This window comes from Pteropus medius, unplaced genomic scaffold (genome assembly GCF_902729225.1).
Source record: "Pteropus medius unplaced genomic scaffold, Ma_sr-lr_union100, whole genome shotgun sequence".
Classification (NCBI taxonomy): Eukaryota; Metazoa; Chordata; class Mammalia; order Chiroptera; family Pteropodidae; genus Pteropus; species Pteropus medius.
This window is the reverse complement of record NW_024350927.1, coordinates 1,664,111-1,734,831: the sequence shown is the minus strand read 5'-3', so window position 1 is coordinate 1,734,831 and position 70,721 is coordinate 1,664,111. Positions and strand designations below refer to the sequence as shown.

Below are 70,721 nucleotides of genomic sequence, written 5' to 3'. Positions count from 1 at the left end.
AGACAGCATCAGATCCCAGAGGTTAAGGACTGTCCTACAAGACTATTCCCCTCCCCTCTCAGATGCCAACTACAAGGCCAGGTGAACTGGCTATGAATGGGAGGTTCTCATGACCCCCCGCCTTGGGTTTGATAATTTGCTACAGCGGCTCACAGAATTCAGAAAAACAGTTTACTTATTAGATTGTTGGTTTATTATAAAAGGGTACAACTCTGGAATAGCTAAATGGCCGATGCACAGGGCAAGGTACATGGGAAGGGGAGCAGAGCCCTTCATGCCTCCTCCGGGTGGGCCATTCTCCCAGCACCCTCATGAGCTTACCAACCCGAGCTCTCTAAACCCCATATGTCAGGGACTTTTATGGAGGCTCCATTACACAGGCATGACTGATGACCTATGTTATCACTGGCCATTGGCAAGTGATTCAACCTCTAGCCCCTCTCCATTCCCAGGTCAGGGGTGGGGGCTGAAAGTTCCAACTCTCTCAACTGGTTCCCCTAGCAACCAGCCCTCATCCTGTGGTTACCAAGGGGCTTTCTAAAAATCACCCCATGGACATAAACTCAGGTGTGGTGGAAAGGGGTTTGTTATAAATAACAAAGGATATCTTTTTCTTCATTATTTATTTGGAGCTATTTCAGGACTGGGAACAAAAATAAAGTGTTATTTATAGCAAAAGATGACCCTACAGTCTTATCTCCTTTGGCTATCTGTGGAGATCCTTAAAAGTGGAAGATGGAAAAAGGGTGGTTCCAGAGAGATATGAGGGGAAGGTCTTGCCCTGCTGTTGCTGGCTCTGGTCCAGGCAAAGGACCGTGGCAGCCTCTCACTGCTGGGAACGGCCCTCTCAGCTCATCGCCAACAAAAAATAGGGACCTTGGTCTTATAGCCATGAGAAGCTGAATTCTGCCAATAGCTCAAAAAATGAATTCTCCTTTGGTCTCTAGAAGGGAGCACAGCCTGCCGACACCTTGACTTTAATCTGACGAGACCTTTACTAGACTTCTGACCTCCAGAACTATAATATAGCTATATATTATATCTATATATTAAGCCACTAAGTTTGCGGTTGTTATAACAGAAATAGAAAACTGATATCGTAGGCATAGCTAGTTTTTAATATTTTAACTATACCCCTATCTTGTCCTATCACCATTTCAGCCAGGTTTATGGTGTTTATCATTATTACAGAATATATAGGTCCAGACGCATAAAATTAACATGAAAACATTCAATACATTTAGATTGATGATGTGTTAAATGACTTCAAATACTATGCATAAAGCCTACTTTACCGTTATTCCTAGAAATTTGTCACACTTTGATTTGGGGGAAGAAAGGTATTTTACAAGTTATACTTTTTGGTATTACCTTTCTGAATCGGGTGCCTATCTCATTCTTGTTTTAAAGAGACGATACATTCCAAAGCCATTGGATGATCTGTTTTTAACCCTTCCAAGGATGTGAAAAGCATGTCCCTGAATCAGATGAAGAGCTCATCTTTATTTATCAAATACCTAGCTTTCATGGAGATACTTACTTATTCAAATCAATTTCATAAGTTTGCATATGAGGTTTATCTCCAGTCTTATCTGGGTCCCATCGGTAGATGGCAAATTTCTTGATTCGGGGAGCTGTGGCTGCAGCTGTCTGGGCCCCTCGGCAGGCCTGAAATTTAAAAAGTTCACAAGGATCAAATTATTTAAAATGCGAGAAATCCTTTTATTTAGCCACACTATGAGCTGTAATACTAGATACAAACTCACGCATTACTGACACACAGTCTTCTTGGGAAAGGCAGTCATCCAATATTTAAGAAATAAACATTAAGCATTTAACTAACATGCCAGACATGGTGCTGGGGCTGGTGAGAGGGCACTTAGTAAAGCAGACAAAGCCTTTGCCCTCAACGAATCTACTCTGCAGTGAACAAGAGAGGAATTAAATAGTCACAGTAAAGTGTAAAGAGAGAATATGGCAGACTTACACTAATCTAAGAACACGGGAAGCCCCACAAACAATATTTAAGCTAAGCCTGATGAACAGGGGTAAGGAAAGGGGAAGAGGGGTGTAAGCTGAGGGAACGACACGTGTAGAGGCGTGGATGGGGATGAGCACAGTGCACCTGTGAGGAAGTGAGAGAAGCCCAGTATGAGGTGGAGGAGTGGCTTGAGTACGGGTGGATGAGCGGCAGATGTGGGGAAATCGAGAAAGATTTATAAATTGTGTTTTATCCTAAGAGCAAGGAGAGGCAGACAAATCATTTTTATCAGGTGGGTGACATAATCATTTTTATTTTTGAGAAGAATATCACTGGTTACAAAGGGAGAATTTTCACATGACAGACATTTGGGGAAACCAGAGCCAGTGATGTAAATCCAGAAAGCCACTGCAGTTGTCAAAATGAGATGCTGGTGTTTTCAGATTAGGTGTCAGAGTCAATTTGCGCTGCTGTAACAAAATACTAAAGATGGGGTGGCTTAAACAGCAAACATTTATTTCTCACAGCTCTGTAGGCTGGGAAGTCCAAGTCCAAGGTGTTGGCAGATATAGTATCTGGTGAGGATTCTCTTGTTGCAGACAGCTGCCTCTCTGCCATATCCTCATGTGGCAGTGACAGAGAGCTCATGTTTCTTCTTTTTATAAGGGCATTAATTCTATCGTAAGGGCCCTACCTTCAGGCTAACCTAACCCTGATGTCCTCTTGAAGTCCCCATCTTCAAATACCATCACATTGGAGATTAGGGCTTCCACATATGAATTTTGGAGGGACATACTCAGGCCAGAGCACTACATACAGCAGGAAAGAAGATAAAGAATACTGTATCTTAAAATAAATTTAGGGAACTAACAAACAGCTGAGTCGTGCGCTCTATGATGATTCTATTCTATCTCCTGGGCACTTATAGTCTCTGCCAGCGGGTTTCACACAGTCACCCCAGGGATCCTGGAGTGCCATCTCAGGGGCTGCTGTCAGAGGGTCAGGTAAAGAGGGTGGGCCTCTGACTTCCCGCTCTCCTTCAACCAGAACAGCGTAACGATAAGAACATATTTGCCAAAAGGGTGCTTTTGCTCAAAAAGAAAAAGTTTTATATTTAAATTCACACTCATTTTTAAAGCCACTATTTATTATTGCCAGGCACTGTATTAAACGCTTTATATATGAATAACTCCACTGAAGCATTTTAAAGATAAGAAAAGCAAGGCTCAGAGATCAAGTGATGGGCCCATGACTCAGGGCTGATAAATGGAGCCAGAACTGGAATCCAGGTCTGTCTGACTCCAGAACCCATGTTCCTAAACACGGCACTATCCTATTTATTTGCAAATATTCTCAGGTCTCTTCTTGGTGCCGTCTTTTCTTTATGTCCTCAACTACTTGGGGCATGTGTATCAGTCAGGGTTCTCCAGAGAAGCAGAACCAACAGTGTGTACACACACACACACACACACACACACAATTATGTTCACATGATTATGGAGACAATAACAAGTCCCATGATCTGCAGTTGGCAAGCTGGCGACCTAGGAGAGACCATGATGTAAATCCAGTCGAAGCTGAAGGGCTGTGAACCAGGGAGCCAATGGTGCAGTTATAGTCCAAAGACCGGCAGGCTTAAGGCCCAAGAAGAGTTGATGTTTCAATATGGATCCAAAGGCAGGAAAAAAACCCAAACAAACGAGGTCCCAATCCAAAAGCATCCAGGCAGGAGGAATTCCCTCTAATTCAGAGAACTGTCATGTCAGCCTTTTTGTTCTAGTCAGTCCTTCGACTGAGTGAATAAGGCTCACCCATGTTAGGGAGAACACTCTGCATCACTCAGTTTACCAGTGTAAACGTTAAACTCATCCAAAAACACCCTTACAGAAACGCCCAGAATAACATTTGATCAATTACCTGGGCACCCCATGGCCCAGTCAAGCTGACACGGTGGTAAAATCAACCATCACAGTGTGGGGCAGGTTATATTTTACATCTCCCAGTACACCTGGTCCAGGGCTTTACATGCTGCAGTTCAATCCATGGTTAGGAAAGACTGACGAAAAGAGCAAAACCTGAGCATTATACTAATGTAAAAATGTGGTTTATTTTAAGTGTACCATAAAAGGCTGAGTAGTGCAACCTTTATCAAGCCATTGACAAAACAAAAACTCTGCGCTGTATATGGCATTTACTCATAATGCTAAGTCAACAGCTAAACCGGTCCCATTCCACAGTCCTCGCAGCCCTATTTCGTTTGGGCAGAGGAAACAAGGCGGAGACCAGGCGAAGTCCTGCAGAGGGGATGATCCTGTCAGTCCGAATAGCAATTCTAAGCTGAACCCTCAATTCGTATGCAGAAAAAAATCCGACTATATTCCAGGCTAGCTAATTCTCTTATAAATGGTTAAAGTAAAATCTCTGAAGGTCAATCGAGTAATTATAAGACATGTAATGTTGTTTGTCACTTGCTGGCAAGAAGAACCCCAAATTAAGTGAAGCTGAAACGTACCAGTTCTAAGTATGAAAAAAAAATACATGAAGAAAATGAAAGCCATATTTTACCTTATCACCAAGCTGGTTACGATTATTAACAAAAGGAAAATAATTTTTAGAACATTTCCACTAGGGACTCCATTTTGTAAAATGACAAGAACATTCGGCTACTGCCACCTTGTGGCCTTTAAGAGAAAGTAGAGAAAATGAAAAAAGATTCAGGAACATCTTGGCTCCAGCAGCCTTACTTGCTTAGCGCCCCACAATCTTTCTTGTTTTTGTTCTTGTTCAGTGACGTTTAGTGCGGTATAATTCATTATAGTAAAAGTCACTAATTTTAAGTGTATACAGTCATGTGCCACTTAAAGATGGGGTACGTTTTGAGAAATGCGTCGTTAGGCGACTACATCGTGCGAACGTCACAGAGCGCACTCACACAAACCCAGGTGGGTCAGCCTACTGCACACCCAGGCTGTATGGTCTAGTCTGCTGCTCCTGGCTACAAGCCCGTACAGCGTGTCATTGTATTTAATGCTGTAGGCAACTGTCACACAATGGTAAGTACTTGTGTATCTAAACATATCAAACATGGAAAAGCTATGGTAAAAATATGGTATGAAAGATAAAAAAATAGCACACCTGTACAGGGCACTCACTGTGAAAGGAGCTGGCAGGATTGGAAGTTGCTCGGGGGAGTCGTGAGTGAGGGTGAGTGGGTGTGAAGGCCTCGGACGTCACCGTACGCTACTGAAGACATAAACGCTGTCCCACAAGTCCCCCACCCCGCCTGCTTCGACAGGGCCAGAAATGGAACATCGACGCTGTCGATGCTGCTCCATAAACAGGGATGTGGGCTGGACTGATCGGAAACATCGAGGAGAAACTGGATGGGTGAGGCACAGATCACCTCAATAGTAAGTGTCAGGAGGGAGTAAAGGTGGCCTGAGGATCAGTAGGAATTAGAAATGAAGATGGAGATAAAGAGGAACACGGGGATTGTCATGGCAACGTGGGTTTGGCTAGTGAATGTGGGAGCGGTGGTCAGATTCAGGAACCTTGTGGTGTTCATGTAAAGAGGGTGTTTAACATGGAGAGGATGTAGAAACGAGAACTCAATATTCTGACTTTGGAAATTTGTTTCTGGTCCCGCTGACCCCATCTGGCACAGAGGACTCTCTCTGGCATCGAACTGATTTACCTATGCTTTACATCACAACCTGAGGATATTCCCAAAGTACAGTGACAGGTTGGCTTTGCACTACCAAATTATAAAAAAGAGGACTAAGAACTGGGCCCCACTGTTTAGCTCGGGGTGATAAGGAGAAATGAACGAAAAAAGAGACAGAGTAGCCAATGTGTAAGAGGGAAAATCTGGAGACTTGGAAGTCAGGTGAAAAAAAAGTGTTTTGAGGAAGGAATGAATAAATGACAAATGCTTCAGAGAGAAAATTATCATGAGAATTGAGAAATGACCATTGGATTTAACAAAGCCAAGGTATAGATGAAGGGTTTGAGTGAGGTGATGAGGAGGAAGAGCCTGGCTGTTAACAGGTTCAAGAGAAAATGGGAGATGAAGTTTGGACAGTGAATTTAGACATCTCATGAGAAGTTTAACTAAAAAAATAAGTAGAGAAATGGCGTGGTAGGTGGATGTGGCTTTTTTCTTTTTTAACATGAGAGAAATTACAGCATATTTGTGTGCTGCTGCTGCTCGTCTGACAGAGAAGGAAAAACTGATAATGCAGAGGAGAGGAATTATTGGAGAGCTATCTCTGAATAAGTGATGGGATGTAGAGCACGAGCAAAGGGTTGGCCATAGGAGTGCCGCCGATTTTTCCACGGTAACAGGAAGAAAAGGAGAATATATGGGGAAAAGCGGGAGGTAGGCAAAAGCTTGAGGTTTTTTATCTTTGTTGCCTGTCCAGCCATTTGCTATAAACCAATGATGATGGAGGGTCCTTCAAACTCATTGCTACCTCAATCTATAAAACTAATGAGTATTCAAAGCTGAGTGTACCTTTCTAGGAAATCTTGGATGAGATTAACTTCATAGTTTATAATTTAAAGAAACAAGGTAATCGACAATTTAAACTGAGGATGAGGAGGGTGACTTTTGGATCATGCTGAAGGATGCTTGGTATTCCTTTAAAAAAGCTTCCTTAAGGAACAGGCTTGGAGTTAAATAAAGCAGATACAGATTTGGAGGCAAGAGAAAAGGTGTGGAAATGGAGAGGAGGACGGCAAGGTCTGTATAAACCTGAGTAAAACAGAAGGTGCGGGCTTGTTCCTGAAATGTGTGAGTGGCACTGGTTCAAATCCAAGCTCTACCGCTTACTGTATGTTCTTTGGCAAATTACTCAACCTCTCTGATTTGATTTCTTCTTTTGTTAAACGGTAGGGAATTAAAAAATCTATCTCATAAATTAACTGGAAGGTCAAGCTTCTAGTATATACAGCCCAAGAAATTCTGCTTTTTTTGGCGACATCATCAGTTCTTGTGTCATTCTGATTGGCAGATAGGTATCCTAAGCCTTGCCAGTGCTAGGAACAACGAGAGAGAAAACTGAAAGCAGGTGGTGCTTGCCCTAAAGGCATTCATAGCCTAGATGAAAAAGGAAGGCAACACGAACAGTTAATACATTACAGTTAAATACTCACGGGCAGAGCTATGGTTTGGTGGTGCAGACTAATGCATAAAAGGAATTCGGGAGAGAAATCTTACCATGTCCTAGAGTCCTAGGAACCTACATATTACCCACAGGTAACACGCTAAGCTCATTACTGAATTCTTTTGAGGTGGCTTTTGTATGAATGCACAGTCCTACAAGGATGGGAGAGGGACTCTTCTATTTCTCTGCCCTCAGGAGGCCCTAGAATTACAACATTGGACTTTGAAACTAATCTCTACGATTCATTCTTGGAAGAGGGACCTGAGCCTTAGAACTCAATTCTCATTGGTGGGATTCACATAACTTAATTGCTTACTCAACAACTATAAAAGAAACTGGTAAACAAGGCCATTATTAATCATCAATTTCATGTTCAGAAGACACAGCTTGAGGCTCTGGTAGGCAGTCCTCTTATTTCTCCTTTTCAGAAAGACTATAAAATATTTGTCCAAGTTCATATACAGCTGGAAAGAACCAGCATTAGAAAATAGGCCATATGCACTGTTTGTGGCCAGAGGTACTTACAAATGAGAGTCTCATGGAAACGCAACGGGGGAGAGGAACTAATACTTCTTGTACACCCACCATATACCCAGATCTGGGTTAGGAGTTTTTCACATATTATGTTAAAAAACTGGGTTTGGGTACTGGATCTACCAGTTCTTGGCCATGAGATGTTGAGCAAGTAAAAACATTTCTTTCCGGGGCCTCGGTTTTCAAATCTCTCAAAAGGAGGTAAGAATTCCAGCTCGCCCGCTTTGTTGCTGAGGAGCCCAGAGAAGGAAACTGATTTGAAAGGGATTTGTAAATTCTTAGTACCTTATGTATGCAATGGCTATTTTCCTTCCCCTTCTAAACATTCCCATTTTGAATGCGTATCAGAAGTGTGTAGTTTCCTGAAAATACAAGAGGTGTAGGGATACCTACTGAATACCTATTGCACATTGAATAATAAAAATAAGAGCGGCACCACCGAATTCGGTACCTATGTGATCCATGCGCAAACTCTGTGAGGTCCGTACTATTATACGCCCTTTACAGACAGGGACAGAGAGGATGACACTGCTTTAAGGAACCCAGTCTTTCCCGCAGCCTTCCACTGGGAAATGGGTCCAAATCCTTCAGGGGACCGAGTGCATTTCCTTCCATTTCTCCCTTCCCCTGCCCTGTCCCCAACAATTCGCTTGCCCTTTCCTTACCAATCCCGGTCAGGTCCGTCTTTACTGAGCCCTCAACCGTGCGCCCTGGAGGAGGGACCTCTCATCCCAGTTCCTACCCCGCAGGTCTGTCTTTTCCAGAGGCGTCAGCTTGGTGAAAGAAAAAGGGTTCAGAGCCCAAATATTCGGATTCGAGTTCTGCTTCCACCAGTCACTTGCCATGTGACCTTGGGCAATTCAAAGTCCCCTCTCTGAACGTCTTTCTCTTTTTACTTATTTCTTAAACTCGCCTTCGCCCTCACCAACTCAGACTGCAGCAAGGAGCAGAAGGAAAACGACAGCCATGCTCCGGGCCAAACCACAACACTGCGCAGGAGCGGGTGGTCCTCCGCCTCCTGGAGGCCTGGCCCTGTGTTCCCGCAGCCTCCTGTGCGGCCTCCTCAGCTCCAGGCTGTCTCCGTGACCTTCAGTGCCTGCCCTCTCCCTGCGACCTCGGAGCTCACCTGCAGGCAGGCTCCGCCAAAGGCTGTGGCTGGGAATCGACGCCTCAAGGAGACTCCGACCACCGCTGCCATGTTGGCTCCTGACGTCCAGCACCACCCTTAACCCCGAAGTCACTCTCTGCAGGTATCGCGTTGACTACCTTGGCGCGCAGCCAGCGTCCACTGAGGATCCGTTAACCGCGTAGGAACCACCGGGAGAGAGGCTACTTCCGGTTTCCTGGGCGGAAGGAGCGAAGGCAGAGAACGCCAACGCGAGCGGGCGCTGTTGCGGAGGGCTCGGCGCATGCCCAGTTGGCCTCCCGCGTTTCTAAGGTGACTTTCCCAGAAGGGGGCGGAGTCAGAGAGGGAGGGCGGTAGAAGGGGTGGGACTAAGATCGTGAGGGGGCGGAGTCATCCGATCCGAATTCAGTCCCGATTTTAACCCCTTTCAATCCTGAAAATTTGTCAGCTGTATCACTCGTCTTTGTCGCTTAGTGGCTTTAATTAGACATTTATCGGACAGTGCGGTTTGCCCGAGACTATCCAGGTTTCAGCACTGGGAGTCCCGAGTCCCGTGGCCAGAGAAACCCCTCATCCCCGGGTAAATGGGGAGGGTTGGTGAATGAACCGAGGGGATTTTAAAGTTGACGGGCGAAGGTGGTATTCAGTCATTCATACATTTATTCATTCATTCAAAAATATGTATGGAGCATTGCTGTGTGCCAGGCGCTGGGACGCTGCAGTGCCACGCGCAGTTATCGTCCTCATTGAATTTACTCTCTAATAGGCAAGTAACCGTGCAATTACGATACACTAAGCTCCGTTCTGTAAAGTAGAGGTGAGAAAGGAACCCAGACTTTGGTGGCTTAGTTAGCCATTTAGAGTTAGAAACCATTTCTTGAATGCCTACCGAATGCCAAACATTATGATCCATCATCTTACCTAATTCCCACAACAGCCTCGTGGGAGAGTTGTGCCTTTTTTTGGTCTCCATTTTAGTCATCTCAGCTGCTTTTTTCAGACTCTCCCATGGTTCATCTTGGAGCCTGCCTCACTCTGGGGGCTAGATTACCTTGGGTGGGGTGTGGCTTCAGTCCTCCAAGTCACTTGGGCTCTTAAGTCACCCCAAGTATTTATATAGGTAGTTAACTTCGCCGGTACCTGTATTTATCAGGAATGGTTATTCCTTCTGTGCCCACTTGTTTTTGACATATAAAGGGCACCTTTTTATATTCTTTGCTTTCCACACTCATAGCTCATTTAGAAGCTACCGAAGAAATTAAGATGGCCAGACAAATTGATTGGGTAGGGCTAAGTTTCTGGAGTGTTGGGCTGAAAATTGGCTACATGTGGCCACATGAAGGAGGTGTGTAGTGAGGCCATGAGAAATAGCCTGGTCCCCCAGGGTTTAACCTTGAATCTTCCCCTCAAGGCTGGTGACCTTGGACAAGTCCCTCCCCATCTCTAGCCTATAGTTTCCTTGCTTCTATCATCAGGGTGATGGGTCACCTGATTTAAGATTCTGTGATTCACATGGCTGTCTTAGGGGGCTGCATTGGAGGTGACTGGTAACAGGGCTGAGGTCATCCTGACTTTTCATTGAGGCTGACCCAGCTCTGGAGTAGGGCTTCTTTGAGTCTGCCTCAAGGGGCCTCTTGGGCCACTCAAATTGCCTGAAATCATGAGAACACATTTACTCTCCCTCTAATTCCTCCTGGCCGAATTGTCTTCTGAGATGAAGAAAGAATGTCCTTTCTCTCCAAGGGACATGTTTCTACAGACTTGGTCCTCTTAACATTCTCAAAGGCAGATGCCACTCCTAGATAAGTGACTATCCTTTTACTTTGCCTAGGTCACCTTGGAAAAAGTCGTCTGAGGCCAGCAGAATTGAGACCTTGATTTATGGAGGGGCTCTTGGTGCCAATGGGCCCATGTGCCCTGCAGTCGCATCATTCCTGGGCTTCATGGGGATTTGGGGAGCTCAGAGTTATGGAGGAATAAATTCCTGGGCAGCTCTACCTCCGCCCTGAACTTTGGGATTCCAGAAAGGCACAGCTACCAAAGGACTTAGAGGTTTTCATGGCCTGCCACTGACATATCTTCCCAAGGTGTCCTCATGATAAGACCCAAGGTTTTTTGGTTTGTTTCCATTTGTCTAGCTAGTGAAGTATGCTCTTCACTAGTCTGCTACATACTTTAAGTTTATGCTGAACCTCATCACTTACAAACGTGTTCATATAAACAGTCTCCTTTAGTCCCTGTGACCACCATTTTGAGTTGGAATAACAGTCCCCATTCTACAGACTTTCTTAGTCTTTGTATAATGAGAAAGATGAGCAATCTTGGGTGGAAATCTTGTTTCAGAAGCTCTTTCTTCCCTAAAGGCTGGGAATCAAGTCTAGAATGAAAAATTAAAACTAAAAATAATTATATCAACTGTCATTTGCATAATCAATGTTTCTAGTGTCCTATCATTTAAGGCAAGCTGGCTGGATACTCTGCAGCCAGAGGGCTAAGGAGGATTGGATTTAGGGGGCAATATCAGATGATTTTATTGCTTGGGAGATTTATTTGCCTCTGACAAAAACCCACCTCACCCCAGATAATCCCTCTGGTGGAACTCAGGGGCCTTTTCATCCAAAATGCAGGATTTCATTCGCTTTATGACCAATGGGCTGTTGCTCTGTTCCATGTCTCTGGCTGATACTCTCGCTTTGTCCAGCTGTCTCCCAAGCATCTCCATCTCAGTGGCCTCTATAAAACTCAACCTGCCCCTAATTGTACATGTCGCCCGAGGAGTCCACAGCTCTCCTCTTATTGGCACTCCCATCTACCCAATCTTTAAGCCAGAAATCTAGTGTGGTCCTTGACTTTTCCCCTGTCACATCCAGTCAACCACCAACTTGCAGCATAGCCTCTCAGGCTTCCAGGACTGGCCCACCCACTGGCCCTTCCACTCTCATCTCCCCTGTGATAAAAACTGCTCTGTCCCCTTCCTTGTTCCTCACCTCCAGGTCTTGGATCTGGAGTACTCTTTCCTCTTTTTCCACATGGCCAATTCCTCATCATTTAGGATTCAGTTCCAACTTTCTCTTTATGTAGGAAATCACCCCTTCACCACCCCCATTAAAACATCCTTTGTATCTGCCATCAGTGAACATAACACCTGGTTTAACAATTGCCCATTTATACGTCTGTCTCCCCAGACCGTGGGCATTTTGAGGGCATGGCCCATTCACTTTATTTTCTTCATAGAACTTATTGCTATCTGCAAGTTTGTTTTTAATTCTTTATGAATATACTTTTTGTCTGAACCTCCCACGGCAGAGGTCAAGAATTATGTCTGTCTTGTTCACTGTCGTGTCTCCAGAGCCTGACACAGTGACTGGCACACAGCTGGTGACCAATAAATATTCAATGGATGAACGAATTCACCTTTGTTTCCAAAGATAGCTTGGGATCTAGCAGATAGTGAATATGCAGTCAATGTTGGTTAGTTGAATGAAGGAATAAATACAAACAGAGGATGAGCTATCTCTGTTCATTGTAGAAGGTTAAAGGAGAGACTGGGGGTGGGGGTGAGTAGTAGGGGAGGAGGGAGCCCAGTGGAGTTCAGGCAGCTTTACTATCTGGGCCAGGACCAGAGCAAGGAGAGAGAACAGAATTTAAGAGGATCAAAAAAACTCATTCATTAAATAATATTTTATTTATTTATTTATTTGGCAAGGCAACCCTTGGTTGACCTCACAGATCACAAGGATCATGTCAGCTTACAACCTATTTATTTATTTATCTATCTATCTATCTATCTATCTATCTATCTATTTATTTATTTATTTTACACCTACAGCACCTGATCTTCCTAGGTGGTCTCCCATCCAAGTACTAACCATGCCCGACCCTGCTTAGCTTCCAAGATCAGATGGGATCGGGCTTGTTCAGGGTGGCATGGCCATAGATAATTAAATAATATTTTAATGCAGTAGTGAAAAAATAAAAATGAAAAAAATCCATGATGAATAAAATAGAAAAGTTTTAAGTAAAGACAGTATTCTCCAAGAAAGACGAGAAGACTGAGTCGTTCAGTGGAACTGGGAGCAATCACTTTGGTTTCTCTTTGTCCTGGTGAAGACCTGAGGCTATGTTTTCTTGATTATTTTTTGTAACGTCTCCATCTTATCTTAATCTTGCTAACCCCCGCTTGTTTCCTTAGAGTTATTAGCATTAAAGAATTTTTAGAATACATCAAGGGGTCGGGTGCTTTTCAGGGACCAGGCTAAAGGAAGGAGTAAGCCTGCTTGGGCAGGAATGGAGGAGGAAGGGGATGGTGGTGATCACAGCCCACACCTCCACCTGGTCCAGTTACAGGGAGGGGAAAAGCAGGAGACTCTCAGTGAGGTTGGGAACTGAGTCATGACTGGAGACAAAGCTGCCTTCCTTCCCATCAGCTGTAGAAAATTCCCTTCTGTGAATCAATGCAAGCACGCCCGCCACCACTGAGATTTGCAAACATTTTGTCTCCTCCAAGTACATCCTGGCTCTCTGGCTGGGGTGTTTTTCTTCCAGGGAGCAGAGGAATTCAGCACTGTGGGGCTCTAGGGAGAAGAGGAGATGAAAACAGCTTCCTAGAATTGACATAGTTGCCCCATCAACATGCTATCTGCCACCTGGCGCAGATCTCCTTTGGTCCCTGCCCCAACCTTGTCTGTGCTTGCTCTCAGAGAAACCCTTCTCCCTCTGCTGGACACTCAGTGGTCATCTTTATTATTGTTCAAGATGCCAGTGACAGTGATGATGGGGCTGTGCTGCTACTGCTGATCATAACTGCCACTGTTGGAGGACTTAGCGCATATCAGGCCCTCTGCGGGGCACTTTGGGTACATTTTCTCTCTCTAATCATTACAGCAACTCCCACGAAGCAGGGATATTTGTCCTTCATTTACAACTGAGGCAACTGAGCCTTAGGAGGATCAACAACTCACCCTAGGTCATACAGTTAGGAGGTCAGGATCTTCATTAGGGAGCTCACCATGCTGTGGGCAGGCCCAGGTCAATGGGAATGCCGTGGTTGCAGCCGCTCTGGTCCGCCTGCAGAGGGTGCTCTCACCCCATGGAACTGCCAGGGCTCCCTAACAGCCCTTTCCAACCTGCCCTTAGAAAGGGCTTATCTAAGCCCTCTTCCCTCTAAACCCTAACATATAATTAGACTTCTCAAAATATTCCCTCTGAGTGGGATGGGGACAATCATATGCTATAGGCTTCTCCAATTTCACAAGCAGCCTCTATGGAACTCCCGGAACAAAAGTCATGAGCCACTCCCACTCCAGATGGGACTGAGTGTCACACAGATGAAGTCAGCTCAGCTGCTGGGACTTAGCAAGTGGCCCAAGGCCTTCTGGGGACTGTCACGTTGCTGGGCCCTATAGCACGCCCCTCCCCACCCCACAATTACATTTCAACCACCCTACTAACCTCTGTGTCACTCCCATTTGCCTGCCACATCACCAGCATATTCTCAAATTAGCAGTTAATTTGGTTCACTGGATGTGTGGGTATGTGCTTTGTAAACAGAGTATGTGATAAAAATCCTTTTCCAGCTGAATCTGAATTTGGAGCACCCCCTTTCTATCAGAGACAGAGTCATGTAATGAAATGCAGAAAAGGAATGGTGGTAAATATTCATTTTTAGTGACTACATATCGACTCACTGGCAACAAAACGAGTCAGAGGGATGCAGAATATTAAAAGCAAGTCAATCTTCTGGAGAGGCAGGGAGGTGGAGTGGTCAGGTGTGCAGGCCTTTGGGGGTTCAAATTCTGTTATATCAGCCATTTACTGTGTGACTTTGAGCAAATTGCTTAACCTCTCTGTTCATTAGTTTCCTGTTGTGTAAACCAGGGAGAAAGAATCATAGACATCTCACAGGGGGGAGTAAATGAGTTAGTTTCTGTGAGGCGCTGTCAGCCTTAAACCGGTGGTGGGAAGCCCAGCTGGGGAAAGAAAAGAGGTACAGGAGAAATATGACTTATTAGAGAAAAGAAATTATGCTAATCAGGATAGGAAAACTTCAGCATAAATAAGATGCAAAGGGTTTCAGGTAGCTTTAAACAATTATTTAAAAATACATACGTAATTAAATTCTCTTTATGTAAAAATTTCAAGCAACATAGATGAAATTTAAATCCCCTCTGCCATACTTTCTTTCCCAGAAGTGATCACTGTTGTCAGTTTCATGGGATTGCTTCTTGCATATCTTTTTCTTTGCATGTATATAGATATGTATGTTTCTACAGAAATCCATGGCTTTGCTTGATGTTCTTTTTCTTTTTCTTTTTTTTGAAATGATAACATCAAGTGCTGTCTTGGAGCTCTTTCCACGTCAGCATACATAGATCTATTTCATTTTATGTGCCGCAAAATATTTAAATGTAGGAATGTACTATGGTTTGAACATTTTTCAGGTAGTTTCTTAAAAATGTTTTTTCCTATTAGCTTAATAGCAATATAGAAATATATGTTACTGTCCTCTTTCTAAAATACAGAATTAGTCATGTGACTGCAGCTGCTCCAAACCTTCAGGGCATCCCCATTGCTCAAACCCTCGCATTTCCAGCATGACTTCAGTCTATGATCACCATTTTTCAAACTGTCAGCCCTTTGTATCTCTACTCAGCTCGGCAGACTTTCCTCCCTTCTCTCCGCAGTCAGTTGTTCCTGAATTCATTCAACAGTCATTCATCCTAGCCCAAATAAACATTAAGGCTACCCCTGGTCACTCTTCCAGCCGGAAATAAATGTGTGTGTGTGTGTGTGTGTGTGTGTGTGTGTGTGTGAGAAACTACAGCTTTTTCTACCTTATTCATTTCTACCTTATTCAATATTTATCAAGTGCCTACTCCATCAGTCTGCCTCTTAGCTCTCCCGTCTCTCTCCCTGATTCAGCTGTCAGTCCCTTAAGGGCTGAGATTATGTCTTATGCATAGGGTTTTCCAGGGAGAACAGACATCCTGGTTTGCCCAGAGTGGTTCTGGTTTTCATCTGCTATCTTGGTGGGATTATTTGTCATGCCTCCTTTCACTGTAGTTTAAATGAAAAATGATATAATCTCTTGAGTATTTCATCCAATAGATGCTTATAGCAAAAACAGAGAAAAAGAATGAATGGGCGGATAAATGAATACAATTTAAGTTTCATGGAATAGATGCCATCTTAGTCTGAGTTCAAGCCTAGAGAGCATGTGCTATGCTAGGTAGAGATCATTTCTCTCTGAGCTCTGTTGCCTTTGAGGAGTTTATAGGAATCTTATAATCTCCAGACACCTTGCTTGCAGGTAGTGGGGTTTTCTTATTGTAAGGTTCTAATAGGACATTTAGTATACTTAAAAATGACTGATGTAAAGGCAACATTTATGAATAAAAGAATGATGACTGATTGAACTTGGGTTAGGAAGTTATCTCTGAAATGAGGTAGGTTGTCAAGCGCAGGGGTTTAGTGGTTGGGTTCTGGCGTCCAACCACCTGGGTATGAATCCCATACATTCTGCTGTATAACTTTGAGCAAGTCAAAGCCTTTCTGAGCTTCAGTTTCCTCATCTATAAAGTGGAGGTAATAACCCCACATCTTTGTTGTGAGAATTAAATGAGATGATTAATGTAAAATATTAAGCTGAACTATATGAAATCGACTCTGACCATTTTGACCTTCAAAATGGCATTTTATATATAGTTCAACCTGGCAGGTGCCTGGCATATGGTCAGGGTTTAAGAAATGGTGGCTATTATTACCTCGTATCTGGTTGGGCTGATATTTCTGCTTCCATTGTCTGGCCGAACAGATGTTTCATTCTTTCATCTAATACGTATTTGCTGAGCACTGACCCACTAGGTGCCAGGGATTGCCATCAGGAGGAAAACAAAACCTGCCTTTAACAGGTCGAACGTATCTTTTCAGTAGCACAGTCGTGTGTGAATAGGACTCCGAAATGCCGATCAGAGACTGTTCTTAGAGGGTCATCTTGGGGTATACCATGATAAAGTGAGCCTTAGCTTCTGGGATGTGGGGAGCTGAGGCAAAGCGGGCTTGACTCGAACCTGGCAGTTTGCTTTGAGGCTAGCTAGAGAACACTAGCCCTTTGCTTTCTCAGAGATCAGGGATGAAAAGGAGCCCTGGCCGGGAGATGAAGCACAAATGAAAAAGCAGACTTCTCATATCAGCCAGGCTTGAGACAAAGCCGCAGAACTGAGCTTTCTGCCTGGGCTTGTCCTTTTTCTGGTTGTCCAGCTGGAGAAAAGATTCTACATGCTGTCACTCGCTATATGTTTAGTTACCAATAACATTGCCATCAGTCCCCTGGGTCTAATGCCACTTAGGTGAGGATCCTGGATAAGTCTCGCTGGGGAGGCAGAATTCATCTCTGGTTGCTCTTTTGTTTGGAGGAGAGGACACCACTTCCATGGGCTTTTGGCTATTCCATGGTATGGCTCAGATATGGAATGAAGGGGCTGGGATAATGAGGACCTCAATTCCCCTCACCTGGGATCCCAAGATAGCATCTTACATTAAAATGCAGAAACAGGTTGTGTCCCAGGGAAGCATGAGAGGAAGGAAGCTAGAGGTCAGGGAGTTATGTTTTCCAAGGGACTTGTAGGGTTCCCCTCTTGACCTGGCCCAAGGCACTCACCTCGCTGACAGAGAGGCCAGACCTGGTAACGTGGGAGCAGTCATGGTTCCGGCAAGAGGATCTCCTGGAGGGGGCAGGGCAAGGCACTGCACACCGGGGCCGGGGAGAGCCAGTGTTTATTTTATGCTTCTCTTTTTGGTATTATAATAATAAACTTTTGTTAACCATTGCAGCCAGACTTGCTGGACTCCGAGGATTTAAGAAATGTGCTTATTTCTACCACTGGGGCTCAGCCTGGCAGAGAAGATTCTAGAACTATGCCTTTCAATATGGTAGCCACTGTGGCTATTGAGCAGTTACAATGTGGCTAGTCTGAATAGAGATCTGATAGAAGTATAACATATACATCAGCTTTTAAAGATTTGCTATCAAAGAGAATGTGAAATATTTCATTAATATTTAAAAAGTTTTATCACATGTTGAAATGACCATAATCTGGATATATGGGGTTAAAGAAAACATATTAAAATTAGCTTCACCTTTTTTTTTTTTTACTTTTTAAAATGTAGCTACTAGGAAGTTTAAAATTACATATGTGGCTTGCATTATATTTCTATTGGAAAGTACTGTTTTAGAAGTCTCAGGATGACCTTCAGCCATCTTGAGGTGGGTGAGTGGCCAAGATGTGAAAATACCATCAGAATAGATTTAACACACTAGCATCCCTTTGGGGGAGTCTCAGAAATAGGTGGGTCAAGAAACCCCATTGAAGATTGGCCTAGCTGTGGCTTGGGCCACATTAGTTGGGTATAAAAGAGGGGGAAATGACTTTAGAGGGCTGGACTTATGAGTTAAGTCTCAGAGTAAGAGAACTAGTAATTATCATTTTGCAGTGACCCCTTAAAATGGCTGCACCAAAACATCAGTCCAGAAGCCCAAGATGGGGCTGAAGGGTATATCCCCAGGTATATCCCAAAGAGATTGGATGTGGCTTTTAGGCTGAGCAACCAATTAGGTAGCTCTACTTTAGGGCCTTAGGAGTTGGTTCATAAAGACCATGTTAGACCATGGTTAATTTGTATGGATTTTTATACCACGAGTCAAATCACAAATACCTATGTATAACAATTCCATATTATAAGGACATATTACTCAGAACAGTGGACACTGTTGATGCCCATCCCCAGCTCCTGTGACTTTATTGCTAATAACTACATTGCTGTGATCCTCTTTAGATGATTACCCATCTATGGATTACTGGTGTCCCCATGCCCATTCAGAGAGCCAAAGTCTCCATAGTCAGTGACTGACTAGTGCAAGTGTACAAAACTCTACCTCCAGACGCGACAACTCTGATCTACCACATATGCTCCAGTGATGAGTCCAAGGCTGGACCTGAAATCACACTTTCGTCTGGCTTCTTCCCTTTGCTATCCTGCTCCCTCCACTCCCTTCCTGGTTCCTCCTAGAGGCACTTCTTTAATAAATCACTTGTTCCTAAATGCTCCACTCAGGGTCTGCTTCTGGGGAAGCCCACCAGAAAAACATAGTCAGACTTCATGGTGGGTATTAGTCTTCACTTTAGGTGGTGGCCATGTAATACACATCTACTGAGTGTGTGTGGGATTCCAAACCCTTGAGACACCCTTGCTGAGAGCTCTGACCCTGTGCCCAGAAGAGCAGGGGCTGTAGGACCAACAGAGGGCCAGCGTGTGATCTTCATCACTCCAGGCTGTGTCCATGAAGCAGCAATGAACATCACACCAACAGATATGACTTCCTTTCTGACCGTTTATTTTACTGTTATTTAATCTTCTTCACACATCTTTCGATCTTTATCACGGTATCTTGTCCAGAAAGTTGAAACTGTGCTATCTTCATGACATCCCTGCTCTCTTACATGAAATATTTCAAAATAAAGATTGAAACAGGAACTTTTCTGAGTTTTGCAATACAGAAGTGTATTCTAGGCCTACATTTATAGGAAGTGGGGGGTAGGGAAGAACAATAAGTCCAGGGGCAGGGGGAGAAGGGGTGTCCACATCTAGAGTAGTCACACTGGGTGGGCAAGCAAGATGGGAATGGGTGTCTCAGTCCTGGGGGCTCTAGAATTATGAGACTACTGACTTATCGATGGAGACAGCCTTAGAAAAATCTATAAACACACACTGTCTCCACATGGGAGGTGCTTACTTCCCCTTAAAATAGACTAGAAAAAAATGAAAGAAAGCCCGAAAACCCACATTAACCAAACACACACACATGACAAACTCTAAGTCTCTAGATAAACACCCTCGAATAGGCACTTGGTGTCTCCAGCTCTAGGGTTAGAGAGAAGGTCTGGGGCTTTGTCTCCAAAAGCACGGGCCACTGTTCCCACAGGGGGCATGACAGCTTCTAAAGGCTCTGGGGTCTGACTTGTTGGGCGGTCCTGGCCCAGCTAGACTGGAAGGAGGCCTGTTTAATGAACAGCCTCCCACTTCCCATTTCACCGAGACAGTGACCTTCAGGAAGCTCTGTGCCCTGTGCATTTTCTGAATATAGCAGCTCGGCATTTATAAAGAGCACACTACTGCAGCGCTAATACTGGCCATTTAAATGTGGGTGTTGCATGTTGGAAATTGACCAGCTCCATGAGGCAGAGACCAGGTCCAGCTTGCTACTAACCACTGTATCCTCAGATCCTAGCACTGCGCCTGGCACTTAGGCACACAACAAATGTTTGTTGAATGACTAAATGAAATAATCCAAGAAGAAAATTGCATTTGCCCAAGAATATAAATTTATAACCTTTTCATTGGTTATAAACCGGTTCTTTTTAACTCTCAATGTGGAACTATAATTCACCTACTTTTTTGACATCAGCTGGCCCTAGTGGAACTTCTTTTAGTTGAAGCTGAGTCTTTTCGGTTGAAGCCAGGGAATTAATCTGGTTACATCCAAATGAGAGGGTCTTCAGCATGCTCTAGTGAACTTCAATGGGACAATCAATTCATCTCTAAGACCAGTAGTTGGCCCAGAACTGACTGTTCTGGCTGGAGGCCAGGCCAGCATCCTTATGGGTTGGATCTGATTTCGGGGGAGGAGGGATAGGTCTTTAATTATATACTGGAGAAGGCCTAGCTGCCTGGAGAGCTGGCATCAGGAATAGGATGTTGAGACACCGTGAGAAGAGGGAGGTCAGGGACTGGCCCTAGAATTGAGGACCAGGGAAGAGAAGATGGGTATGGCTGACCCCGGGGCATCTTTACACACTGAGAAGGCTGCTCTGATAAAATCCGTTTCCACGGACGGTTTTAAGCTACATTATTGGACCCTCAGGGAGTGGGAAGGCTAGCCAATAGTGTCTACTCTGCAGAGAGAAAGCCAAGGGGATTTGAGAGAGGCCGGTAAGGAATGAATAATTGGGGTGGCTACCTCGATCCCCCAAAGGAGGTGAATTTGAAATGATGATGGCAGTTCAAGATATGTTTGGGATCCCAGGGTCCCTTTGCACGTGATCTACCATGACCTTCAGGGTATGGCTACCAGGAGAACTGATGAGCCTAGAACCTCTTTCCCTTCTGACTTCATTCAATTTTGGACTAGACACTAAGCTTCTTTGGGGAATGGTCTCCCAGTGGGAGGTCTTCCAGTCTACATCAGGCAGGGGAAAGCTTTGGGGTGCAAGGAGTCTGGAGAAAGGAGGGCAGGAGAGGAGTTCCTCTGTATTAGTGCAGCCCTGGGAGCTGGCTTCCTTGTTTTGCAGTGCAGGTGCCCGACTGAAGCTGTGATTGCTGAGGCGTCCACTTCAAAGATGGCATCCACTCCCAAGACACTATCTCCAATATACTCACTGCCAGCCACATGACTAGATGAAGAGCCAGGCTGCACAGCAATCCTCCCCCATTCCCTACCCTCCTCACCAAGCTCCTTGATTTTAGAAATCTTGGTTGGTTCCATAACTGACCATCTGGGCAATTCATTTTTTCTCTTCCCACGCTTCGAATTCCAGCTCTTATATTTTAAATCTGCCAATAAAGAGTGAGCCTGAGAAACACTAAGCCCCCACCCTCGACCCCAATAAAAGCAGAACCCCAGGCCCGTGCACGTGTGCACTCACTCTCTCTACTTGTGACCTCGCTGTGTGGCCTCAGGTATGCTGTGTAATTTCCAGGTCCTGTAAGTAATAAAACCTTTGTGTTTTGTTTCAAAGTTTCCTGATGGCAATTGCTGAAGGGTGTCTTGCGATCATAAGAACACCACAACATTAGTCCAGCCACAACATTGATTGTTGACAGGCTGAGACCACATGCAACAACCTCTGCTGGTCAGGGCACCATGTGCCACCACTTGAAGGTGAAGGGCTTCCTGCGGACGTTGGTGCCACAGTGCACCTCCCCCAGAAACTTGTGGTAGGCAGAGATGTCATCGACGAAGGTGCAGCAGAGGCCCAGGGGCTCCAGCAGGGAGCGCACATGCGTCTCCAGGCAGCACACCTCCTCCACCTGGGGCCCGAAGGGCTTGGGGATGCCCAGGTCCTTGTCCAGCACAATCATGTTCACCTGTGATGGGGGCAGGGCAACAGCGTCTGTTTAGTGAGCACCTACTAAGCGCCTGGTCCTGTTCTAAACTCATTGGACCTTTCAATTGGACCTACAACCTTATGGAGTAGGTGTTGTGATTTATCCCCACTTTACTGAGGAAACTGAGGCACAGAGGGGCCTAAGCAAGTCATACCCACAGAGCTGAAGTAGAAAAACAGGCAACCTGCCTCTGAATGTTTGTGTATGCACGTGCATGTGCACATGAGCATGTGCATGTGCATGCATGTGCATTTGTGTACATGCTGTATGTGTATGTATATGCATCCATTTGTGTATACACTCTAACCTCTTCCTATCCCATAGAAGACTCTCTTCTATGATAAGAATCCCTCCCGTCCACAAGGCCTTGTTAACTTACACAGTCTTTTCCTCTCTGTTAGGGTAAAGCGTTCTCTAGGACCCCAGTGAGTCTGCTAGCATAAGCACATCCCCCTCAGAGGAATCGAGGCCCAGAGAGGGTGAGTGCCTGGGGTGGGAGGGTGAGGCCGCATAGCAGCTCAGCCAGGACTGGGACCTAGGCCTCCTGGTAAGACAGCCTCAGCCCGAGGGTCCTTCTGGATCTGGCTGCCCCCTGATTGGCTTGGATGAAGTTTGGGGGTCCACGGCACCTCACCATGTTTGGGAAGTAGGCTCTGGCTTGGCGGTACTCATCCATCTTGAACAGAGCGGGCAGATCGATGATGTCCTGCTCTGTCAGCCCCAGCTCCTTCTTGAGGATGTCACGGTTCCAGTCCAGGCAGCGCTGGGAGAGGGGCAAGAAAAGAGGACAGGAAAGTAAGGGGACACTTCTGTCCCCTTTGCCAACCCCACTCACCTCTGAGGCCTCAGAGCCAGGGCCCCAGTGCTCCAGGGAGACTTCCGGTGCTCATCTGGCACACCTGCCACTTCTCCAGGGCCCCTGTCCCCAGGGCTCAGTGATGGCAGTAATAAAGAGAAGAGAGAAGATCACAGAAATAATACTACGAGCCAGACCCCGTGCTAGGTGCTTGCTACACAGTATCTCATTGAACCTTCAGGCCACACTCCATGAGGTGAGAATAACGGGTGACCATGATTTTGATTAATAATAATAAAAGCTGACATGTACAAGTGCCCAAAGGGTACAAATGTCCTAAGTGCTTTACAGGTCTTACTTATTTAAGCCTCAACTCCATGATAGACACTATTATTATCCCTTATTAGAGATGAGGAAACTGAAGACATGGTGTCCTTAGTCAGTTGCCCAAGGTCCTGCTACTAAAAGTGGGGGGGGCCATAATTTAACCTCAGAGCTACCGGATGCCAAAAAATGACCATGGAGCAGATAGTTATAATAAAATCAACTTTCAAGTAGCCAGTGAAACATTTTGTGAACTTTGGGACACGCTGCAGTCGCTTCTCCAGCATCCACTCCACCCCTCCCCTGTAACGCAGCAGCACTTTATGGGGTTGGATTCACCACACCCTACCATCTGATGAGAGCTAATTAGTAGACTCTTGCTCCTCTCTCCTTGCCCCAGGGATTGGTTCAGAGATGGGCAGTAAACCAGGTTTAAGGCAATCACTGTATGGTAACTGGTTCAGCTTAGCACCATCAGAGTGAAATGCAAGGCTTTCGTTTAACTGTTGGGGGCATATAAGACCTCTCTCTTTGTGGATGGTATGCTGGGTGGATGTGAGACCTTGAACTATAGCAGCTGTGCTCCTACCTCTGAGGGTCTGTCTCTACAGAGCCCAAGAAATGCAGAGAAATGGATCTGGAGCCCTGATCAACCTGTGCCTGAAATCCACAGCACCACTGGACTTCCCACTCATATGAGCCAATCATGCCTTTGTTTAAATCAGTTTGAGTTTTCCAGTTTTTTTTTTCTTTTTTTAAAACTTGGTACTTGTGGTGGAGAGACCATTCCGTGACATGACTGCTGCTGGACCCATGAGCTGGACCTGGGCCAGAACAGAGATCGCTTCCTGCAAAACCCGCTTAGAGGCTGTCTGATCATAATCAACGTTCATTCTGACATAAATCAGCACCCTTCCCTTGCCTTCCATTATGTGCTGGTTCCTGGAACAGGTTGTTGTCCTCACCTGGTCAAGTATGTGAAGTAATTTCCTGTATCTCATAGCATTCATGTACTAGTACCCATGACTATTGCCCCCTTTACCCTATATGATCCTTTGGTGCCTGCCGAGAGGCATGGGGCTCCATTTCATCTTGCAGTCATGCCTCCTATGTAAGCTTCCCTTAATAAGCTCTACTAATGACCAGACCGAAGAGACCAGTCTTTCTTTAGTTTTTCCCTGCTCTCCACTTAGGGAGGTAGATTCTTCATTCTCATGACCTTTCCCTGGGTCTTCGCGTATTCACGGTACCTTAAATATGCCCATGCAAATAAAGAGAGATTTAACTCAAGTAAATACGACACTGTTGACCTTACTTCTGGATACAACCTTTGTGATTTAGGGCCTCAGAAGGTGAAATCCATTTATAGAGAGAAAATTTCAGGGACTTCTGATCTCCTAAAGCAAATAAAAATTTAGGACATGTATCACACATGCATTTTTCTGGAGAGCTAGGCTGTAGTTTTCATCATATTTATGGGCTCTACCTTTACACAGCCCCTGGCTCTGTAGCATTGCCTGATACACTTTCCTTCACAGGTCCCCCGTCTGCTTCTAGCTCTGCCGACCTGCGTGTCCCGCTTTTATCACTTATCACCTGTTTAGCCCTTAGCTTTAGCACAGGAGTAACTTAGGTAGGTGGAACTCGGTGCTCATTAAAGCCCTTCCCTCTGTCATAGGCCATTCACTATGGAAGTCCCAAGGTTGTAAGAAGTGACATTGGGCACAGCGACGTTCTTCCCAGGAACCCTCTGTCCCAGCCCCCTGGGCCCCTCTGTCCCGCCCTCACCTGGAAGTACTGGTTCTCCTGCACGAGGCTCTCATTGGACAGAATCTTGTTGATGGTGATTCGCTTGCTGCTCATCCCGCCCAGGCCTGTGGGGGTCAGAGGATGGGGGGCAGTCTAGCCTTAGCCTTAGGTACCCAGCCTGGGTGCTCCCCTCTGCTAAGGTGAGCCAGCTTCTTGGCTAACTGCTAGGATGAAGGAGATGGGGTTGGGAGCAGGCTGGGGCACAGGAGGGCAACCCCAGGGAGACGAGGCCCTCTCTGCATGCGGAGGGCAGCATATACTCCTTTCTCCAGGGTCGGCCATGTCACCTGAGAGCGAGGCAGCTTGCTCTCTCTCTGGCTAGATGATGGGGTGGCACAGTTAGCTGCCTGAGTCTTCCACCTGGACCCTGCTTCTAAGGATGAGCAGCTGACCAGGCTGAGTACGAAAGAAGCAGGATGCCCAGAGGTGTCGACTTCCTGTTTTCCAGACCTGCCTCATGCTTAGCCCCTGCCCTGGTTTGCCGGCATCTGCCTCCTGTTCCATCATGATGGCCCATATGGCTTAGGCCTTGATTAGTGACGCCTAACGCTCACCAAGCACCTACTATGTGGTAGGCACTCTCCTAGATGTTTTACATGGATTAACTCAGTAACCCTCCCCACATTTCTATGAGATAGCTGCTAGCATTAAAGATGAGGAAACTGAGGCACGGAGAAGTCACATGACTTGTTCAAGGTCTTACAGCAAGTGGCACAGCCCGATCAGGGACGAGTCTGCTGCTCCATTGTATTTGCCAGTTTTGTAGCTTGTTAGTGGAGGAGATTGGGGCTGTCAAACCCTATACCTGAGCTGTCTCCACACCACCACTTGGACCTATTGGTACGAAGATAATGGTTCCTAGATCCTATGGGTAGCTTTGGAGGTATGTTTAATATAGAAAGAAGCCTCCAGAAAATCAAGACTAATGCATGCCAATTCAAGATAAAACTTCTCATTGGTGAGAAACTAAAAACAGGACAGTGGTCTTAAATTGGCCCTTTCTGTCTTAGATACCAGTCACTATCAGAAGCGCTGCCTTTGGATATGGAGGGCAGTAATTTGTGTTAAGTATCAACCAGACTTTTGGATGCAGATAGATTGGCGAAACCAACCTGAAAGTGATAAAAAGTAATTTAAGAAGAACAGAAGAAACTGTCGTAGCCTCTCTAACCTGGCTCATTGTCTCCACCTGATCAGCTTTCCCTCTTTCCATGATTAATTTAAGAGCAAAGCTCATTCCCATCTATATCTGTCCTAATTATGTGACTGTCTCAATTACGCAGGTAATTTCTCATTCTAGGACTGACAGTAACGGTGTCTGGCTGTCATGTCTGTTGACTCCCACTTTTCTTCCTGTCCCTAAACTGCATTATGTATATTTCTCTCTCTCCCTTTCTAAAACACAAGCTCCTTTATGCAGATTGTATGTCAGTTTTGAACTATTTGCTTCTCCTCTAGGTCTGGTGCCATTTAAAGTATACACTAGGTCCTGAAGAAACACATGGCCCTCTTGATGATCATAAGGAGCAGGGGGCATCTCCATGGTCCAGCTGGCCACAGCAAGGGTCACAAGAGGCTCGGGCTGCTTCCCACCATGGTGACAGCCCTGAGGCAGACCAGACGCCCAGGGAGGTAGAGCTGAGTGCTCAGGGACAAAGCGCTCATCTGCCCCGTCCTCCTGAGGGTCTCTCTGGGGGTTCAGCTCCCCGCTCCCTGCCAGGGCCCTGTGTGCACTCACCTTTGAACATGATGGCCTCCCCATGGCCTTCCTTCTGCTTCTCTCGGAAGAGCTTGTAGCAGGCTGAGGTGCTGGCCATGAGCATCCGGAATTGCTGCAAGAGACCATCCAGAGAGACAGTGTCAGCATAGGGGACATGGCCACAGAGCACGAGGGACCCCTGGGACCCAGAGCCCGGTCTGCATATCGTATCGAGCCTCCCTGCAGCAAGCGGCAAAGGCTGCCTGGCAGAGTTTCAGAGGACTGTTTCTCACCCTTCCTGTAAGAGACATGCCTCTACCTCAGCAATGCCATCGAGTCAAAGGTAGCCTTGGACAGAGGGCAGGAGCTTCTCCAAGTTGCTGAGAGGCCGGTATTGGTATTTCCAGGGTATAAAGATGCCGCCATTCCTTTCACTTCAGAAAACGAAAGAACCTCTCTCCAGAGGTCCTTACCCCATGCTCCATAGAGCGTTACGGCCAACACAGTAGCTGCCAACCCTGTGTGATTATTAGATACTTGAATTGTGGCCAGTCTGAACTGAGATGTGCTGTTAAGAGTAAAATACATACCAGATTTTAAAGACTTATGAAAAAAGAATGTAAAAGCATGAAGAACAGAATGTAAAATCTCTCAATAATTTTTATATCAGTTCCCTGTTGAAACGCTAATATTTTGAATATGTTGGGTTAAAAATTTATGTGCCACAGCGATAGCACACACACCAGCTCTAGCCTGCTTCCTCCTTCCTTTGTGCAGTCCACTTCCTCCAGATCGCACCCTCTGCGGACAGGAACTAACAGTAATATCCTATTCACTCCACTATCCTATTCGCTCCAGCCTCAGGAGCCAGCTCACCTCAGTGCCCGGGATGGGGATGAAGGTCATGAACTCGTCCACATGGCCCACGGTCAGCCAGTCCGAGTAGAGCTCCACAGGTGCCTGCACCTGCTGGGCCTGCAGGAAGTCTTGCACCACTTTGGTCATCCTTCGACCGCCGGACCTGGGGCAGGGTCGAGGAGGAGGCAGCTTTTCAGAAGGTCGCCCACTGTGCCTGTCTCACCAGAGGGCCTGCAGCCTCTGGAATCCAGCCTGAACCCAGGGCAGCACCAGCAAAGAAATCACAGGAAGGCATCTGAGCCCAAGTGGAGAGAGGGAGATGTTAGCTGCTGCCAAGGCCTGTGTGAAAGGCATGGAGCCCACCCAGCCTTCAGCCCCCAAGGGTGCCAGTGGGTGTGAGGGGCTTCTGTGTTCAGGGGGCCTTCTTCTGTGTGGAGGGGACTAGGGCATAGGCATGGTTCTAAGATCTGCCCTAGCCCATGCGCCTCTTTGCTTTATTAACTTCTACTCAACTTCATTTTTAATCAATTCAAGTAACACCTCCTCCAGGAAGGCTTTTGTGACTTTCAGGTCCTCTGAGGTCTTCGGTCTCCCTATTACTCTTAGAATATAATCCAAGGTCTTTACAGTAAACAGCAAATTCCTCTGTGATCTGACCTCACCTGGCATTCCTGCCTCATCTCTCTTTCTTCCTTCTTGCTCTGTTTGTTCTAGCCACCTGCTAAGCCTATTACCACTTCGAGGCTTTGCTCTTACTGTTCTATTAGGAATGCTCTTTCCTTTCAATCTGCTGACTTCCTCCTTCTCATCATCCAATTCCAAAGTCACTTTCTCAAAACCACAAGTTAAGGTAACCCCGCCCCACCATTCTTTGTCATGTAATCCTATTTTATCTTCATTCCACTTATTGGCACCCAGAAGTATCTTATTTATGTTCTTGCTTTCATGTTTATTTTCTCTACTCCCCCCACCCTGATTGAAAACCACCTGAGAGCTGAGATTTCATCTGCTTTGCTCAGTGCCGTATCCCCAGAGCCACGAACAATGCCTGGCACAGAGAAGCCACTCAATTCATATTTGTCTCTAGAAGTCCTCCCTGAGTTCCCCACAGGGGCTAGCGACCCCTCCTTTGATTCCCCCGGCTCTCTACCATGCTTTCTGTCACTGTATGTCCCCCTGTTTCATGTCTGTGATCATCACCATCCCCTCGAAGTTGGGGGCTGGGCTTCATGTTTGGAACCCCATGCCTGGCACAGGGCTTGGCACTTGGGTGGTGCTTGGGGAATACCTGCTGAATGGACGGGCGGCTGCTGAATGAAAGGAGAAGGAGGGAAAGGGTGGGCAATGGTCACCGACAGTGTCAGTGGTCCCCACTAAGAAGGTCAAGCATTCCATGTGGCTCAGAGGGACTTGGTGCCCAAGTCCTGGTTGCTCCCATTTGTGCAGGCTTCTGGAAGCCCTTTTGTGAAGTGAGGACCACAATACTCTCTCCCCAGCCCTGATTGAGGAAGAATCTGCCTTTTCCTTGACAGGTCATCTGGGGACAGAATTATGATGTTGTAAACAGGCCATGAAGCCAAGGACTCATGCTTTGTAACAGGGCTATGTCTTCTTATGCCTCTTTTGTGTGTGGGCACCCTGGGGATTTGTTGGTAAGCTCCTACTCATCCTCTTTCAGTATTCTCTCTCTGGACTCTTTCATCCCTTCCCTACCTGGTTTATAATGTCATTATATACCCTCTTATTTTGGGAAGAGAGTTATTTAGTTTTATAGTCGATCCTAATTTATACTAAGATGTAAAGGCTAACTTGGTTTTCTTTTCACGAGTGTCTGTGTCTTATCTGAGTGTAGTGGGAGGGGTTAATTCTCTAAGCCAGTCGCTCTGTATATGAGCAACCAATACAACTCCCAAAGAGACACAGTAACCGCCTCACGCCCACTGCCCCCAGACCCACGCTGGCTTCTCTTACAGAGGAAAGCTGCTCCCGATGAGGATCCGGCCCAGGGGGTATGTCTTGCCATTCACAGTCACTGGGGGACTGACCTCCAGGTTCCCAAAGGAATCAAGGCTGGTGACAGGCTCAAAGAGGGGCTCCCGGTTCACGTAGCCAAAATCTGGACCCTAGGTAGGGGGCACACACATGTCATTAGTCTCCTGCAGCCAGGAGTCTTTAGCCCCAACCTGCCCACATTTTGATGACCACTCTTAGATTATCTGTGGTCTGGCACTGTGGGCAGGGCCTGGCATGGAGAGGCTGAGTGTGTGAGCACGTTGGTGTGAATGTGGGTATGAGTGTGTGTCTGTGTGTGTGTGCATCTGAGCCTCTGCATAGGCCTCTAACTATCTCCCAAACATAGAGACCCATTGGTGAGTTCAGGACTAGTCCTCAGTTTGTGCTATGGATGTAACCACTCATCTCTTCATATCTCTGACTCTCAGTTTCCCCATCTGTCGAAGAAGTGTGGGATTAAGTGACCTGAGGCAGAGAGTACTATTGTTCCCAGAGACTTGCTACTCCCTTCCCAGTAAGAGGATTTTGCTATTGCTGTGTGACTTCCAGTATCTCCCTGGAGAAGGAATTTTCCTCCCTGCCTAATATCAAACTTAGTCATGTGACTTGCTTTGGCCAATGAAATGTGAGCAGAATTCACTCATGCCAGTTCAGAGCAGAAGCCATAAGATTCACAGTATATGCCAGCTGTCTTTCTCCTCCCCTTGTGCGAGAATGGTACTTCCCAGACTGGGACTGTTCCTGCAGCCTGAGCTCTCGAAAGAGGAAGCATGAGGAAACAGAGTCGCAGACAACCAACCAGCAGTCACCATGAGTATAAGCAAGAAATGGACCTTCACTCTTGTCAAGCCTTGAGATTTGGGGGTTGTTTGTTACTGCGTCCTTGCCTAGTGAAAGCTGACCGATACATGCAGAAATGATAGATATGTAACATATATGATATTCCAACCTATTCCCAACCAACCACATTTGTTCACTGAGCCCAGACGTAGCCTCAGAATCCTTAGCACAAAGCTCCAACAGATTGGAGTTGGCCTAACCTGTGATCCCCAGTTCATATAACCCTTGTGACCCCCTGAATTTTAAGGTTCCTTTTATGATTTTTCGGTAACAAAAGTAGGGGCCTTTCTTGGGGACTTGCAGTGGGGTTGGGACTAATCTTGGCTGACAAAAATCCTTGTTAAAAAAAAAAAACATGGAGTGGGAAGAAGTGTGGCTTATCCTCGCCCAGCGGAGAGGCTCCAGGGACAGCTGTGGCAAATGAGGTAGATGGCTGCAGCTTATCACTTCCTCGCCTGGAAGCCCCAGATGGCAAGGTGCAATCTGCAGGAGGCCGGGGCAGCTGAGGCTTTACGGCATCACGCAGGCGGGCAGGCACGCAGCACAAAGCCAGGCTTGGCACGGGCCTCCAGGAACAGTGCCGCCCAGGGCCTTGGAAGCAGGCCAGCCTGGGATACTGAAGGCAGATGGTGACCCGGGAAGAGCGAGAGCAGGATCTGGGAGGTCTTGGTGCTCATGTCTGTGGCAGCCGCTGCTGGTGACTTTACCCCTTCTAGTGCTGGAGGAAGTGGTCAGTCTTCACTAAGGATAGTGTCCAGGGCTGTGCAGTGATAATCATAACAACAGCTAATAGCGGTCAATATAGCAGGCATAGAACGGATGCCTTAGGGAACGGAACACCTTTGATCTTCACAATGACCTTGTGAGATGATTCTGTTTCTACCTCCATTTTATAGGTGAGCAAGCTGAGGCTTGTGGAGGTTGGGTTGCTTGCCCAAGGTCACACTGATGCTAAGGGGTGGGACTAGGACTCAAGGCCAAGTCCGCCTGACATTCCAGAGCTTTGTGCTCACACCATGGGCTCCACCATCTCCCTGTGATGAGGGGACTTGGTTAGTGAGTGTTCTCAAGAAGCGAGTGTGGACCTGGCAAGGGGTCACCTCTGAATAGCCCTGACGTCCTGTGGAGGGCATAAAAGGAGTGGAAATGGCCTCTAGCATTGAGAGCGGGTGGTCAGATTGCTTTAAAAAAACACATATGCCGAAAAGCACGGCTTTAATGAGCTTTAAAGTTGGAATCATAATTTTGATGATTGCTTAACTATAATTTTCCTCTTTGAAACCTATTTTGCTGCAAGTTAGAGGTGGGGCAGTGGCAGGAGTCAGGGTCCCTGCCCTGCCTCTGTCTCCCATAGTTCCCATGAGAAAACTCTCCATGTTTTGGAAAAGCATCAGTTATCGGAGCAGGAAAAACCTAAGAGATCACTATCCCAACCGACCCATTTCGCAGGTGAGAAGACAGAGGTCCTGGGCCACAGAGTAATTTGTCAAGGGTGCCCAAGGTTTCCTGACCTCTTTGTCCTAGTAGGGTCCCCAGGATTGCGTCCCTCTCCCTCACCCACCGAAGGGGGCCCTCAGCATCTCACCAGGAGCTGCTTCACTGGAAATTCCTTCAGGTTTCCATCTCGGGGGGAGTCCAGCACCACGGGGAAGCCTTTGTGGGGGGCCTCGATGTAGCCAAACTCGATTTCATCCTGCAGGGGCATGAAGAAGAGCCATCAGATGAGCCCAGAGGGCTGCCAGTGAGTACCGGCCAGCCTCCCACAATGCTCCTCCTCCACAGCAAGCGATGGCTGTGGTTTCTATTTATCCTTCCACAGATAGTCTCCGCACATCCCAAGCATGTCTGTACTCCTATCGACCCCATTTTAAAAAACGTAATCGGCAGCATCTTGTGTGTAACTCCTTAACTTGAAGGGCATTCTGTATTTATAGATCAGCTTCTTCTTCGCTGTTGTATAGTACTCCACAGCAAGGCCGTCCCATCATGTGCTGACCCAGCCACCTGCAGATGGACATTTAGGTTGTTTCACAGTCTTTTGCTACCAAACGAAGCAACGCTGCTGTGAACTGCCTTATACATTGATGTCTCTGTGCCCATGTGCACGTGGGAGCTGACAGCAGAATTCTCACACACGGAGCTGCTGGGTGCCAGGGTATGGACTTTAAGTGACTCTTCTTGCCTGGACCATGTCCTTCCCAGGCTGGGATTTCTCACCTGGATCCAGCGGTCGCCTCGGTTTATGTACTGGAAGCAGACTTTCAGTTCGCAGTTGGTTTTCTCGACCAGGTTCTTCACCTCTTTCAGGAACAGGTAATTGTCCTTCATGCTGGGAAGTTGAGGGAAGAGAGGGAGGCCAGGAGGAAGGGTGAGGAGGGACGAGGGCCAACCCACTGAGGTGACAATAGTAGCTGGCACCTCTGGGCTGCGCTGGGCAGATGAGCCTACATCTGCGTTCACAGGCATCTTTGAAAAGTCTGCTGGAGTCAAGGGCCAAGCAAACTCACTCACTCATGTGGTGAATAAATAAAACAAAGAGGGGAACTCTCACCCCCACTGCCCCGAAGGCTTACATCTCTGACTCCCCATATTTCTAGAGAGGAGTTAAGCCTGGCATGGAGACAGGGGATGGGCCAGGACTTCAGGGGTCCTTTCGGTGTGACCAGCATCCACCCGCAGGCACTTCTTTTCCCTGCTTCTCATCTTGCTGTGGCTGGCTAGCACATAACAGGCGTTCGATAAAAACTTGCTGAATGAACGAGATTAATATCCATTGCATAGGAAGTTCCCAACTCCATGGTATGGGCCAGGAATAAGAAAAGAAATGGTAACTATTATTTTTACAGCACACAAACTCTATGCCAGGACCTTGGACAAATACTTTGCCTGCTTTGTCTCAGTTCATCTTCACAGTGACTCTGTGACGTCAGCATTTCAGAGAAATGGAGGCCCAGAGAGGCCAAATGAGTTGCTCAAAGTCACACATCTAGTAAGTGACAGAGCCGGGATCTGAACTCAGGTCTGTCTGCCCCTAAAGCCCCAGCGTCAGCCGCTCTGCCACACTGCCCCACTCTGTGCTGTGGCCCCTGCTTACCAGCACACGTACACTGACACGGGAGGCAGGATGTTGGGAGTCATGATCCATGGGGCAATCCGGAACATCACAGTGTCCGTAAAGATGGGTGTCAAGGGAATGTCCTGGGCATGGGAGAGAACGGAAGGGGATCAAAAAGTCTCGTCAGAGTGCTTTTTACTCCTGCCTTCCAAAATGGGTGAAGCTGATAACAACAGTACATTTATTGAGCACTTACTGTGTGCCAGGTCCTGTGGTGTTTTTATATGCACCAATTCATTTCTGCGTTACCCCAGCGAGTAGATACGTTATATTCCTTGTTTTAAGATGGGGAAACTGAGTCACAGACCTCTGAATCACAGAACTCTTACGTAACCGTGGGAGGTCACGTGGTTAGTAAGTGGGAGAGCCCGGATTGAAACCCAGGTGGGCTGGCTGCTGAGCCCACACTCGTGACCCTTTCTGACTTTGCCCCATCGAAGTTCTCTTCCTGAAATCAGCCCACATGATGGCTGAGCCAGCCCTGGGCCTTTTCTGTTTTTGCTCTGGGCACCTTGCCCTTTTCTTTCCTTAAAGTTGTTTGGGGAAATTTTGCTATGTCTAGATTGTTCTTTCCAGAAGGGTTCAGGCAGTATGCCTGGAACTTGAGGGAAAATGAGATATGATTCCAGGGTTCCTTTGCACGACTGACTTTGAAAAGCTATAGCAAGGGTCCCCAACCCCTGGGCCATGGACAGGTACCAGCGTGTGGCCTGTTAGAAACCAGGCTGCACAGCAGGAGGTGAGCGGTGGGCGAGTGAGTGAAGCTTCCTCTGTATCTGCTGTCGCTCCCCAGCGCCAGCATCACCGCCTCGGCTCCACCTCAGATCACCAGGCACTAGATTCTCATAGCACTGGTCCCTGGTGCCAAAAAGGTTGGGGACTGCTTAGCGATAGGAAACTGGCTCCTGCCCTTGGCGGGGAGGATGGGGGTGGGACTGTAGGCAGGGCTGGCCTTTCTTGCCCGGGTCTCCCTTTCAAGCCTCTGTGGGTGCCTATGGAGGGGCCAGTCTGATGGCCAGGCTGCCCCTGACCTGATGGCCAGGCTGCCCCAGGCGCAGCGGGAGCAGAAGCCTCCTTCCTACCGCACGCTGTTAGCTGTGCCTTTTCTGCTGCTCTCCTTTCTCACGGACTTCAGAGTGCTTTGTGAATAAGTTCTTACCAGTTTAGATGCTCACGACCACCCCAGGAAGCTGGAGCTTTGTCGTTTCTGTTTTGCAGATGGGGAAACTAAGGCACAGGGTGTCTATTCACTCTCAGAGTGTCTCATGAGCTTGAACCCGGGCAGTCTGACTCCAGAGCCTGTTCTCATCGATCTGAGGTGGACACAGCTTCACCTGAATGTGGGTGGTGGGGGCTTCTAGGTCTCTAAGCCCATTTGGTGCTTTGAGAGGAGTGGAGCGTCATGGGGGCTTCTGGGAGGGACCCTCTAGAAGGAACCCCATTTGGCATCCAAGGGCAGCCCCTCATGGAGCGGGAGACCTCACCTTGGCCATATACTCCAGCAGGCTGACGTGGATGGAGACCAGGCCTGAGAAGCCCTCGTCGGGGAACCGGAGGCCTTCCACGAAGAACAGCAGCTCTGCGGAGCCGCCCGTGTACTTGACCACGTGGTACAGCTTCTGTCGGCCCAGGATGTGGATATAACGTTGGCCGAAGAACGGGTCTGATGGGAGAAGGACCAATGTCAGGCTCCTGCCCCCACCAGGAAGAGGTCAGGGGGGTGGGGTCACTGTTGGGGGACAAAATAGCAGAATAACTGGTCTTCTAGATGAAGAGAGAAAAGCACAAGCAGAAAATGCCACCAGAAGGGCCATGGCCTGGTCACTGTCCCAGCACTGCTGTGTGCTGGCCGTGTGGTACCGAACCAGATGACCTCTCTGGCTTCTGGTTTCCTTGTCTATAAAATGAGCTAACTCTCCCAGGAACGGCACACATGAAATGATGACAGAGAATGATTGAGCAGCTAATGGTGTCTAGGAAAGATATTATTATTCCTACTTTACAGATGAGGAAACCGAGTCTCAGAAAGGAGAAACTGGCTTGTTCGCGGTCACACAGCCAGTAAGTGGCTGAGCTGGGACTCAAATTCATGTCTAATTCTGAACTCCAAACTCCCTTCCCCTTTACATAAATTAAACACCACGGTGCCTATTTGTACCAAATATTCTCCTCCATATAATGGGAGCCGTGCTGGCATAAGGACCCACGTGTGGGTCTCCAGCTGTCCATTTTCATGGCTGGGAGGAAAGGCGGGTTTCTGCAGAGCACCTGCCCCTCTGAAACCTCCCAGCTCTTCCCAGTGCTGTTCCTTCTGCTTGAAATAGTTGTCTCTCTCCTTTCAGGTCTCGATTTGCGTTGCTTCTGGGAAATGTGCCCAGATCCTCCAGAGACCAAGCCAGGGGCTCTGTTTGGAGCTTCTGCAGCCCCCGTCCTTCCCCATCACAGCCTTTCTAAATGGGTCTGATCTCAGAGTTTAGTTGTTGGCCCCGAGAGGCTGTCACCTGTGTGGGGGCAGAGACAGGCCCAGCTGGGCCCAGTGCCGATCCGGCCAATGGTGGCGTTTCGTAAATGTCCACATCACTCCCTGAAGAATTTTCAGGCAAATTCAGAGCACACACATTGAATTCCTACTCTGTGAGCTGCATGGGCAAGGACTTTGGGGGAGACAGAGGCGGTTAAGACACAGCACCTCTGCCTAAGAGCAGCACTCAGCTGATGATAAGATAGCGTGGAGGTAGGAAACGTCATAACAGAGCTACGGGGTGAGCGATCCCGTGGGGTTACTGGGGTGGGGAGGCAGGGGAAGGAGGCAGGATGAGAAGCATCTGAGCAGAGGGGCAGCCTCAGAGATGGCTTTCGGGGTGGCAGAGGTGGGGTGCAGTGAGGAGAGGAGATACTTGCATTGGCAAAGGCATGGAGGTAGGACCCTATGTAGTTCCAGGAGTTTCTTTATGCCCTGCAGAGCTAGAAGGGCAGAATCAGGCTCAGCTTAGCACTGTTGTCAACAATGGTAGTGGTTAATAACCAGTCCCCCAAGAGTTAGAACATGTAACCAGAATGGTCCTGGCATGAAGAAGGTGCATGATCAAAACTTGCAAAATGAATGGAGGAACCACCCAAGACCAGGCTCAGATGGGTCCTCATGTAAGACCATGTGTTCAATGGACCTTAGTCACCTAACTTACTGAGGGCTGGTCATCTCAATGGTTATGGCTCCCAGAGTCAGAGAGACTTGGGCTTAAATACCACTGTGTTTACAAGCTGTGAAACCTCAGGGAATCCACTTAACCTCCCCGAGCCTCAGCTTACTCATCTGTTAAATGGGGGATAACAATACCTATGCCACAGGGTCATCGCAAGATAAAATGACATAGCATCGGTAACTTTGGTAAACTTGGCAACCATGGGAAGCCATCAGTAACACAGCTGGGACCTGTTGGTGTTACTACTATGAGGGCATACTCCTTACTGCAAAACTCATGGCCTTTTCATTGACTGGCTTATGAACAGAAGGCAAAGAAATAATACCTCACGTCACCTTCCCTTGGGTGGGCCCAAGAAATGAGGCATACAAACTCAGGCATTGGATATTCCAAGGCACTCAGCACAGCCTGCCACAGATGGTGAAGTCCTTCTCACTCAGAAATGATAGCATGAGCCCTGTGTTCCAATCACGGAGTAGTTCTACATGGTTCTGTATGCTTAAGAAATTCTCCCCCAGGTACTCAGGCCCTCCCATGCCTATACTCTCAGGCTGTACTTGAACTGACACTTGGAGCAGAGATCTCAGGCCTAGAAGCCAACTTGTGTTTGCAGAAAGCTCCAAAGCTTCTCCAGAGGCTCTGGGTGGCTGGGGGCTCCGCCAGGGCCTGGGGGAGGGCAGGGGTCTGGCCAGGGCAGCTGGATCAGGTGGAAGGACATGATCTTGCCCATCTGCATACAGTTTTCCCTCTCCTGTGGCTTGTAGTTTACGTGTCTTTCTTTCTGATGGCTTGGGCCAGCTCCAGGCAGATCTGTTCCTTGGTGGGAACAATCTAGCCACTGTCCTGGGGAGCCTGCCTCCCCCATCCTCCATGCCCAGATGGGTGTAGGCCCACCCGGGCATGGCTGGCTTTCCCTGCGGGAACCAACAATGCCCCTCTATTGAGCGGCCCACGTGCCTGGGGCCAGGCTGGCCGGCCACCCTGACCTCTCCGCAGCCCCAGGCACCAGCTCCATCTGGAACGTGGTACGATTTGGCATAACCCTTCTGATGGCATTGGAGCCATTCCACCTTCCAAGAAGATGCCGCGATACAGTTGTGTGACCAACAGCCCTGGTTTGCCCAAGACTGAGGGGGTTCCTGGGATGAGGGATTTTCAGTGCTAAAATCAAGAAAGTCCTGGGCCACTTGGGACAAGCTAGTCCTTATATCCTTGCAGGAAGAGGTCAGGACCCAACTTTGGGATCCTGGGGCAGCAGCTGAGGCTGGAGCACAGACACCTGGGTCTTCCTAACAGTGCTGAAGACTTCTGTCCACTTCAATGATTATAATGAATGATCACAATAAAAATCCCAATAAAAGCAACATGTGTCATCTATAGAGAGCATTCCATGGGCTGGTGACTGTGCCGAGGGCCTGACACACGTTCCTCTTTAATCCCTATCACCAGCGGGAATGTCAGGTCTCTCATTATCCCCACGTCACATCACAGATGAGGAGCCCAAGGCATGGGCTTGTGAGGAGACTTGCCTAGATCCAGGATTCGCACTTCCTGGGCTCCAGAGCTTCCTCTCGGGGTCCCTTGGCCTCTAGCCCAGCCCCCTACCCTTGGTGGACACACATATGTAACCCATGATATTTGTGTAACCTAACACATTCACATCCACAGGTATACTGAGATTTTGACAAAGTCCCAAATGTTTGCACAGAAGAAAAGGAAGAAAAAGAAACTATGCCACAGATTGATTACTTTTCTTCCTGCTCTTTAGTGTGACAAAGAGTATCCATCCAGAATGCTACATTTTGTGGGAAACTGACTATTCTGGGATCATTGCAGCATCAGTAACGCCCCCTCCCTCCCATGCAGGGTGGCAGCCCAGACAAGACAGACTGGTGACCAGTGTCTCAAAGCACCTGCAGTGGCGGTTTCTCTTTTTCTTGTCTGCTCAGAACCCATCTCAGATGGCAAGTGACAGGGAGGGATGTGATTCCAGGGCCAGACCTCAATCCACTCCCATGAATAAAAAGAACTCTCTGGATAACATCCAGGCGTCACTATTAGCTACAAGTCACATGTCACAATTCAGTGCCATGATTAAGAAGCCCAGGTGAAGGTCCTGTCTGTACCTCTCCCATCCCTGCTGGCAGCCACATTGCACCCCCCGCCCCCCCATGGCAACCTTGGCCTGGATGGGGGTAAACATCAACATCTCCGGCCCCCTGGGGCAGCAGAGCTGGCCAGACTCTGGGGACATTCCAACCTGTGTGAGGTCACTGCCTGAGCCCAGGGTGGATCAGAGGAGGATTGACTTCAAGTGGCAGCTGTCCACTGCTGTCCTGGCTGAATAACTCCCTGAAGCGAGGGTCCAGGACCTGGCGGCCAACTCCTCATGGTGACTGTTAGAGGTGGGCGTGTCCAGAGCTGGGCCCCAGAGCAAGGCCAGGGATCCTGGGCCCCCAGACAGCTGGGCACACAGGAGAAGCACCCCCCTGCACACACAGCAAATTGCAAAGCTAACTATTTTGCTTAGAGAGCATTTTAACACATAAATCAGATCTTGACAGTCCCTTGCTTAAAACCCTCTAATGGCTTTCCACTGCTCTGAGAATAAAAGCTGAGCCTTCTCTGTATGCCCTGGCCCCTGCCTGGTTCGCTGACCTTGACTCCAACACATCCCTTCGCTCTGGTTTTCTTTCTGCTCCTCCAGGTTGGTTCCCTCCTCCGTGATTTGTTCATGCCGTTCTCTCTGCTTCGCTCACCCTCCCCTCAGCTCATGAATGGACGGCTCCTTCTCATTGTTGGTTTGAGTCTTAGCTCGAACGTCACCTCAGAGAGGCCTTTCTGCACCACCCGGGCTAGTGGCACCTCATCTCTGCTCCTGCCACTCTGTTATGTGGTCTGTGTCATTTCCTCCAGTCATGCTACTTACTATGTCTCCTGCACTATATCGTCACCTCCTCAGGGCAGGGTGTGACTGCAGAGTTCACTGCAGGGACCCCAGCTCTGAGAGCAGCACCGGAGGCTGAGGGGGCTCAACACATAGAAAGGACGAGACCATGTAGCTGCCAGGACCAGCTCTGTGGCTGAAGCACGTTCCCTACACAGTGGGGGCCCAGGATGCCCTGTCATCATGGAGAGGAGCAAGGGGTCACCTCCTCCAGGTGCCCATAGCATCATCAGGGGCTCTTTAAAAGTAGATGCAGTTCTCAGCTCCAAAAAGTCTGAGATGGGCAGAAAACGCCTGGGGGGTGGGGGTGGGAGGTGGGACCTACTTCGGATATCTTGAAGGGGTCATGACTCTGGAAAAGGTGGACCTCAAAAGCCCTTCCTGTCCTGGTTCGGGGGAAGAAGGGCCTCTGGGTTCTACATAAACCCGCGTCATTACTGACCCCTTTGAGAGAGGAGAGATCTGTCCTGTGGGGCCTCCTGACTTCACAGGACGACAGCGGTCCTGGTTACTCTTCCTGAGGCCAGTCCTGGCCCTCTCCAGTGCCTGCAGCTGTGGGGGCCATGGCCACAAAGGGGAGGGGTCCGGGGAGCCTCAGAGGGCAGAGCTGGGCTGCAGCGAGGGTAGCTCGGTGAGCACTGAATGAGTTGGAAGGGCGGAGGGCTGAGCCGGGGTCACTCACTCTCCACGTAGAACACGCCCACTTTGTCCGAGTCCGACATGGAGATGTAGAGGACCATCTCGTGTCCGGCGGGGAGGCGGTCTGGGCCTTTGGTCCGCAGGATCATCTGGGACATGTCCTTGAGGTCTGAGAGCCGGATGTACGAGGAGTTAGAATTAAGACACTTGTGGCTGGAATGTTGGCTTACAAACGACTGTTACTTGTATAATTGGGACAGTGAAAACCCCACACGTGTGTATTATGGAAATGACAGAAAAGCATAAAAACCGGCTGTCGTCTCCAACACCGCAGGTGACCTACTATCTTTTGGGACTCTCCTTCCACTTGTTTTTCTGTGTATGCATAACTTCTTAAACGACATGGTTCCAATTGAACCATATTAATAGTTTTGTCTTCTGTTTTTAGAAAGAATGGATATTTGAGTCCAGCATCCCCAGGAAACTCAGGGCCACTCCAGCATCACCCCCAGCCCAGGACTCAGCATGAGGGCTCCGCTGCTCCGCCCTGCCCCCAGCCCAAGCGCGGTCCTGCTGGCACCTTCCTTGCTGAAGACCTTCTCGTCTCTGCAGTCCTCTTTGGACAACCAGGGTGTGTCTCGGTCACAGTTCACCAGCAGGATGGCCCCCTGGCCCTCAGGGCCCCAGGTCCAGGACGCCTGCATTGGCAGGGAGAGAAGGTCAATGCCCACTTCTCTACCTTCTGGCAGATATTCCCAGCCCCCGTGCAGACCTCACGGGACATCAGAGAGACAGCCCCAGGATGAGAATAAAGAGCAGCCACTGCCCATTGGGGCAGCTGTGACCCAGCAAATGTGAATCCCACGTCTCATGTCCAGAGAGGGTTGGTGTAAGCAGCAAAGAAAGTTCAGGAGGGGGACAGATGGTGGCAGATACACAGAGACTGGAAGGCTGACGGGGCATTCACGAGCCCCAGGTCTGGCGTGCCTGCGCCTGGGTGAGGGTGGGGGCAGGGAGACATAGGGTGGCCAGAGAAATGGGCAGAGAGACAGTCACAACAGGCTGTAAAGTCCCCAGAGGGCCTCCGGGGAAGACACCTGGATGCAAAGACACCCAGCTGTTTCCAGACATCCTCAGGGTGCTCTGGATGGGACCTGCGAGGCAATTCATTTCCTATGCTGCAGCCATAGCGATTTAGAATAAACTCCAGACAGATCATGTTGCCTCCTGCCTTCAGCCCCGTCAAGGGCTCCCTGTTGACTTAGGATAAAGCCCCAGTCTCCACTGTGGCCTGCGAAGCCCGGTGAGACACACGTCTCCATCTGTTCCCCTCGCCTCCCCCTCACTCACTCAGCACCCCCAGCACTGGCTGCCTTTCTGCTTCCCAAAGATTCCAAGCTCTCTGGCTGTTGCTGGCACTGGTCCCTCTGCCTGGATGCTGTCCTATCTCCCTTGACATGGCCAACGCCACTCCTCCTTCTGGTCACAGCAAAACCATCCCTTCCTCCAGGAAGCCTTTCCGATTCTCTAGACCAGAGCAGCTTCCCTGGGGTTACACTTATCGCATTATGGCACTGTACACGTCCTTTTTGGGGGCAGACTCAGGACAGCTGTGATGAAACAGCCACCTACGTCATTCTTTAGTTAACATGGGTCTTCCCCGTCCTCCCACTGGACTATGGGGTCCCTGAGGGCCAGAGCTGTGTTTCTTTCATTCTTTCTGTGTCCCCGGAGCCTGCCCAAGTCCTGGAATATGAAAGATGCTCAACCAATATTTCTGGGATGTTGAAGAAAATACTAAACGTCACTGGCTCACACGGAGAACGTCTGGGTAAGTTCAGGCCCACAGGGACTGTGTGACTTCACCAAGGCTGCAGAGCTCCTCAGGGGAGGTTGGACGCCTCAGAGGCCTCCATGGAGTCCATTGTCAAGTGGCTCAGCCACCAACACAGAGAACATAGGTGTGGGGCTGGCTCGGCTACCTCAGGAAGGCTGGACCAGGGCAGAGCCCCACTGAAGAGTCTGGGACGAGGGGCTCCCCGACAGGCCTAAGGCCCCCTTGGTGGCATGCAGAGAGTCTGGGGTCAGCTCCTAGGCTCCAGGCTTCTCACTGGGCTATATTTATTTGACTTTTTAAGTATCTATCTACATATAAATTTAAACCAGGCTTTAAATTGTTATAAAAAATAGTTAGAAGCAACAGCCTGGATGTACACAGAATGAGGCCAATGGAGCTCATGAACTGGGTTGAGGGAAAAATATGGAACGAAATGAGATTGAGAACACAGTGCTATCTGCATGTTAAAAATAACATGCTCATCGACCGGACCACACGTTCTCAAGAATCGTAAGAACAGAAAGAGACACATTAGATCCATTAAAACGGACCTTCGTGGAAGAGCAGAATGAGAGCAGGATTGAAGGAAAAAGAGACCGAATGAAGAAACTGATGAACGATGAATAAATGAATGAATGAATAAATAAGACGGGGTCGCGCATGCGCCACGAAAGATCACGTGACTGGAACCGAGGGTGATTAATGCAACCTCTGCTCCTGAGAGTCTCTCTTACTCAGATTTTTTTTTTTTAAAAAGGCAAAATAATAAGAGCGAATACTTTGGTGGCACTTTCCAACACCTCTGTGAATTGGGGGTCCCCATCCTGTGGGTGGGGAAACTGAGACTTGGGAACCTGCTTTGCGGTTGTCTCCATAAGGAGCTTGGTTGGTCTGTGGGTCTGTCTCGGGCCACCGTCTCTTTATCTGGGACTGAGAGTTGCCCGTATTTGCTAGGAGGACCACGGCTGCATGCGGGATCCAGCCTGGAGCTCTGCCCCGGAAGCCTCCACGTCCAGGGCCATCTGCCCTGGCAGACAGGTACCTTTCTTGGGTTGTTCTTTTCCACCATGCCGTCCCGGTCTGCATCCACATCCAGGGATATCTCTGGGGACAGACACACGAGTGAGTTGCTGAGCCTGCCAGACAGGGTGGGGTAGGGACAGGAACTGCTGTGCGATTAGGGTGCAGCTCACCTGTTTGCTTGGTCCCTGGAATGAGAGGGCCTTGTTGAGGTCATCTTATACACCCCCTGCCTCATACCCCTCTGCCCGATGGAGAACACCGGCAGATGCTGCGGATTACAGCTTACGGCTTCGAGAAGCGCTGTCAGGTAGATCCGGATCCCCCACCACTGCCTGGTTCCTCGGTCAATTTTGGGTGGTGGGGGATGAGCCTCACTGTACGGATCTGGGAGCCTCAGCTCAGAGAGGCCAATTCACTGCCCAGGGTCACACAGGAGGCATTAGCGGACCTGGGGCACACACTGCAGTTGGTCTGATTCGAAGGTCATGTTTTGAAAACTGTCATGGGGTTCCTGAACTACCTTTCCCAGCCTGCCCTGGGCACGTGTTCACATGTGTTTGAGTGTGTGTATTTTCCAGAATTCTTGGTGGTCTAGATCTCACCTCTAAAGACCGAGGACTTTACACCAGGTGGGAAACTGGGTCTCCAACCGTTCTTGATTTTAGGGTGCCCAAGAGTACAGGCTGCCAGATAGAGGATCCAGGGCCGGGTCCCTGTTTATCCTTTCCCCTGGGAAAGGGACTTCTGGTGTTTTAGCTAGACCTGCTGTGGGGACAGGCTTCATGGAATCTGAGTGGGGCAGTGAAAGGAGGCCAAGATTCAGCATCGGACAGTGCTGGGTTGGAACCCTGACTCGGTTCTTATAAGCTGTGTGACTCTGGGCAGTTTAGACAGCCTCTCTGAGTCCCAGTCTCTCTACCTGCGTGCAGAATGGGGCCCTTTCCAGTTAGAGGAGTTGCACTAATTGCAGTCGTGGGCACTACGAACATTTCGAGCTGGCTACTTCTGTGTTGAGGGGGCCAGCCTGTGTGCTGTAGGATGTTTAGCAGTATCCTTGGTCTCGAGTCTCTGGATGCCAGTAACACACCCCCAGTTGTGGTAACCAAAATGTCTCCAGATAGCGCCGAATGTCCCCAGGAAGCAAAACGACCCCCTGAATCAGAGACTAACGGGGCAGGGCGGGGGAACTGTTGGGAAGGTGATGGGAGCATCACACAGAATGAGATGAGCTGGGTCCAGGACTAGGAATTGCCCAGCAGGCTCGGCCTCACGCTGGGCGTGACTTGGACTGAGATGGGAGTTGGGTGGAAATGAATGAATTCCTGGTCAGTCCCTTTGGCAGGCACACCCTCTCCCTGGAATGGGTGGGGAGGAGGGTCCTGGCTCAGGAAGGGCACTGATGTCACCCGTTCCTGTGTGGCTTCCTCTGAGTCTGGGGATTATGTTCAAGCCCTCCGTTTGCCATAGTCTGATTTCCTCTCAACACTGAATGTGACTTTTCTGGTCTAGAAGGAGGCAGGAGAGTGGAGGCCTTAAGGCCACCTGGGCCTTGGGAGAAGTGGCACTCACTGTCCCACCTCTGCAGCCCCAATGTTGGTTAGATGCTACAAGGCATAATTACATACACGCCTCCTGTGATCCCATTCACTCAGCAAGTCACTGTTTAGCATCTGCTGTGTCCCAGGTACCATATTGGGCGTGGGGACCTTTGTGGGCCATCAGGGCACAGTACCTGCTCTTGAGGAATCCTCAGTCCTATGAGATAAATATTGCTTTTCCCATTTTACAGCGAGCAAACCCAGACTCAGAGATGTCCCCTGTCAGCAAATCGGGCTGATAATCTGAGAGGTGGTGCTGGGTAAGGATTTTAGGGAGAAAGCAGGGAAGGCCACATATCAGCTTCTATGAAGGGGGCCAAAGGCTCAGATGGAGCAACGGTATTGAGTCTGGCTCCCACAAACTTTCCAGCTGGACGCTCGCCACTGATTCAGGGAGGTCAGCTTCCTGAAGCTCCTCCCTGGGAACCAGCTGCGGACTCAGCTTCCTTAAGGAATCACGCTCCGCCTTTCAAGATAACAACCTCTCCTGTGTGTCCCGTCATTCTGCCGGCAGCAGGCACCTTCCCTGAATGTTTTCCCATCAATCACACCAGGAGGAAGGGATTATTATCCCCTACCTGGCCACCCTACCACACAGATGAGCAAACCCATGCACCAAGCAGGGCAGTCCCTAGGAAGTCCCCAGAGTGTACAGAGCCAGGTGTCCTGCTCGGCCTCTGACTCCAGACCCCTGCTCTTGGCTGTTCTCTACTGACTCGGGCTGACCTCTGCGCCGGGCTGTTTCCAAAAGCCAAGCCTGCCTTCAAACACCCAAGACTTGCTCCCTGAAGATCATTCCCAGAGGAGCTGGCAGCCCTGTTGCCTTCACCTCCTGGCTGCAAGGTGGCACCAGTTCTCGGCTCCTGTGGTGTGTTGACGAGAGCAGTGAATCGCAGGAGATAAATCATAAAGCACTTTACTGTGCTTTACTTCATTATGAATGTCTTAAATTTAGAGACTTATAAATGTAATACTTGCGCACAGTACAAAAGAAACCAAACAGTACCAAAGAAACAGCTTCTAAAGAAACAGCAGTTGACCCTCGGGCCTGTCCCTTCACCCACCTGAAGCAATCTCCACCTGAAGCAATCTCCATAGTACTAAATAACATGCTTATCGCTCTTTCTTGATTTATGAAACTTGGAGGGGTTTCGTTGACTTCCTGTCACGCAATCCGGGCATTGTGATTGGGCTCTCATATCACCCACCTTCCAATCTCCCCCAGAGCTTTACATCATCTCTCCTATGACCCGTGACCCATCTCCACAGTCAACTGAATGATCTTCGGGCTCCTCCCCTCCTCAAGCCATAAGCCATCACTAGAGAACTTCTTCCTTTCAAAGCTTCTCCCAGTGTCCACTTTAACTAGATTCCGATGGGATGATCGGATGGTGAGCCGGACTGCTGTGACCTGCCCAGAGCTCCACCCTCCTGGGATGGCTCTGCCTTGGGGACGAGGGAGTGGACATCTGTTTCAGAGCCTCTGGGTTCCAGACGACAATTCTCAGAGGCTCTGAGTCCTACCTCAGCTTCCAGGAATAGCCCTAAGGTGTCAAGTGGCGCCTGGGGTGTGGGGCAGATTAATAGGAAATGTCATATTGGGTCTAAGGCAGTCTGCCCTGAGAATGCAGCCACTGAGGCCTCAGAGCCTGGACACAGAGCCATAAGCATTTTGGTGGGCTGCCATGAACAGTGACAGGGTGCCTGGCCTTTTTGCCTTACTGGGCAGCCTGGGGTGTGGTAGGGAAGACTCTCTCCCCTACAACCTAAATCTAGGCTCTGGGGAGGGGGAACAAGGAATGAGGCCCCCAGGTTGTTGCTAAAAACTCTCAAGGCTCATGTACATGGGACTACAGCAAAGAGGGTGGGACTCCAGGCCTCCCCCCTCCCGCACCCCATTTTCCCCCTTAGAGGGGAGGGTTTGCATATCGGCTCTAATTGGAGTCTTTAAGGACCTCAGGGACCAATGAGCTGAAACCCCCTTGTTTCATAGCTGGGAGAAATGGAGGTCTAGAGGGGCTGGACTACTTGTCAAGGTCACACAGCAAGGGTTTGGCAGGACTGGGACCAAGACCCAGAATCTGATTTGGCCAAAGGCACCACGGGTCTGTTCTCGAATCCCAAGAGGAAGGCTGAGAGACAGTAAGATTCTTCAGTTTCACCCAGCGGAGCGCATCGGCTGAGCACCTACTCCATGCCAGGCCTTCGCACACACCATCCCATCGAATCCTTGTAAGCGCTGTGCAAGGGTGCATTGTGACCCCATTTTTCAGATGGGGAAACCAAGGCTCAGAGGGGTGAGGGTCATGATGGGGCTGGAGGGGACAGAGCCAGAACTTAGCCTTATTTCTGTCTAATGATGCCGGGGTTCTTTCTGTGGGCTCAGGACAGAACTAAGGTGAAATGGGCTCAGATACGTCCTTGCCGGGGGCAGCCCCACCATCTTGGGACTTTCAGGGCGTTCCTGCCTCTGAGGTGCTGTCCCTGGATGATTACTTAGGACGTGGTGCTCGGGTACTCTTGGGGTAGATGCTCAGAGGAAGACAAAGCGTAGAAAGGTCAGCTATACCAGTAAGTACCAAGGGAAACCAAATTTCCGCCAGGGTTCCTGTTGGAACAGGAAACAGTTCAGCAGGGTGAGTGTTTCATTAAGTTTTATTACTGCAATGTAAATGACTGTCTTTTATTCTGAGATTATGCCCTGCCTATTTTTTAGATGTTCGGATGTTAAAATGATGATGATAATTGATGGCAAATTATTTCATTAATGTCTTTTTTTTTTTTTTGCCAAGCACCAAAGATGTCAGTCTTTTTTTTGGGGTAGTGGTGGTGATGGTGGTGGATATTTTACTGGCCTGTGGAACCTAAATATCTGGAACTTGTGGCAGTTAAATAAATAACTGTCTGTGAAAGCGTGACCTTAGAAACTCAGAAGGATGAGCCTGGCCATTCACCACAGGCATGTTTGGTGCCTTCTGGGGTACCCAACACGTCTGAGCTTTGCCATCATCTAGGGGAAAGTCTAGTCCTGCTTCTTTATAGTGCGTTGTTTCTCGTCTATCTTAAGATTGCCTTGCTTCACTGGAAGGCTCGTTAGTGGCGCTGTCAGCCCTCTGGGATCGCCCTCATGTCACAGGCCTCTGGCTGCTGCCCTTCCTGTTTATGTCCTCAGGTGTCCTGTCTCTAGGGATTAAGTTTCCTCAGGGACGGTCACCTGAGACAAACAGGGGGCCCTGCGTGCCTGTGAGATCTGCACACGTGCCAGCCCTCAGCTGCAACTAGGTAGGCTTTGGTTTCCATCACTCAAGGTCCCCCGAGGTTTTCCCAAGGACCCTGCCCCAGGGCCGGGCACCCCCTTAGTGTAGAAAGATGAACAGAGTGTCCAGTAACCAAGCCCATGTGGGGATAGCTGAGAAGCAGAGAACATTGCCGTTGAGCCTGTTTCAGAGGCTAAGAGCACAGGGCTGGGGAAGGAGAGGCAGGCTTGGGAATTAGCTGTTTTTTGGAGAGTTTCCAGACCCCTAGAGAATATGAGATAACTGAAATGACTTGGTGTCCTACAAACCACCAAGGTGTGTGGCCTCAGGCAAGTTTTTGTTTGTTTTACTGGTTTATGAGCCTTGATTTTCTCATCTGTAAAATGTGGACAATAGTACTGTCTATCCCTGGAATAGCGGTAAGAATAGATTGAGATCATGAGGGTAAGACATCTAGTATTGGAGCCTGGCATACCGTAGGTGCTCAATAAACGTCAGGTGTTTCTCCATCCCCACTCCAAGTACCAGCATAGTCCTGGACACAGAACACGTGTTCAATAAATGGAAGACATCATTATTATTTTTAAAGCACTTGATACATAGTCGACTCTCAATAACTGATAATTCCTTCACCCTACAATGTAGCAACTCTGTCAATGTTAAACAAGGCTGGGTGGACAAATGAGCCTCTGAAATACGATCACATTATATGACTAAAATTACACACACACACACACACACACACACACACCAGCTCTCAACTGCAAAAGAGCTGAGTGAGTGAAGGTTCAGAAGATCACATCCCTGTGCCTTGCTGAGCCAGGCTGGGCTCCACCCCGCTCCTCCCCCTAGTTTGGCACCCAGGGCAGGGTAATGCTATGCAATGGAAAGAACCTGGAGGGAAAATAATCTTTGAGTTCTGGACTCAACCTGCCACCGAGTTGCTGTATGACTTTGAATGAGTTCCCTAACCTCCCTGGGCCTACTGCCTTCTTAAATTAAATGAAGAGCTGAACTAGGTGAGTTAAGGACCCAGGCTGCATCTCTAGGTCTAGAGAGGGCAAGGGGGTAACTAGGGTTGTTGAGTACAGCGCAGGCTTTGTGGGCAGGCCGTTTCCTTTACTGTGAGAGGCAAGCTCTTCTCCAGGTTGCAGGGGAGAAGTGGAGAGGGAGGAGCAGGCTTTGCTTTCTTCTCTATGACCCACAGAGCCTGTGATGGGGACCGTGACATTGGGGTGAGTCACTGGCAGACCAGGGCACCCCTCCTCCCACAGTTTATCCCCCACCCTATGAGAGAAGGGCCTGGACACCTATGGCATCACTCTGTCCTGCATTATTTAGAGGAAGCTCTGAGTACCAGGTCTTCAGCATTGAAAACAGCCCAAGTGCCTCCTGCTCGTAGTAGTTCACGGTGACCTTGGTAGGGAGGGAGTGCAGGGGTAGGGAGAGAAGAGCAGAGATCACAGTTCACAGGGAGGAAAATCTGCAGTGATGACCTTCCCTGCCTCATACCTCGCAGCCTGTCAAGCCAACTTTCTCTAAACAACTGAACCCTCTCCTCCAGGAAGCACTCCTGGGTTGGTAGGCTGCTTTCCTCAGATTATTGAACTAGATAGGGGACTCCCCTCCTTTCAGAATGTATTCAGGGTACCATCTGCCTACCAGTGCCCCCTTGTGTATTCTACTGCCTGTGGTGGGGGGGTCCCCATATCTGCCAAAGTGTATATCTAGCTCCCAGTAAGTAACTAGCAAGTGGGGCTGAGGTTGTTTCCTTTGGCTAATGATGCCCAGCACCGTCACTGCCACGGAGCATGCGAAGTTCATAATTAGAGAACCCAGTGAAGAGAGAGTCTAGTGTTGGCTGTACCACTTGGGCAAATCAATCTGCTGCATGGGCGCCCAGTACCCCATTTATACACAATGAAAACCAGGATGTTTGTGGCTTTAACTTCCAATGATTCTAATATTTCATCATTCGGCAGCTCACAATTTTAACCTTCCACGAAACTATCATCCTGTGGTCTAACACTGAGCCGTCTTATACAATAGCTATGAGCTGGAGGTGGTTATTAAGCACTTGAAATGTGGCAAGTCCAAATCGAGATATGCTGTAAGTATGAAATGCATAGCAGATTTAGCCTTGGTATGAAAATAGTGAGTAAGATATCTCATTAATTTTTTTCGTGCTGATATCATATCGAAATGATAATATTTTGATGTATAGAGTTAAGTAAAATATATTATTAAAATTAAGTCCACCTGTTTCTTTTCCTCTTTTAATGTGGCTTCTGGAAAATTGAAAATGACACATGTGGCTCACATTCTGTTTCTATTGGACAGTGCTAGCCTGTCTTGATTCCATGGCCCCTTGTTCTGGTGGCCTGTGGAGGTGGACTTCCTCAGCCATGGTACCTTGTCGCTGCTGGCCTCGGTGCTCGCCTGGTTCATGGTGAGCCGCAGTGTGGTGCTGGGAGACAGAGGCCAGCGTCTTTTGCCACTGGTGACCACCTCCTCGGCCTGCCCATCACACACCACCTCCACCTGCACGTGCTCCGAGTGCTTCAGGCTGAAGGTTTGGGCCCCAGCTGGGGCTGCACTGTAGGGAGAAAAGAGAGGATCGTGGGGATTCTTGGGACCAGTGGGACAAGGGGCTTCAGGAGGAGACTGCTGGAGGGTTGAGGCTGAAAGGACTCTCCTAGATCATCTGGTCTGGGGGACCCGAAAGGACCCAGCTGTACCGCAATCATCTGGTAATGAGGAGGGTACTCATTAAAAATACAGATTCCTGAGCCAGTCTGGTACCTACTGAGTCAGAATGTTTGAGTGGGGCTGGGAGATCTGAATTCTTAACGGGCTTCCTTGTGCTTCTGATGGGCAGTCAGCTTTGGGAGCCACGTGGTACCGTAAGGGGGGGATGACTGGGGCCCAGACAGAGGAATGAGTTTGCTCCAAAGGCAGCACTAGGACTAGAACTCTGTCCCCCAACCCCTGTCCAGTGTCCTGCCTGGAGGCCAGGAAAACTCGGCTGGAGACCAGGAGGCGGTCGTCAAAGTGCTGGGTTTGCACAGGGCTGGAACCTGGGACTCGGGTTCTAGAGGGGCACGGGTGGACTGGCCCTGGCACGAAGATCCCTCTTCCCTATCATAGCTGTCAGGGCTTGGAGTTCCATACTTTGAGAGTCATTCCTTGGGGTTCCAGAAAGTAAATACTTCTGGAATTCTTGAAAATCTATCAGTGCAGGAAACTAACTGGTTTGATCTGATTGCAATGGACTGTTTGTCTTTCCCTAAACTCATGCATTAAAGCCCTAACCCCCAATGTGACTGTATTTGAAGACAGGGTTTTTAGAAGATGATTAAGGTTAAATGAGTCACGAGAGTGAGGTCCTAATCCGATAGACTCGTTGTCTTATAAGGAGAGAGAGAGAGAGAGAGAATATCTCCATGCACACTGAGGAAGCCCACGTGAGCACACAGCGAGAAGGAGGCTGGCTGCAAGCCAAAGAGAGAGCCCTCACCAGAACCTGATCATACTGTCACCCTGATTGCAGACTTGCAGCCTCCAGTGCTGTGAGAAATAAATTTCTGCTTTTAAGTCGCCCAACCTATGTTATTTTGTTATAGCTGCTCAAGCCGCCTAAGACACTGGCTTAACGGGAGGCAATAGGAAGCACAGGGATACCAGGAGAGGAAGGTGCCCAAGGCTGATGGTTTTGCTAAATCCAGCCCATAGTCTGAAGGTTCCCAAAGAGGGCTCAGAGGGATTTAGGTGGGATTCTCATGGGATTTGGGACTAAGACATAGGTACAAGTGTCTGCCTCAAAGGCATATCCTCTATTTTGAGAGCCTGGTGCTCCTGGGTTCCAGAATAATTCTCCACTATGGTTAGGCATCGGAATCCTCAGGGATGCTGCTTAAATCTTCAGGGTTTATTTTAAGGCTACAGCTTTGTGAAGCCCATCCCCAGAGAGTCTGGCTGGCAGGACTGAGGTGTGGCTGGGGCAGCTGAAGATGTGAACGGTGGCCAGGGTTGAATGAGAGGTTTGGACCAGTGGCTGTCAAAGGTCAGCAGCAGGAACAGCGTCACCTGGAGGGCTTGTCACGACACTGATGGCTGGGTCCCTCCCCAGAGTTTCAGATTCAGTAGGTCTTGGGGTAGGGTCTGAGGATTTGCATTTCTGTGATGTTTCTGAGAACTGCTGATGCTGCTGGCCCAGAGGTCTAGATGTTCCACAGCACAGTCTGGTACTTCAAACCCTGGGGTGGCCCAGGCCGTGAGGATGAGTCTGTTGAGGCCACCAGTTGGGATCTCAAACTGCAGGGGCCACTGACAAAGGCCACTGGTCCCAGGCATTGGCAGGAGAGGAAGTGTCCAGTAGCTCATGCCCAGTGCTAGGAAAGGAGCTCCATAAACAAGCTTAGGGCCTTTCAAATGATTGTCCATCTTCCCTTCCCCCTTCTAAGCCCCTCAGTCTATCTCAGGGAACCTGGGCTCATCTGAGGCTGGACACCTGTTGGCTATGGCCTGCTGCCCTCTGTCCACACCCATTAATAAGAGAAGCAAAAACCCTAGATTAGACGATACATGTGCAGAAGATCTAGGTTCGAACCCAATTTGTCACTGACTTGCTGAGGGAGACTTGAGTGTGGAGCTGAGCACCAGGCAGCATTTCCCAAAGGTGAGAGTGGGCACACATTAAGATGTTTTTAGGTGTCACATGGACAAACAGTTTAACAGATTTATGTGTTTATTAAATGTGTTATTTTTTTATAGCAACTAATAAAGACTTGCCATTTATGGTAAGGATGTAAGATATCCATTTAAAACAGAATTAGGAGAAAAATGTGAGTTGATTTAAAGAAAAATGTTAATAATATCACAAGTGGAATATGGTTTTGGTAAAAATCAGAAGAGCCCAGGCAATTGTGGACTCAGGTCGGGGGAACAATTCTCTAGGCCAGGTCTTGGCTTTGACCATCAACCTGCTTGGTGGCCTTGGGCAAGAGGCTTCTCCTCTCTCCGTATCATCAAGTACCAAATGAGAGGATTGGACCAGGTCAGAGGTAGCTGGAGTCTGTAGAGCACAGAGGGGGCAGGTCCTGGGCAAAGGGATGGGGAGAAGGTGCTGAAAATCTGGGGCTCTCTCTGCTGGACGCCCCCGCTAGAGCCATGCTTATTTTATGTAGTTTTATATTTTGGGTTTCTGCATACAATTCTGTTTAGAAAAAAATGCTTTATAAACTCACAGGGCAGGATGATTGTTTGGGACCTGGACTTTGTGGATAGTGATGTAAGTGATGCTTCCTGCCACTTTCCTTCCTCCAGGCCAGTGAGAAACTGGAGGAGGCCCCAGAGGCCCAGGGGGTTAATGCCTGGCCCACACTGGAGCCCCGCACCCACTTACTACCCCAGCACCAGCCCTGCTTGGAGCTGAGCAAACAGCTATTCTTGGAGCGGCCCTGGCAGAAGCAACAAAGGCACCCATTGTCCCTTGCAGTTCCTGTTGGCTGCCTCCCTCCCCGGGAAGAACTTTTCAGAATCCCCCGCAGAAACCTGAGAGCCAGGGGCTGTGGGCACCTCTGTTGTCCCTGGAGGCTGCAGGAAGGGGCCCAGGACAGTATCAAAGGCAAGAAACTGGTAGGAGGAGGTGGCGGCTATGATCTCCTGCTTATGGAAAAGAGGCAAAGAGAGGGTGGATGGAAGGATGGACTGCCAGTTCCTGTGATCACGCCTGCTCTGCCCAGCACATGGCCAAGCTCAATATATACTTTGGGAATAAATGGATAAATGAATCCATCCTTCTTGGTTTCCCAAACTCTATTTGATTTAAAAAAAAAAAAGATCAGGTGACTTGTCTGATTGAAATTATTCAGTGGTCCCTCGGTGCCCATCCATACGATAAAATCCAAACTCTTTAGCCTAGTTGTCACCCAGTGACGCCTCAGTTTGACTCTCCAGCCTCATGCTCTGCAACACCTTCCATCCTCTCAACGCCCTGCATTATTCCATCTCGCTGTGAATTTTGCACATGCTGTTCCTCCTGCCTGTAAGACTTTTCCTGACTTCTCCGCCTGGCAACCGTCCATCCCTATTTGAAGACCCAACTCAGTTGATTTGTACCCATGTTTATTTCCCCTTTTGGCAGTTAGGTCCTTGGAGGGAGGGACTGTCTTTTCTTGTTTCAGCACCGGGCCTAGTATGGGCATACTAGTAAATATAAATGTTTGCCGCGGGAAGGGCTGGAAGAGGAGGGCTTTGCTTATGCCATTAATTATTCACTGCACGTGTATTTATTGAGCACTTATTATGTGCCAGGCACAGTTCTAAGTGCTGGGGGTAGGTTGGTGAAAAATGTATTTCCTGGGCCCATGGAGCACATATTCTAGTGCAAGAGAAAGACTTCCAATGAATTACATAATTAATCGTGTGATTACGGTTGTGGGAATTGCTATAAAGGAGAGGTATAGGGTGACCTGAGGCCCTGATCTGGGAGTCAAGGAAGGCTTCCTAGAGGAAGTAGCATTTGAGTTAAAGTCTAAACTTTCCACTCTGAAGGATAGACAAGACTTAATTAGACCAGTGGTTCTTCATTTGAGCATATATCAGCATCACTTGGAGAACCTGTTAAGATACTGGTTGGTGGCCACTCACAGTCTTTGATTCAGGTGGGCTGGGCTGTGGCCAGTGACTCTATTTCTTTCTTCCCCCAAATTTTATTGAGGAACAATTGACAAATAAAATTGTATGTATTTGAAGTGTACCATGTGATGACTTGATATACATATACACTGTGAATGAGAAGATGCATTTCTAACAAGCTCCCAAGTGATGCTGATGCTGCTGGTCTGGGGACCACAATTTGAGAACCAGTGAATTGGACAAAGTGAGGGCAGGAAAAGGAGCAGAGATTTCCAAGTGGCGGGAACGGCTGGGGTGATGTCTTGAGGTGGATGTTTGCCCAGCACGTTGGAGAAATCGGAAGGAGGTCTGCATGGCTGGAGTCTGTGAGGGGGAGGGGAGGGTGGGAGGAGAGGATCTGGATCCTGGTGAGGAGCTGGCCTTGCTCCTGAGAGCATTGAAGGCTTCTAGGCAGGGAGTGGCATAGTCATTTCTGCACTAGACAGATAACCCAGGGTGCAGAGTGGGGAATGGATTTCAGGAGAGCAATACTTGGAGTAGGGGAACCAGGGAGAAGGTGACTGTAGCTGTCCTGGTGAGTGATGATGGTGGTCTGGGACCAGGTGGTGGCCATAAATGGAGAGAAATGGCCAGTTGGTTTCAAACAAAGGAAACTTGAGCTAGACCTGAAAGCAGCATCAGATGTAGAAGAGGATGTTCACTCAGTCCAATCCGAGGGAATTCTGGGCTTTGTGACTTAACATCTGCCTAGCCCCACGAGTGCCGGGGAGCCACCAAACCTCTTCGGTCTTTGCTCCGTCAGTGGGGAAGGTCACCAGCCTGGCCCCACAGTCCCAGACTTAACGGCATGATGTGCCTGCTCCTCCCCAGCCTCTGGCTCTTTCGGCTCTTCCCCCGTCCCTGAGCCTTGTTGGCACCGGCTGGGGCTCAGCCCCGCGGTAACGCCAGCTTCCAGCAGCCTGGGCGTGACATCCTGTCCTCAGGTCTTTGTCGGGGTGGGGTGTGGGTGCCAGCCTGGCATTTGACCCTAGGTGAGCACCCCCAGGTGAGGTATAAGGGGAGGAAGGCGAGGCCTCACAGCTGGCGTGGTGGCTGGACTTCTGAGGCAGGTGATTGCTCCCAGACAGGGATGGGTAGAGGCAACTATGTCCCTTTGTTCAGCCAGCCTCCTTTTCTGCCTGAGAACCTCAGCAGCCCCCCTCACTAGGCACCAGTGCCTCCAGCTGCCCCAGGCCCTCTCCTTAAGGAAGAAACAACCTAATCTATGGTCACTCTCTCCCCAGACACCTTCACTGACTCCCCACTGTCTGCAGAACAAAGTCCATCGCCTGAGCCTGGCATTTAAAGCCCAGGCTGAGCTCGTTGACATTCCTATGCCCTTTCCGCCCCCTGTGTCCCATCTGACTTGCTGGGTAGGTGTGCTCCTGCGGAGCATGTCCTGGTCACACTGGAAACCCCTTCAGCTTGATTGCCACCTCCTTCAGGAAGTCTTCCCTGATCCCATCATTCAGGACTCACCTCTTCCTCCCTTTGCTGGTGCCTCAAGCAACACTTAACAACTGTTGTTCAACATTTCTCTTCCATGAGCATTATAAACTCTTTGAGGCCACATCTCATTATTATTTGTTTTAATAACATATAATAAACCCAATACTAACGCATGACAACTACTTACTGAGAATTAGGTGCCAGGTACTGTTCCGAGCCCTCGGCCCACCTGATCTCGGTCCTCCCTTTTGACAACCCCATGAGGTCTGTCTAAACGCCAGCCCATCTCATGGATGAGCATGTTGAGGCCCACAGAAGCTGAGCACTTGCTCCGAGTCCTAGGCACAGTAACGGCGGAACGTGAGGTGAACTCTGAGCCTCGCTGCTCCCTGCTTGGGAGAGGATCTGATGAGATGGGTTACAGTCCTCTCGAAAGGTCTTCCAGGAAGGGACACTTGATGCGGGGTGGGGTGAGAGGCAAGCCTGGCTCAGGAGAGGATCAAATGAGAAGCTCTTGGTAACCTCTAGAGCCCCCTACTACTTTTCAAGATGGAGTCGGAGGGCCAGAAGGGGGACAGCAAAGGCGAGCTTCCTGTTCTGGGCTTTTGGATGAATGACTGAGACGAGCAGGCTGGGACCAGTCAAAGCCCCTGGGCACAGGGACTGGCATAGCTGGGCAGGAGAGAGCCGCCTCTGAAAACTGGCCTCCCCGAAATTTAATGGGCATGCCTGCCCAGCTGAGGGGGTGAGTGCTGGGGTGAACCCCTGCCACCAGGCTCCCACCCTGACTCAGGACTCTGTAGGCAGGAAAGGAAGGCTCTTGGGGATCCCAGCTGTGCAGGAGGCCTGTGGGCTCGAACCACAGGGTGCCAGGTCCTTCTTAGAACCTTGCCACTCCCTGAGAACTAGCTTGAAACCTGAGCCCTGGAGCAGTTTCTGGCAGGGTCTCCTTTTTAGGGCTGAGGGCTCTGGGAGCTGTTCTAATTTATGTGGCCACCTGACCAGGCCTGATTCCTCCTCATCATTCTCTCAGGAGAAGTGCTGCTCTGGCCAAGCTTGGCCACATGCCCTTGACCTTCCACTGGCCCATCCAACGGTGCCTGTCCCTTGAGGCTGGGGGTGGAGAGCTCAGCCCAACGATAGGCTAGTCCACGTGCATCACAGGTCATATCATTCATTCATTCTCTCAACTAAGGAGCTCTTCATTGACTTGAAGGCTGGAAGGGCATGGAAACGGGGCAGAGAATGTGGAGGAGGACACGCCTAAAACACAAGTCCCCAAAGGTAGCCCGGCCGGCAGCGTGGTCAGGGGCCTGGGCTTTGCACCGCCACCATTAACTGGCTGTGTCGTCTTGGACAAGCATTCCTTACCCCACTTTCCTCAGCTGTCAAGGGGGCCAATAATAGCACCCAACTCATAAAGTTGTTGTGAGGTTTAAACACACGTAAATTATTAAATACACGTGATATGAACATGCAAGGCACTAAGAAGGCTGCCTGGTACAGAATGAGTGTTCGGTAAATGGTAGCTAGGATTAAGTAAATAATAATAATATCTGCAAAGGAAAAAAACTGAGATGAAATAGAGAGAGCCTGGGGCTCAGGGCGGGGCACATGAAATGGGCGTAGTCAAGGAACGTGCGTGGAGGAGGGGACATTTGAGCTGAGACTCGACGGGTGACTGTCAGCCTTGCAGAGGTCTAGCGGGTAGTGCTCCAGAGGTAGAGCACCTGCAAAGGCCCTGAAGTGAACATGAACTTGGTGCGTTCAAGGGCCAATAGCATCCCCAAGCCAGCGTGGCTGGAGCGGAGTGTGTGCAGGGGAGTCGGCAGTAGATGGATCAGTGAGGGGGAGCCTGGCACTCTATGGGAAGGGGAGACCATGGCACCCCAAGTCCTCGTCGCTTCAGGCTGGATTGCAGACTCTCTCTGGCCTTTTTCCTAATGATCCTTTCTAAAATACTCACACCAACCAAGAGACAGAGAGAGGATGTCTAGGAGGGAGTCGAGGGAGTAAGAGGGGAGTAAATTTAGATTTTCCAGGCTCTTCCCTGAGATGTGACACATGCTGCACTGTTTCTGGCTTTCCCAGCATTTTCCTGTGCCGATGTCTAGGAACTCCTGTCCTGGTACTCCCTTCCTGTCTCCTGCCGGAGAGTGATGGGCAAGCTTCTGCCTGGGGTTTCCCGGGTAAGGGGGCAGAGAGTACCCCTAGCTCCCACCTCAGAGGCTCACCATGAGGTCAGATGTAACCGGGAGACTGCTCCGCAGAGGCAAGAGACGATTGTAAACATCATCTCCTGCAGATCTCATGATATGGATCCCGATCTCTCTCCACCAGGGACAAGGGGACACCTGCTCCTTGGACAGATGCATAGGCTGAAGGAGGGACAGGAGAAGCTGTCCCCACGGCTGGCTTGCGGGTCAGTGGGGGAGTCGGGCAGTGGGATCACCCCATTCCTTCTCTCTGAGGCTGCCCTTTCTCTAATCCCTGCAGATCCTGCGGTGCCCCTGGCTCCCGCGCAGGGAATACATACATCACTCACCAGAGGTGAGGGTGAGAGCAACCTGAGGCACCACTCACTCCACGCCTCCTCCCCAAAGTCAAGCCGGAATCAGACTGGGACCCAGGCCAGCCCCAGTGAAGACGCGGCTGCTGAGTAAAGAGACCATGGGGAAGATTGCGTGGATAAGGCGCACACATGCCGGACTGACGATAAGAACAAGTGGAAGTAGTAGAGGGAAATAGCAACACCTCTAAGAACTATCTCGACGCGAATCTCCAGAAAAAGAAATCCCACTTCCTTTTTTCTGTGTATCTGCTCGTAGCTTGCTGGAGACTAGTGCTCAGAATGAGTCAGAGTCGGGCGTCCAGCCCCAAAGAGACAGTTTTGCTGGGAGAGGGTGGGTGGACCACAGGGTCTGCGGTGGAAGGGGCGGGTGAGGCCCCTGTTGGGTCCGGAGGGGAGGGAAGCTATGTGTGCATCTCAGGAGAGGGGGTCCAGGGCCCTTGGGAAAGGGGGTGGGTGTTGAGTCCTGTTCTCTCACCTCCGTGACTCAGAAGGAGTGAGGGGTGAAGACACCAGTCCCTAAGTAACCGGCCCAGGGTCCACTAGGCCTTGTTCCTTGTTGTCTCTTCGGAGACCCTGGGGAGCGTCATGTGGGGTCTTGAGTCAGGACTTGTGTCTGGGTGGGGAAGGACTCAGTGGGAAAGAGAGGGTCGAATGGGGGTGGGTAAAGCCTTTGGGGGCGATGGGCTCGTGGCCCAGGTGGAGGGTGGAAGGGACACAAGCTGAGAGGGTCATCCAGTTCAAACTGCCAGTTTTGGGGTCACACAGGACAAAGTGGAGGTTAACAGTATGAGTTCTGAGTCAGACAGAACTGGACCTGAGTCCTGTATGACATCAGGCAAATGGCTTCACTCCTCTGAGCCTCACTCACTTTCCTCATCTACGAAACGGGTCGATCCCAGCAGAACCTCCAAGGTCTATGGTGAGGACGGAAGGAGATAATGCACTCGGTCAAGTGTTCACTAGTGGCTCCTGCTGCTACGAATGCTGACAGGAGCCTTTACCACTACGAATATGAAGAGTGATGGCAGCAGGAGCAGCCCAGCCACAAGCCAGGGATGCTGCTGACCACCCGACAGTGCCCAGCACTGGCCCCCACAGCACAGAACTGTGCGGTCCGCATCGGGATAGTGCCAAGGATGAGAAACCCTGCTCGAGACCTGCGCTGCTCGGTGCAGTGGCCACTGGCTACGGGTGGCTATCGAGCATCTGAAATGCGGCGCGTCCACTCTGAGATGTGATTTACACACCGAATTGCAAAGACGTAATATGAAAAAGAGTATGTAAACTATCTTATAAATAATTTTATATTGATTATAGATTAAAATGCTAATGTTTTGGGTTAAATAAAGTGTATTATTAAAATTAATTGCACCTGTTTATTTTAACCTTAAAAATGTGGCTACTAGAAAATTTAAATCACATGGGTAGCTCTGCTGGGGGCTTGCATTCCATGTCTGTTGGCCGGCACTGGTCTGACTCTGCTACTTCTCTTGGGGGTGGTGGAGAATCTTAAGTGCAGAGCAGGTGGGAGGTGTGGGTCATTGTGGCTGCCGCCGATTTCTTGAGAAAGGACAAAGGGGATCATCACACCCCTGCCCCCTGCCAGAGGGAGGCTGAGTCCACACCTCCTACACTCCCTGCCCCCAATTGGGCTGGGTCTCACTCTGCCAGGACAGAGGGAGGGCAGGGGGACTGAGCATGGCCCCCTTCTTTACCCCCGCCCCCCCGGAAGTACCATGCTAGTCTTTCAGGCTGCACAAAAAGTGCCTCAGTGAATAAACAGGCGGGTATGGTGACAGCTGAGGCTTAGAGGCTTGAGCCTCCTGGCTCCCGGCCTGCTCCGTGGCAGTGCCCAGTTAGGGACTGGGGGTGGGGAAAGGAGGGGAGCTCACCCAGACCGCTGAGGACTGGACCACACCCCACTGCTGTGTTTTAACCCTCAGAAACTGCCCCTGAGATTTACTGCGGGGCAACTGAGGCCGGGGGCAGACGCGTGAAGAGGGTATCTGGTCTGCAGGCGACCAAGCCCTTTGTCCTCCGGGAAGGAGGCTGGGGCTTGATGGTATCCTCGTGGCCAGTGCCTGCTGAGTAGGTGGCAGGAGACTGGCTGGGCAGGGTTGCCAGGGCCAGTGAAGAGGACAGAAAGAATGGGCTGGGGAGGGTGTGTGGGAAGACACATGGACGGGGTTTGGTGGGGGCCTGAGAGAGGCAGGGTGCTCCAGATGACAATGATTTTGGGAGCCATAAGCCACATTGGCACCTCCAGCTCAGCTCAAGGCACAGAGAGGTTAGGGAACCCAGCCAAGTTATGAGGTCCCAGCCCAGTCCTGCATGCTCCCCTCTGTCAGCACGGACCCCTCCCAGCCTGGCAGTGGGGAACAGTTCATGTTTGGAATAGAGGGGGCTGCACAATCCCACCGGGCTCCCTCCACCGCTTCATCTACGCCAGTCACTGGCCCGCCCCGCATTCTGCAGGGAGGTGGATCATTGGACTGGGCTGCTTCCTGGGGGCTGGGGGGTAGTGGTGGGGCCCTCCATCCAGCCCCCACACTCTGCCGTCTCAGAAATCCCAGCCCCCAACAAGTTCGTGGACAGAAGAAGGGTGGGGGAACGGGGTGCTCAATCAGGGGCGCCCTTCTGACAAAGACCCCGCAATCTCCGCACCCTCAGCTGACCCCGGGGTGAAGTCGAAGGAAGGCATTTGGGGACACGGAGCTCACAGCCAGTGTCTGCGGACAGGCAACCAGCAGCAGCCCCCAGGGGGCGAAATCAGAGCCTGAGCAACCCCCAGGGCCAGGATCTGCCCTAGGGCAGCTCGCAGCAAATCCCCGAGGAGGCTCCGCGGATCTGGGAGTCGAGTGAGGGGCTGGGCTGAGGTGGGTGGTGAGCCTGGAGGGAGGGGGAGGGGAAGGCATGAGGAAGAAGGGACTTTCTGGGGGCGAGGGGGGAGGTGAAACGGGAGGGGAAGTGAAGGGAACCGAGGAGGCCCTGGCCCTGGAAGAGAGGCCAGGCCAGGGAAGGACTAGGGTGCGGGGGAGGGGGACCTGGGAAAGGGGTAGGGAGGGAGCTGGGGCTGTGTCAGCGTGTCTGGGAGGGTCTCCGGATTTCGGAGAGGCTGACGCAGGGTTTGGGCTGTCAGGGTTCTGGGTGAGGGTCTTAGAATTTCTGGGCGCGGGAGGCCCCCCGGACGAGAGGCAGTTGGGGCTGGAGAGAGGCTGTCCGTGCGTCCCCGAGTCCCGAAAGGGTCTCGGGATTTCCGCGGCCGAGATCTCCTGCGAGCCCCGGGGGCGGAGGCAGGTGTAGCCCCCGCGCGGTGGCCTCGCTCACCTGTAGACGTCGGTCCAGAGGTACGTGCCCAGCACGTACACCGCCTCGACGCGGCTCCCGTGCAGCAGCCGGACGGTCCGCTCGCGCAGCATCCTCCCTGCAGCGCCAGGCCCCATGCGGGTCCTCGCTCGTCTAGGTCCGCCTGGAGCACCTGTCGCAGGTGAGCCAGCTCAACAGCTGGCGCCGACCGATGCTCCGCGCGCCCTTATTCGGCCGCGGGTGGGTGGGGCATGGGCGGAGCGGCCCGCCAGCTCCTCGCAGTGGGTTGAGGGCCCGTCCGTCAAATTGATCACGCCCTCAACCCTTCCGGGCCCCCGCTGTGGTCAGGTTGAGGACAATTTTCTCTTTTATTCGTGGTTCATTGATTCAACATACTTTCAGCGGGCTCCCAGCTGCCCGGCGCCAGGGCGCAGGACCAGTGCCTCCTCCAGGCGCCCCCAGCCCTGCTGAGTAGATAATGCAAACGTGGAGCTGCCATAGGGGTGAGGACGGGAGGTGGTGGCAGCCCCGAGGGAGTGGGTGCTATAACCGAGCCTGGTGTCCCGGACCTGAGCCAGAATCAGGGGCGTTTGCAGACTCAGGGGAAGGGAAGAGAGGGAGCTGTCTGAGCAAAGCCAGGAAGCCAAGTACAGCCTGACACCTCCTCAGCCCCCAACACTCAGATGGGTGCTGCCAGAGGGAAGTGGGGAGAGGGGTGAGAGCGGAACCCCGCTCCTCCATGGCCAGAATGCCAAGCCAGGGCCTTGGTGCGTGGGCCATGGGGGCCTTGAAACGTCTTCCTCAGGAGTGGTCAGGTGTGGAACAGAAAGTAGTCATTCCGGCTGCTATGGATGGAGGTGGCCCCCGGAAGGGGGAGGTCACTGAAGACCCCTGCTGGGGCTCCCTGAGAGGGCTGGAGAGAAAGGGAATGATCTGACAGTGTTTGTGAAATACTGATGTTTCAGCGGAGGGACAGTGAGGGGCACCGTTTTGGCCTTGGCCACTGGGTGAAGGAGGGCCCTGGAGGGTGCCAGTACAGCATCAGTTTGTGCCTTGTGGAGGTTCAGGTGCAAAGGGACATCCAGTAGGGGCCTAAAGCAGTCCCTACCCCTATCCCAGATGACTCAGCCATGTGTGAGTAAGTGGTTCTTGCTGGGGACAGGAACTGGTGAGTGAATGGGCAGAGGGCAGGCTGTGGGGGGCTGGGGAGGGGTGCATGTTTGAGAATGGGGAGAGGTGCGCCTGAGCACGAGGGTCCAGGCTCAGAAGTGCCCAGAGCTGAGACACGCTCAGCTCCCTGTCTCCAGGTTTCTCAAGGCAGAGCAAGTTAGGAGATGGTGGAGAGCCCAGCTTCTCCTAGGTGGCCAGGACCTGGGAGGAATGTGGGCGGGGAAGGGGGAAAGCCTATCTGGCCAAGGGGCATCTGTCCCAAAAGGCACACAGACCCAGGGAGGTGCTGGTAACTTCTGACTGACTCCAGGCCACCACCGAGTGCATCATCTAATCAGTCCGCCAGTGGCCACCTGCCGAAGAGGAAAAAGACTGGTGTGGCTCAGGGCTGACTTCGAGGCCCCCGAGGTGGGCTCCTGTCTGGGCACCCCTCTGCCAGGAATTACTTTTGAGCCTCTAACATGTGGCAGATACTCAGTATGCCAGGGTTCCCACCTTCCTGGGGATCGTAGAGCATGACACCTTATTTTACCCACTGGGAAACTGGGTCCCAGAGTATGGGGAGGAACACTGAACCCCCACTGAGGCCCCAGGCAGGTCACAAGGGGAGCAGGGGGTGATAAAGCTGGGAAGAAGGCGGTGATCACCAGGAGGGGAGGAATAAGCGCGGGCCCTCGTCGCATTCTTTCTGCATGCCCGGCACAGCCCACAGCCGCAGTGGCGCTTTTCACGTGTTAGAATGAGATCCGCCACTTCACAGATGGAGAAAGTGAGCCGCAGAAAGGTTAAGAAATCCGCCCTCAGTCCCATAGCTCCTAAGAATGTCAGAGCCAGGACAGGAACTTGCGTGACCGTGGAGGAAGGGTCGGGGTGCAAAGCAGATAAAGGCAGAGGAGGAATGGTGTCTCGATCGGTAGATGAGGAAACCCAAGTTCTGGTCCCAGCCCTGCCTTTAGGGAGCCTTGGACGACTCGCCCTGCCATTCGGAGCCTCATTTTCGTCGTCTGTGAACAACTGATCTCTCAGCAAACATAAAAGGCTGATATCAAATGAGATGATGTACGGAAAACACTAGCGCAATGTCTGGAACAAAGCGAGTGCTCAAAAAATGAAATGCCCTTTCTTTAACGATCCAACCTGGACCTGGCTGAGCCACACGCAGGGCTCCTGCCTCGGGCTCAGGGCCGGCAATGTTGGGCCACAGGGCTTCGCTGGTGTGATGGGAGCCTCTTGATGCCCAAGAGTTTAAAATAGCTGAAGTGGTCACAGCTGTCGGTGGATTCAGGGCCGGAGGTCTCAGCCTGCTCTCACTGCTCCCTTGGGGCCCAGAAAAGCCCCAAGGCATCTCGCTGTGCCTTTTGTGACATGCTGGCCAAGGGCAGGCTTAGCTCTGGCAGGTTCCTGGCACTGACCTGCATCCCAAACCCCCAACTCTGGCTCCTGCCAGAGAACCTGGGCTGGGAGGGGCTCGTCTGAGCTGTTTTCTGTTATGATCCTTTACTGGGGGTCTCTCTGTGCCAGGCCTTGGAGGAACCTGGGAGGTGACTCAGAGCTCTCCTGGGTCTGTCTTGAAGAGAATGACAGCTCACCGAGGGCATCGTATGTGCAAGAATTAAATAGAAAATAGTACATTCAAGTAATGCCTGAATTTTAAATTGTGGAAAATTAAAAAAATCTAGCCGAGACTGTCACCGTTAATATTTTTTGACTACAACCTCACAGGACTGCCCAGAGGCATCCGATGCTGCTGTGGGTGAGCCTGGAGGTGGTGCCAGGGGCTGATCTAAGGGCTTCACACCTCTTAGCTCATTTAATCCTCCCAACAACCCTATGAGGTGGGAGCTATTATTATCCTCAATTTGCACCAGCCTGGTGGTGAAGAGCTTACATGGCCTTTGGACTTGGCAAGCCAAGGGCCAAGTCCAGCTCCGCCCCTCACCTGGCCGGGGAACCTCTCTGAACCTCAGTTTTTTCCTCCATATAGGACAGTAGTCCTCCCTCATCCACGGGGGTTATGTCTCAAGACCCCCAGTGGATACCTGAAAACGGGGATAGTATTGAACTCTTTCTTCTATATGCTATGATTTTTCCTATACGTACATCCTTATGCTAAAGTTTAATTTGTAAATTATACACAGTAAGAGATTAACAACAAGTAATAAAATAGAACAATTATAACAATATACTATAATAAAAGTTATGTGAATGTGGCATTATTAAGTAAAATGAGTGTGACTTGCACATAAGCGCTGCGACATGTGACAGTCCATCTGATAACTGAGATGGCTACTGACTAACGGGCAGGTGGTGTAGACGGTGTGGACATGCCGGACAAATGGATGATTCACGTCTCAGGCAGGAAGGAGTGGGTTGGCGTGGGATTTCATCGTGCTACTGGGGGTGGGGTGGGCAGGAGAAAATTTCTCCTTTTTTCCCTTAGTTCTTCTGGCTGGTTTAATAACCAAATTGACACGAGACAGATTAACAGGAGAATAGAACCACAGTTAATTATGTATGTGCATATGGGGGTTCCATAAGAATGTGGGGCCCCAAGACAAATCGGGCAGTTGAGGCGTATATGCCAGCTTGAGCTAAAGAGAAAGGAGGGTAGTGGTTTGGGACTTTGAGGGGCAGGAATGCAAATGTTCAGTACATAAATGTTTGCTGGGCCATCTTTAACAATGGGACACAGAAAGGATTTTGATCAAATGGGCCTTGTTCGGTTTCTCTCTGTTTATCACATACTAGTTCATATTGAACTATAGTTATCTAGGATGATAGCTCCCTTCCTGGAGCAGGTCCTTGTTTAAATTCTTTTAGACAGTTAGGGAGACGGTCAAAGTTTTTTCCTGAGTCTATCGTTTCTTAAAAATAACCAGCTAAAATAATCAATATCCCAAAAAAGGCATATTTGGAGGTGGCAAACTGCTCTCCCTTACTACTCAGAATGGCACACCATTTCAAACTTATGGATTGTCTATTTCCGGAATTTTCCATTTAACATTTCTGGACCACGGTTCACCGCGGGGAACGGAAACCATGGAAAGCGAAACCACGGATAACAGGGACCGCCGGACCGGCAGGGTGGTAAGGAGTCACGAGATGGTGCACCGTGTATCAGGGTCCGGCACAGACTCAAGTCCCAATAGATGGTAGTTATTTTCTACATATATACACAGTTATTTTAAATTTTTGTAAAAATAGGCTTCAGGTCACGCATGCTATTTTATAACACACTTAAAAAAACCTCCGCGGTGTGTCACGAGCGTGCATTCCTGGGCTGCCATCATCATCCCCCTTCGTATTGTCCAGAACTTCAGAGTCTGCAAATCGAAGTAAGGTTCTAATTAGCCAAGGACACTCATAAAAGGGAAGAGATTATTCGAGGTCACCCAGCCAGACAGCAAATGGAGGAAACGATATTCGGTCAGCACCACTGTGCGCCAGGCTTGAAAACAGACAGCCATAGTAAAGCCCTAGCAACTTTTGGGAAGGGGAGAGCAGGCGCAGGGGAGGGTCCCGTGATCATCATCGGGACTCCCCCAAAGCCGCTGGAGCAGACGGCAGTTGTCTAAGGCCCTTCTGTAGAGAAGTTCTGGAGAGGCCACTGAGCCAGGGCCTTGGGGGTCCAGAGGAGGGGAGCAGGGCTACCATGTAGAATGAGGGGAGGGAGTTGCATGTTTAAGGTGAGACCAGAAGGGCGGGTTGGCTGCAAGTGTTTCAGAGACAAGGAAGTGTAAGTGCAAGGGCCAGTGAGTTCCATCTAGCCCGGGCTGGGGGTCGGGGAGCGGGGCGGAGGGCCATGATGTAGGGGAGTGGAGGAGAGGCTGACCTGGTCAAGGCCAGGTCACGCAGTGCCTCGAAGTCGTGTGAAGGACTTTTGGCTTTATCTTAAGGTCACAGGAAAGCCTTGGAAGGACCTCGAAACATGGTGATGACACGTGCGATGCGTGTGTTGATGTAGGAAATGTTCAAACCTGGAGAGAAGTTTTATGAGTTTATTTGAGCTAAACTGATGACAATTGCCGGAAAGCAAAATCCTACAGTGGATTGAGAAAATGCTCCGGAGAATAGCAATTTTGCAGCTTATTTTATCGATTAGAATCACAGGAGGAGACATCAGGAGGGTCACATGAAATCTGTTGGTGGTAGATTAAGGGGGCGGGAGAAAGCAAAGCGGGGGTGGGAGCATCTCTGAGATTGGATAAAAAGGCAAAACAGAGAAACACTTCTTTTATATTGGTGGGTACAGTATAGGTAGTGATAGACGTTTACACATAGAGATGGTATTTGGGGGAACAAAATAACAATGAAGGGCTCCGTGGTCTCGTGCTCTGATGTGGCAGTTGGTCCCTGAGGGGTCTGGAAACAAGATTTGTCTGATGTTTCAAAGGTATATTATCTTAGATGCAAAGAGACAATAGATAAGCTCACTTCAGGTAAAGACCGACTTTTGTCAAGGAAGTTACGGGCATATAGGCCTACGGGCCTACGTGACTCCCCACCATGACCTGCTTTTAGTTAGGAATGTTTATGTTCAGACCATCCTATGTGGTTATTTTCGGTCTCTGAGTTTGCAGGTCCCCCCATGCTGGCCTACTCGGAGCTTGTCAGGTGTAGTACATGGCCTCTTTTTCGTCCACACGTGCTTTAGGAAAATCACTGTGTCTGCCACATGGGGCTGAATTTGACAGGAATTCCGATAGGAGGCCAGAGTGGGGAGGTGATGGGGGCCTGGGCTATCCATCCTGAAGGTAGCTCAGGGATCTCCCCGGCGGGCTTGCTCTCAGGAGCAGCACCCCACACCCCCACACCCCGGCCTTTCCCTGCTCCCTCACATCCCCGTTCCCCCAGCAAAGCCCACTCCTTGATCCCAGGGTTCTCTGGCCAGCTGGTGGAGGAGGGGCTCTGGGATGGAGGCATCAATTCCACGTCCGCCTCAGCCCTCTGTCCTGCAACACATTTCACTTAGAGGGAGGAGGAGCCGGGCTGTTACATTTATGCAGTGGCTTGAGCCATGTAGTTACTCTACCTCTGATACTATACTATTCAGAATGAGGGAGGGGCCTCCTGTTCTGTATTCACTCTTCAAAGCCTTTAGGGCTACCATCGCTACCATCATCCACAGAAATGGAGCTCTCGCTCTCTCTCTCTCTCTCCTCCTGCCCCCCCTCATCCTCGCATCTGGCTGGATATTAGGGAAGAGTTGATGTCCCAGTCTTGAGTCTGAAATCTGCAGGCTGGGAACTCAGGCAGGGTTTCTATGTTGCATTCTTGAGGCGGAATTTCTTCTTCCGGAAACCTCAGTCTTTGCTTATAAGGCCTTCGACTGATTGCACAAGTATGGGGGGCTATCAGCTTTACTCAGTCTGCCGATTCAAATGTTAATCACAGCTAAAAAATACTTTTAGGGCAACACCTAGTCTGGCATTTGGCTAAACAACTGGGCGCCACAGCCTGGACAAGTTGACACATAAAATTAACCATTACGGTGCCAAACGGCAGGCTAGGCTTGGGTTCATTAGGTCATCATTTATAGAGCATTTACTCCCTGCCAGGCTATTGGCTACAACCCCAGAGGTAAGCACCTTCATTATCTTCATTTCACATTTCAAAGGGTAAAATGACTTTCCCAGCTTCTTATTCCTAGTCACTGAGATGCAAACTCAGCTCAATGGGAGGACAAAACTTGGATTCTCAACTTCCCTATGCCCCCAAAGCAAAGCTGAAAAGGTGAATCCTTAAGAAGACGTAACGGGCCAAATATCACCAGCAGGGGATGGAGGAATCGAGACAGAGTAAGCTCTGTGCTCTCCAACAGGGTCGGGTAGCCACTGCCATGCGGGGCTATTGAGCCCTTGAACCGTGGCTGGTCCAGACTGAGATGTGCAGGAAGGTATAAAATACACTCAGGTCTCCAAGACTCCGTATGCAAAAAATAAGGTAATTAAAAAAAAATTGACTATTTGTTGTAATGATAGTATTTGGGGTTTATTGGGTTGAATTAAAATTTATTTAAATTAATTTTACCTATTTATTTAAAAAATGCGGCTACTAGAAAATTTAAAAGTACACGTGAGGTGTGCATTTGTGGCTTGCATTATATTTCTATTGGAAGTGCTGGTTCAGACTCTTCTAAACTGTTAGGCCACCTTGCCCATGATTGTCCCTCCTGGGCTGAGCCTTGGTGCCGGGGAGTAGCAGATAAATATTTAGTGAAGAGAATAAAATTACTCTGGAGTTCCCAGAAGACAAGAAAATACAGAAAAGGAGGTGGCTGGGGGAAGAGGTGGCCACGAGGTGGCGCCAGATCCCCACTTTAGAAGCAGGGAGGAAGGAGGTACTAGCGGGCATGATCCTAAGAGAAGAGGATGCCTTCTGTCTCTGCCCCACTTCGCTTAGCACTTTCCTCTAGTTTTGGGGACTTCTTCCCCCCAGGTGATTGGGGTCAGGGTTTGGGGACTCCATTTGCATGAGTTAGGTTCCCTTAGAGTGAAACCCTCTCCCTGGACAGAGGGGGGCACCCAGGGAGCAGGGAATGAGACCCAGAAAAGGGTAGCGACCTGCCCAAGGACACACAGCCTGTTGGTAACACAGCTGGGTCCTCCAAGCCTCAGCCTTTGTGCCTGTCCTGTTGCCTTAATGCCTCGGTCCTGTGAGCCTGGGTTGTCGATTTGTTCGAACGAGCACTTAAACAATCACTGAGCTGTGCCAGGCACTGGGCTGGGCAGGAGGAGAGGCACCAATCCATAAGACATGTCTGTCTTATGAGAGCAACTGAGCATGGGTGACACACCAATGTGTGCATGCGTGCACAGACACACACATTCTTTTCTAAGAAGATCACCTCTCAGGCATTTACGACTACCTGGGAGGCAGGTGAGATAACCATTCACTCCTGCGACACCCCGTGAGATGGTGCCAGTCTCCCCATCTGTGGAATCAGTCCTCTTGGATTTAAACCCCAGCCTTGACACTTGCTGGAATTTTGAGACCTTGGACAAGTCACTTAACGAGCCTTGGTTTTTTTCACCTGTGAAATGGGGGTCTCCATGGCACCTACTTCCCAGGTTGTCATGAGATTTAAACACAATAATACATAAAAAGGGCCAGGCACACAAAAGGGGCTTGATTCATTTTGCCTCTGGCTTTAATGGTCATCACTCAGGGCCTCTGCTGACCAGTGCTACGGCAAAGGCATCAGATAAACACCATGGAGATGCAGGGAAAGCACAGGCTTAGTGTGAGGCAGACCCTGTGATGGGAATTCGGCCCAAGTTGCTTATTGGAGAGGCAGGTCCGGGAAACACCAGCAGGGGATGGAGGAATAGAGGCAGTGAAGGTTAGGGAGTCAATAAGGAGAGGGTCTCTGGGAGGTGATGTGGGGCATGAACTCAGAGTTATTCCAGCCCCCGGGTGAGAAAGCTGGGTGCTCATCCTCCATCCTCCAACTGAGTTATGGGTCGAGGGGTGCACCTGGGTGGTGGTTGAGGTAACTTCCCAGCCCTCTTGATCTGTTGCCTGCTGTAGAGAAAGCCTCCAGCAAAGATACACGTGTTGTTGGAAGCCTGGTCGCTGTGTACAGCCTTTATTTCAACAGAGGAGAGAAAAGTTAATT

General features: G+C 49.6%; 2 protein-coding genes and 1 pseudogene across 2 annotated transcripts in view; all 3 read right to left on the bottom strand.

Moving 5' to 3' along the window:
- The window catches only part of SDHB (succinate dehydrogenase complex iron sulfur subunit B), an 18,926-nt gene extending 9,885 nt beyond the window's left edge, over window positions 1–9,041 (bottom strand). Inside the window, exons 1-2 of the mRNA XM_039842093.1 lie at window positions 8,807–9,041; window positions 1,541–1,668 (exon numbers count right to left, since the gene is read on the bottom strand). Of these exons, the coding sequence (XP_039698027.1) occupies window positions 1,541–1,668; window positions 8,807–8,878 (200 nt within the window). The 5' untranslated portion in view covers window positions 8,879–9,041. The remainder of the gene's footprint in view (window positions 1–1,540; window positions 1,669–8,806) is intronic.
- Window positions 9,042–12,626: 3,585 nt separating this feature from the next.
- On the bottom strand, window positions 12,627–12,745 carry LOC120585938 (uncharacterized; annotated as a pseudogene).
- A 6,344-nt stretch (window positions 12,746–19,089) lies between these two features.
- Window positions 19,090–62,119, bottom strand: PADI2 (peptidyl arginine deiminase 2). Its single transcript, XM_039842094.1, has 17 exons — window positions 61,955–62,119; window positions 50,341–50,524; window positions 49,318–49,344; window positions 46,196–46,234; window positions 43,093–43,152; window positions 40,794–40,911; window positions 40,257–40,382; window positions 34,909–35,087; window positions 33,404–33,507; window positions 32,527–32,638; window positions 31,895–32,002; window positions 29,428–29,579; window positions 27,475–27,619; window positions 26,638–26,731; window positions 24,879–24,964; window positions 22,605–22,733; window positions 19,090–21,949 (listed from the first exon to the last, which is right to left on the bottom strand). The coding sequence occupies exons 1-17, from the start codon at window positions 62,068–62,070 to the stop codon at window positions 21,716–21,718; spliced, it is 2,013 nt and encodes a 670-aa protein (XP_039698028.1). The 5' UTR covers window positions 62,071–62,119; the 3' UTR covers window positions 19,090–21,715.
- Between the last annotated feature and the right edge of the window lie 8,602 nt (window positions 62,120–70,721).

What these genes read in the sequence shown, in the direction of transcription:
- PADI2 (XM_039842094.1), bottom strand. Translation starts at nt 62,070, where the DNA reads ATGGGGCCTGGCGCTGCAGGGAGGATGCTGCGCGAGCGGACCGTCCGG. An exon ending in GTGTCAGTGTACGTGTGCTG is followed by an intron (nt 32,639 to 33,403) that starts GTAAGCAGGGGC and finishes TCAACTTCCCAG; the next exon opens with CATGAAGGACAATTACCTGT. An exon ending in AGGAGAACCAGTACTTCCAG is followed by an intron (nt 22,734 to 24,878) that starts GTGAGGGCGGGA and finishes CCCCTCTCCCAG; the next exon opens with CGCTGCCTGGACTGGAACCG.